General features: G+C 38.4%; 6 protein-coding genes and 2 long non-coding RNA genes across 11 annotated transcripts; 3 read left to right on the plus strand and 5 right to left on the minus strand.

Moving 5' to 3' along the window:
• Positions 1-1,205: 1,205 nt before the first annotated feature.
• usf2l (upstream transcription factor 2, c-fos interacting-like) lies at positions 1,206-18,026 on the minus strand. Of its 3 annotated transcripts, XM_004078316.5 has the most exons (11): positions 17,892-18,026; positions 17,328-17,368; positions 17,004-17,110; positions 12,644-12,763; positions 10,733-10,886; positions 7,780-7,867; positions 6,368-6,406; positions 4,696-4,754; positions 4,305-4,399; positions 4,102-4,230; positions 1,206-3,242 (listed from the first exon to the last, which is right to left on the minus strand). In XM_004078316.5, exons 1-11 carry the CDS (start codon positions 17,924-17,926, stop codon positions 3,153-3,155), a joined length of 957 nt encoding a protein of 318 aa, XP_004078364.1. In that variant the 5' UTR covers positions 17,927-18,026; the 3' UTR covers positions 1,206-3,152. The 3 variants fall into 3 exon arrangements, with proteins under 3 accessions (XP_004078364.1, XP_004078363.1, XP_011483983.1); XM_004078315.5 differs by lacking the exon at positions 6,368-6,406; XM_011485681.4 differs by lacking the exons at positions 17,004-17,110; positions 17,328-17,368; positions 17,892-18,026 and adding an exon at positions 12,874-13,074.
• On the plus strand, positions 17,895-24,548 carry etfb (electron transfer flavoprotein subunit beta). 2 transcript variants are annotated; one of them, XM_078932764.1, is made up of 7 exons: positions 17,895-18,034; positions 21,106-21,264; positions 21,915-22,073; positions 22,178-22,240; positions 23,228-23,386; positions 23,537-23,752; positions 23,960-24,548. In XM_078932764.1, exons 2-6 carry the CDS (start codon positions 21,160-21,162, stop codon positions 23,705-23,707), a joined length of 657 nt encoding a protein of 218 aa, XP_078788890.1. In that variant the 5' UTR covers positions 17,895-18,034; positions 21,106-21,159; the 3' UTR covers positions 23,708-23,752; positions 23,960-24,548. The 2 variants fall into 2 exon arrangements, with proteins under 2 accessions (XP_078788890.1, XP_004078366.1); XM_004078318.4 differs by lacking the exon at positions 17,895-18,034 and adding an exon at positions 19,262-19,421.
• A 1,402-nt stretch (positions 24,549-25,950) lies between these two features.
• On the plus strand, positions 25,951-33,434 carry vsig10l (V-set and immunoglobulin domain containing 10 like). Its single transcript, XM_011485682.3, has 12 exons — positions 25,951-26,160; positions 26,342-26,671; positions 26,888-27,160; positions 27,267-27,533; positions 28,131-28,373; positions 28,482-28,760; positions 31,064-31,156; positions 31,397-31,621; positions 31,707-31,826; positions 32,129-32,169; positions 32,317-32,415; positions 32,486-33,434. The coding sequence occupies exons 1-12, from the start codon at positions 26,085-26,087 to the stop codon at positions 32,561-32,563; spliced, it is 2,124 nt and encodes a 707-aa protein (XP_011483984.1). The 5' UTR covers positions 25,951-26,084; the 3' UTR covers positions 32,564-33,434.
• Positions 33,435-36,695: 3,261 nt separating this feature from the next.
• Positions 36,696-38,646, plus strand: lim2.5 (lens intrinsic membrane protein 2.5). The gene is made up of 5 exons (XM_004078319.5): positions 36,696-36,914; positions 37,345-37,553; positions 37,805-37,954; positions 38,102-38,236; positions 38,508-38,646. The coding sequence occupies exons 2-5, from the start codon at positions 37,379-37,381 to the stop codon at positions 38,567-38,569; spliced, it is 522 nt and encodes a 173-aa protein (XP_004078367.1). The 5' UTR covers positions 36,696-36,914; positions 37,345-37,378; the 3' UTR covers positions 38,570-38,646.
• LOC101170704 (free fatty acid receptor 2) lies at positions 38,625-40,056 on the minus strand. Its single transcript, XM_020710328.3, has 2 exons — positions 39,924-40,056; positions 38,625-39,672 (listed from the first exon to the last, which is right to left on the minus strand). The coding sequence occupies exon 2, from the start codon at positions 39,663-39,665 to the stop codon at positions 38,754-38,756; it is 912 nt and encodes a 303-aa protein (XP_020565987.1). The 5' UTR covers positions 39,666-39,672; positions 39,924-40,056; the 3' UTR covers positions 38,625-38,753.
• Positions 40,057-41,565: 1,509 nt separating this feature from the next.
• LOC144984522 (uncharacterized) lies at positions 41,566-43,804 on the minus strand. Its single transcript, XR_013648273.1, has 3 exons — positions 43,688-43,804; positions 43,457-43,490; positions 41,566-43,316 (listed from the first exon to the last, which is right to left on the minus strand). It is a non-coding gene; the product is annotated as an uncharacterized LOC144984522 (long non-coding RNA).
• An 8,633-nt stretch (positions 43,805-52,437) lies between these two features.
• LOC105356074 (myelin-associated glycoprotein-like) lies at positions 52,438-57,233 on the minus strand. Its single transcript, XM_078932765.1, has 8 exons — positions 57,057-57,233; positions 56,365-56,715; positions 55,932-56,240; positions 55,563-55,826; positions 54,882-55,178; positions 54,237-54,315; positions 54,003-54,036; positions 52,438-53,861 (listed from the first exon to the last, which is right to left on the minus strand). Exons 1-8 carry the CDS (start codon positions 57,100-57,102, stop codon positions 53,508-53,510), a joined length of 1,734 nt encoding a protein of 577 aa, XP_078788891.1. The 5' UTR covers positions 57,103-57,233; the 3' UTR covers positions 52,438-53,507.
• Positions 57,234-63,455: 6,222 nt separating this feature from the next.
• On the minus strand, positions 63,456-65,492 carry LOC144984648 (uncharacterized). The gene is made up of 4 exons (XR_013648471.1): positions 64,984-65,492; positions 64,685-64,888; positions 63,940-64,063; positions 63,456-63,766 (listed from the first exon to the last, which is right to left on the minus strand). It is a non-coding gene; the product is annotated as an uncharacterized LOC144984648 (long non-coding RNA).
• Positions 65,493-69,492: the final 4,000 nt, after the last annotated feature.

Raw genomic sequence — 69,492 nt, forward strand, 5'->3', positions numbered from 1 at the left:
TAATGCTTCAGAGGAAGTTTACTAGATCTCTCCTGATCCATTCAGATCAGAAAAAACTGTCAGAAAGATTTGAAATGGTACATTTTTGTTAGTCTTTCATGGAGACTAAAAGAGCTGATTAGTAGGGTTGTGCATCTTTTCTTCTCACGATTCAAATCTTGAATCCTGATCCACAAATCAATCCATAAATGATTCGGCTAACTATGACACAGTCCAATTCTTTTCTCAAAATGACAAAAATCTAGATATATGTATTACTCGATTAGCATTTAAAACTATAAATTAAAACACTTTTAATTTTTAATCAGCAAAAACAAATTGACAAAACATAAAAAACAGCTATTTAGGGTCTTTAAGACTGTTTTGTTATTGACTCTGTAGAAGCAAACTTGTGATTGGGCGTCTTTTTGCCTGCATCACATGTACTCAAAAAGGGAAAAAACACAGTAGAGAGCACACTAGGAAGAAAAGCTGACAAAGTTTGCCAGAAATATATTACTTACTTCTCAATCAACATTTTATTCTTACGGAAGATGATTAGGGCCATGGAGAAATAAAAACAAAAAAGGGCATAGAAGATTCTGACTTTAATCTGAGAATTCTGAGATTAAAGTCAGAATTCTGAAAAAAAAACAAGTTTCTCTGCCTTTTCTTTTTTTTCTCCTAATCCTCTTCCGTATCTTCTACATATCTGTGGTTACCAGATTGATTTTTTATATGTATCTTTATCCTTTACATCCCTACTGTTTAAAAAAAAAAACCTTACCATGAACTTTTAACAAAAAATAAAAAGGCATAAAAGTTGCAAAACTTTCATGACTTTAACTTTGATTCAAGTCATGATGTTTTAAGAACTTCATTTCCAAATCTGAATTTATGCATATGAACAGAAATCCTGTCCTAAAAGACAGACATTTGTTTATCGTTTACACTGCAAACACTGAATTTTTAGACATAAAAAGACTCTGGTTTTAAGAAAAAAAATTGTCTTATTTTCTATGTTGCAAGAAAAATAATCGTATCCGGACAGTTTTTCAATAGCAAAATAATCTTAGTTTAAGAAAACAGAATTTGTTTTCTTCTATTGGCAGATTTTATTTTGTTTAATTTCAAAAAATTGCCAAAGGGGTTAGAATTTTTGAATGATTTCTAAGGCGTCTGTTCTTGCAGGACAAACAAAGAGCAACAAGCAAAGTCGACCATCATCATTATTAAGTGAGTTTTATTTTTCACCATTTTCTTTAGAAAAGATGTCTCTAACCTGAGAACAGTGAGGCTGCTACACAGAGAAGCTTCTTCTTCTTCTTCTTCTCTGCTATTTCAAAAAGAAAAGCAAGAGAACAAGAATTAGCCATGAGTGACCCTTCATTTATGTACATTTTGACTTCCACAGCAATTTCATATGCAGTTCTTTACATTCTCTGCTCCCCTTTAACAGAGGTTTAAAAAAGTCTACTGCACCAGTATCTTTCACTTTGGCAAGGAGCCTCGATAGATAGACCACAGATCATTCCTATATGGTTGGAATCCAGAAGAACAACACTTTGAAAGCCGTCGGCTTAGAGAGTCTTAGATATAAAACCGCGGTTGTGCCGGGGTCTGGGGGGTTTCTTTTGCTTTGCTGGACCCTGAGCTGCTGATACAAGAAGAACAACCCCCCCACCCCCATGCTGCTCAGAGCATAAAAAAACATGTTGTGTTTTTCTCCTTCACAAACTCATCAACAATGTCAACATTGACTTTTACACCCAATTATAGTTTTCCTATAGCAGGAGGAGGAGAGAGAAAGAAAACATGAGATCATCCCCACGTGTCCCACTTCTCAACTACTGAGTCTTTTTCGTAGAGAAGCAGTTGTGCTCAGATAAAAAGTGCAACACCGCCTTTTCTGTGAGCTCCTCTTCCACCGCGAGTCTCTGAGCGCCGCTCTCCAGGGTGCCCCCCCACTGCCGCCGCCGCTGCGGCACACCGAGCTCCATTTGAAGAGATGTGATACCAAAATAGAGCAAACAGCTGGAAATGAAGCATGTTGGTATTATCATTACGCGTGCTGCAGAAATCACACATGAACAAATGATGGAAATAAACCCCGGCGTACCGAAATATGGCAGAAGTTGGCCTGACATTACTCTCTAGAAAGCAAAGTGCAGAGTTAGACGTCTTTAAACCACACTTCTGGTGTCCTCCTGTAATTAAAGAACATCTAGACTTCTCAGGTGACTGTTTTTTTTTTTTTTTTTTTGAGTTTTCAATCAAGGCAATGCCCATCGATTCAAGTATACCACTGTCTATGTTTTCAAATCATGCTTCAGGATTGCACACACACTTTATGGTAATTATGATGTCAAAGGGCATCATGGAGTTAATGAGTTATTGATTGTTGACTCCCAGAGATCATCTGCTTTAACATTCTGTAACATCTGTACTAAAAACATGAGAGTGGTATTTACACAAAGCGGCGTGCACAGCTCCTCCTCTGTCTTTGGGTGTAGGTAAGCTTTCTGTGTCACAATATTTCCATCTCTAGAATCATGATTTGCATACTTTGATGTTTCCTCGCTTAAAATTCCGCTGAATTCTCGGAGGTGCGAGAGATTTGATGTAACTGGTCTCCATCAAGGCTTCTGTGAGCGAGCAGGCTAATAAATTAAATGAGCTAAAAACAACATATTAATACAGAACTCAATAAACACAAACAGAATAAAAGCAATAAACTAGGGCAAAACGAAGAACCGGGGAGAAGACACGAACCCACAGGAAACAAACTTGGATGGCGAGCATCTCAGTCCAAAAGTGAGGCTACATAAATACAAACATGGGGAAGTTCAGCACAGGTTCTGTTTCTTATCTAGTGCTGGCGAAGCACTCTGATGGAGGTGAGTGGACATCTTTTCTTGGAGCACATTTCTACCGAGTTGCAACGGGTGGTTATCTGGATAGGTCTGGAACAGTCAAGTGCAGCCACAAATGGCTGGTGAGGAGTTCGCGACCTTGGAACCCAGGGAAGGAGGCAATCAGCAGAAAGAAAGTGAGTCTGCACGAGTCCTTTTTTTTTCTTCTTTTTTTTTTTCCAATCAGCTCGCCCGCTTTTCCACAGCGTCAGTTACATGTCAGAGTGGCGGTGATCCTCGCTCGTCCTTTCTCTGCCTCGTTTACTGCGGCGGAGTCTCTCCGACCATCTCGATGCCGTGTTGCTGGAGCTGCGCTCGGAGCAGAGCGTTTTCGTTCTTCAGTTCTTCAATCTTCATAACAGAACAAACAAACAAAAAGTCTCAGCATCAACCTTTTTTTCTTTTTTTTTTTACATCAACAGCAGTTTAAATCAAGAACAAACTTTCTGGTTTGAACGTTCCTCCTGACTTATGCGCTGTCCAAGATCTGGAGTAGGACAATAATTCATGCAGCTCTGCTGAACGACGGCCCTGCCCACAACCGGCTGGATTATCAAATCTTGATGTATGTCATCTCTTCTTTATTTCCCTTCGGTGAGTTGGGGCTTCACTGCCAGTCCAAAGAGCGACTGGAGGAGGGATGCTGGGCTTTGAGCATCGGGACGACAATATATTGTGAGTGCCTTTCAAGCCCAGGATTCAAGAGGGAGTTGCAGCGGCCTCACAGCTCCGGCATTTCAAAAGCATGTGAAAGTGCATTAGCATGCACTCAGTTCTTGCACAACCCCCCCCTGTGTGCACAACTCCCAAAGTCTCTCAAAGCACTAATTTCCAGTTACACTTTTCATTAGGAAAGCGTTAACTCTTTGATTCTCTTCTGTCAGGCTGTGATGATTACCTATGACTTAATGGATTCCCGGCCGCTTGTTCATGAGAAATGAAGATGCATATGGGCTGGGTGACTGTTGAGGAGCACTGCACAGCATACCAATGCTTTCAATGCAGCAACAATCTTCACAGCCACATATGCAGCCGGCTATGGCTGACACATTACACGCTGATTTATTTATCTGCAACACTCAAGCACCTCAAGGGAAGGTTTGGAATTATCATTCATAGACCTTATTTACACATTATGGGCATTATGGGAGTCACTGAAACTTCATTTGAAGCCACGTTGGGAGCCAAGAGCAAAGAGTGATATTAATACCTGCTGCCTGCACAACTCATTGTCCATTTGTATCCTCTCCACTTCCTTCAGACTCTCCTGGAGTCGCTGGTTGCTTTGCCTGAGCTCTCGGATGTAGTCGCAGGCTTTCGACAAGATGCCTCCTTTACTCTGAAAGGACACAGGTCTGATCACACGAAATCTCAAATGAAAGATGTAGGAAAAGGAATTAAAAGGCCGCTTACTGCTCCAGTCTTGGTGCTGTCCATATTGCAGTCTGGGATGATCTTTGAAAGAGTGACAATCCAGTTGTTGATCTTGTCTCTTCTTCGTCTTTCAACTGATAAAAAAGTATCAAGAATTTTTTTTTTACAGTATGACAAACAATAAATCTATATTTATGTTTTTTGACAAAGATTTGAGTTTTAATTATTTTAAGTGTTACTGCCTGACATGGGAAGCTCAACAGTGACCTCTAGTGGCCACTTCAAGTACAAGCTGTGTTATCTGGACTTCCAAAAACAGCCCATTTTGACAGAATTTTTTTGTTTTTTTAAAGACCCCCCCTTTAAACCATGCTGAATTGTGTTCACAATCTAAAGAAATCAAAAGCTACAATCAGCCCTAATTACCCACCTTCATTATGCTGTGCTCTTCTCCTTTCATCTCTTGGCGTTCGGGGTCCATCCATTTTCCTGAAGATAAATAGGACATAAAACACTTTTCATATGCCAACATATCTCCCATCTCTGAGAAAAGAAGGCAATTGGGCACAAGTCCAAAACAATCTACCAAACTGAAATAATCCTGTGCCTATTAAAAGAAACATTCTTCACTGTTATCTGTCATTTTGGCGGCTTTTGTAATTGGCTTTACAACAAGCCGCAGATATTGTGTAACGTTTCTCACGGAGGAACTTTTACAATCATATGAAATGAAAACATGCAGTCGGGACTTTGGCCTTAAGGATTTTAACTGGAATAATGGCACCAGGGTCGCCTCCTTCTGGCTCTCCTCTTTCCCGTGGGGGCTACTTTATTATGCCGTAAAATCGCAAAGCCATAAAAAAATGAAATAAAACAACCAGATATCGACTATTGCAATCTATCCTTAATAACAACACTGTCTGTCATCTGTGCGTCTCCCCACAGGGTTCTGCTAATTGAGTTATCCAGTGATGACAGCCACTCACCGTGACACCAACAGCCAACAGCACACTTTCTAGGGATATTTCATTCAATAAAAAAATGATAAAAATCTAAAAAAACTTAAATTTCTACTTCCTATTCATCTTTACTTGGTCCTGTTTCCATCTAAAACCCATTTTTACAATACAGCAAATGTATTTCTCCATCAACACAATTCAACTGCTCTCAGCTTCATTCAAAATGGTCACCTAAGCCAAATTACTCTCCCCTCTGTATCTCGGGATATCTAAATGGGATTTTCAGAGTAAAATGAGTGCCAACTCTACTCTTAAACACAGGGGGAACTGTCTAAAAAGCAGCCAGGGCGGGCCCAAAGGATTTTTCTTTCCTCACAGGTCATTGAAGTGTTCCTGCTGCTACTGAAACCCAGAGAACTAGCAGAGAACAGGCCTGCTGCTGAAGCACTTAATGCATGTGGTTTGGAATAACTGAGTTTGTATCGTCCATTATTGATCGGTGAAAGAAAGATGCCGTTTTTACCCCCTTTAGCCTCCCTTCTAGTGCCGCCATTATCCTAACAAACTGACAGCACCGCAACAGAACACACTCTGGGAACAGAAGCCTTGGCTTTAAACCTCTGCGGTTTTTACTGAGCAAAGGACTCGACATTAGCAGCTGATGGGAAAATATTACAGTCGTGACGTAGAAACTGTTTTTCTATCAAAAGGCATTTGCTTTTCTGGCATAATTGCTGTTCAAAAAGATCCAACAATAAGCTCAAAACTAGGCTAAAAGAATACAGAAGTTTTCTACGACAAAGGACACATTAAAGTGATACTGTACAAAGAGTGGAGCGAGCCACTCGCTTCCACGGAAGACAATGACCTAATTTCTAAGTCCTAAAGGAAAATATATTTGGCACAGGCATAACTAACAACAATGAATGAAGGTCGGCCATGAACAAACGCTACATCTGTGTCTCACACATCAAGAACTGGGAGAATATCCAGGGAATTATGGGTAAGGAGGGGTAGAGAGAATAGGGGGGCAGAGGTTGGTGAGCTGCTTCTCTTCTTATAATCTTATTTGATTGGTTCGTTTTCTCTTAAAAACAAAGACAAAAAAAAGGAGTGTGGGAGAAATGTGAAAACTGTCCTCACCAGTTTAAACCTTCCTGCTGCAGCAGCTCGTTTTCATCTCTGTGAATGGCAGATAGAGTGAGGAGTTTCCATTCACTTTGTTCACATGTGTGGGTTAACATTGCTGAACGCATCCCTGACCTTCACCATTAGCATCAACTGTTCATCCCATAGGGAAATAAAGAGAGCTCGGCATTTGCACGGATACTCTTTGAGGAAAAAGTGCTCAAATAAAAAAATCAACCCCTAAAGATCCACTCCAATAAAAAAAAATCATCCAATCAAAAAATCATTAATTAGGATTATTTCCTTTTTAGCCAAAATAAAATAAAAAAACTGTCATTTCCTAGGAAATAGTTCTGGAAGAGAGGAAGTAGTTTATTATAAATTCTCCTTTGACTTGTGGACTGTGGGGGCAGAGTAACTCCGCCCCTCTTCCCCTCCCCATAGCTGAGAGCTCAGAGCAGGGAGCTTGACTACGTTACAAATCAGCTTGTTTTCAAATTATTATTATTATTATTTTTGCTTCTAATTCACAATATTTGGATAAAGAAACTTAGAAACGCGATTTTAAGCTCAGTTTTCTTAATCTTTGTCCTCCACTGTCAGAAAAATGCCACAAGAACTTTAGAAAAACACCATTTTTATTGGAGTGGGTCTTTAAGTTACAGAAACTACAATAGAATCTGCCAGTAAAAAGGAAGTTGATATTTTTGTTATTGGTAGGGTCGCTCCTTAGGATTCTGTTGGTTTTTTTTCTCAGTTGCACCTAAAGGTTTTTTCCAACCAGAACTAGCAACAAAATCAAGGATATCGTATAAACACCTCATATTAAGAAAATTGACTAATTAATGTAGGTATAATCCTTTCTTTATTTTTTTTATTGAAATGCAAGAAAACATTTTTGCTAAAACTGAAATGTAGATTTACTTTAACCAAACAGAGAACTGAGTAACTCCTCACTAAAATAACCGTACAGGTTTACATGTTGCTCTCTATGTTCTTGCATCATTCTTAGCACTTAGGCTGCTCTTTTCTAAATATATATCCAACGTGTTGCTATGTTAAGCAACAACATAGGAAAAACTTCCTTTTTCACAAAATCTCTAGGACTGCATGTGAAAAGGGAAGAGCCTGACAAAGAGCTCTTTTAGCTGGATTTACTGATACTTGCTGCTGCTTTTAGATATGCATACAAGTGTGGGAGATAACGAAGGGTTTTACCCCCCAGACAAACTAGAAAAAAAACAGAAAACGTTAGAAGGCAGGCATAAACAGAGTAACATTGATAGATGACACAGTAAAGTGAAATCCTGAAAGGTCAAATGTCCGCGTGGGTTCAAACGAAGGACAGACTCGTGTTTCACTGAATTCCATGTGGTTGGAAGAGGATACAGTTTCCCCAGCAGCGAGAAAAGACGAGGGGTACTTACGCGGGGTATGGCTGCGTGCGTGGGGCGATGGTTCGTGGCGTTCCCGTCTGGAGGACATCAGGGGGCGTCATCATCACATAAAACTGACCTGTGGGCGTCATGGGTGTTGTGGGGTTAGCCATGTGGAATAAAACAGTTGTAATGTTTCGGGTTCTTCAAATCTGGAACGAAGCAACATTTTGAAGCTTTGAGAGGCTCGACTGTTGGGCCTGAAAGCCTGAGCTGCTTCTACTCAAATTGCAACAGAGGTGCGTCAACTGATGTGGCCTTCAGAGAGGTGTGCGTGTCTGTCATATGATACAAACGGACACAATGCTGAGTTAGTGAAACAGTGAAGGGGGCGTGGATGTGACGCATTGGTCTGACAAAGCACATCATCAGTCGGTTATGGATGAAATAATCCAAATAAGCAGATGTTTGTGTACATTTTCCTTCTGTGCATACGTGGAGACCACATGTTTTGTGTGAACACGTTTCTACGTGTCCAAAACAAGCCTCTTCATTGATCTTAGATGGATGCAATAAACAACATACACGGTGTAGCATCATTAAGGTTGTGTCTCGACTTTTGGCTGTGCTTCTGGCGACCGTGAGCTCAATCTAAAAACGAAAGTCGATATTTCATCAAATCTGAGCTTTTTCAGACTGAGAGCCTGAGCCGACATGAAAAGTCAAAGACAGAAACTCGGAATCATCAAAAATGAATCTCAGTACTACACCTTGACTAACCCTCACACACATTAAGTGTCGGCCTTCAATAAGAGTCAAAAGTTAAAAAACAGTCAGTTAAGTTAAGCCGCCGTCTTCAGACTAGTGGAATAAAAAGATAATTGTGAAATAAACTAAAGGTGGCTCCTAGCCAAATAAATAAAAGAATAAGCAAAATCTCCAGTTTTCTGTGAGTACTGTGGGCGACAGTGGCTCAGGTGGTTGAGCGGGTCGTCCAATGATCGAAGGGTTGGCGGTTCGATCCCCGCTCCCACCAGCCAAAATGTCGTTGTGTCCTTGGGCAAGACACTTCACCCTCCTTGCCTCCAGTGTAGCTCCACTGGTGTGTGAATGTGCATGAATGATCCCGGTGATGGTCAGAGGGGCCGTAGGCGCGAAATGGCAGCCACGCCTCTGTCAGTCTGCCCCAGGGCAGCTGTGGCTACAACCGTAGCTTACCGTCACCAAGTATGAATGAGGAGTGAATGAATAATGGACATAATGTAAGCGCTTTGGGTGTCTTGAAAAGCGCAGATAAATCCAATCCATTATTATTATTATAGTACAGGCTGTCAGGGGATCCCTCTTGCTCCATACTTCACATTCCCTTACCTTATTTCTTTCAATATATTTTGCATGTTATTTCTGATTGAAGCCTTTTTTTTTAATCTTTTGCAAAATTTTAATTCGCAAGCGATTAAACAATCACACAATGTTCACATGTCTAAAATGGCAATGTTTCCATTTTCTTTAAATAATAAAAAGCAACCAAGAAATAAGCTTTTATTTTTAGCTTTACCTGTAAAGAAAGTGCAAACTTTTAGCCAATTATTTTTGGAATGTTCTTTGCTTCAAGTTTTATTTGATAATAGGACGAATATCAACTTCCAGTTTGTTTTTAAAAGACTGAAACAAATAGTTGTGAAATTCGTAAAGAGCTTAAGATTTCATCTTAAAGCTAACAAATGGGAGATGAAAATAAAGAAAAGTAAAACTAAAAGTGTCGTTCTACAAAATATCTACAATTTCACATTAGAATTTTATTTCAAAAATCATAAAACATCTTATAGTAGTTTATGGTCTGACTTTTAAACTTTTTTGGGAGAAAGTTAAAGTCCCATTTGTCGGTACACACCTGTGTGTGTGTGATAAATTTGATTCATCCGCAGGCGAAGCGGTGAGCTGCAGACACAGCTGCGTTCAGGAACCATTGGGTGGTTTAATCCCCCAATCCTACCCCTTAATGCTGAGTGTCAAGCAGGGAAACATCTGAACTCAACCTTCAAGTCTCAGGGTAGACACTCCACCACAATGCCACAGAGTTGGTCAGAGAAGTGCTTGGGCTCAGTAAGTGTGTGCTTTCACGTCTGCCTCGTGTGGTGTGACTGCTTTGGGGAAGTAGATACTTGCTGCCAGGTTAACCACACAACAGCAACCACCAAAGCCAAGGACAAAAAACCAACATCAAATGATTTCCTCATCGGCCTCAACAGGAAAACCTCCACTGAAACACGTGGCTTGTGAGGGAAGCCAAACAACAACATATGACCGAAGGACTGAAGAACAGAAGAGCATGTGACTCAGAAAACAATATTTCACCCATTTCAACAACATCCGGAAACTCAGCATCTTTTTCTGACCAAATCAAATCACATATCAAGAGGAATTTTCATTTTTGTGTGGTAAATATTGTGTTCATTCCAACAAAACCAATGACACGACTCACATCTGTTATATTTGTTTTATCTGAAAAAGTAAAGATCCCAACAACGAAAAGATTCCCGTTTCTATGACAATAAACTCCGGACCCACAGCAAGAATGTTAGCTGTTTTTAATACAGCTTAGGGCTGTACGATATGAGGAAAACTTTGCAATTTGTAATGTTAGTGATCAATATTGCGATGACGATATAACTTGCGATACATAAACAAAAAGCAAAACAACCAAAAAGTCAATTTCATTTCACTGCAACAGTGTCATTTAAATGAGTGTCAACGTAACTTAAATGACCCTAGTCTACATATGAGTCAAACATCTCCATCCGACTGGTCAAATGCATAAAGGGATTATTCGATTTGTCAAATACTTCAAGCTGCCATAAGATTGTTTGAGCACATTTAAGGGAACCATTTAGCGCAATTTGCGTCATCTTTTGCGATTTAGTGTGCAGGCCTAGTACAGATGTATAATCAAGAGGTGCACTAACACCCTCCAGTTGGTCACAAATAAGGACCAAAGACTCACCCCCTGCTTGCGTGAGCGTGGGGTCTGCGGTGGCCTGCACGGACACGGTGCTGTCGCTCACCGCAGTCGCAGGGAAGTAAGCAAAGCGGGTCTCCCCTCCCACCGCCTCTCCTGCTGGGCTTCCTCCATTGCTGAAAGGGTTTTGGATCACAGCCTGATTCAAAACAGAAAGAACGAGGGGAGAGGCTTGAGCATGCTGCAATGGAGCAATCGCAGCAGGAACACCAACACTTCATTCTCTGTCAGACTCAATACTGCTTTCCTCGCTCGACCCCCAAGCAAGACAAGGCACAATTTCCCAGCAGGGATAAAGAGAAGGGAAAAAGGTAGCAGAGATCTTGTTAGAGGGAGAAACAAGAACACAATCAGTCTACAGCAAATTAAAACAATTTCAGGAAACTCTGTCACTAAAGGTGCTTCAAACCTGGAGTGAAATATGTTTTGGCTAAACAAAAATCCCAAACAGCATCTGAATCTTCCCATTGTTTTAATCAGACTTCATCAGGCTGGTATTGTAGACAGATGCACACTTCAGTCATTTAGCAGAACAGAGTCCCAGCCACTTTCAGAAAAAAAAAGCAAACACGCGCAACAGTATGCAGTTTCCCACTGACCATTAAAAACATGAACGTAGCACAGCTTAGTCCTATTTTTATTGTTAAAATCGTTAATTCTGAATTTACTCTTTGTGAGCTCATATCAGATCAATGCACAACCATGCACAGGTGGAATGCTCATACAGTTCTACTACACCCCCCTGTTGAAAATCTTTTTTCTGTGTTTTTAACATGTTTTTGTGGTATTTTTCTGGTAATGTAGGACGTATATAATTAAGAAATTAATCTCAAAATTGGATTTCTACGTATTTTTTTATTAAAATTGTTGTGAATCAGAAGCAGACAAAAAGATGAAGTTTGAAAAAGAGCTTTTTGGGATGTAAAAAAAGGGGCCAGGAGGGCTACAAGCTCCCTGCTCCGCTTAAACAGAGAGCTTTCAGCAATCGGTAGGTGAAAGGGGGCCAGGTTGCTCCCCACCAATGGTCCCGCCCATAACTCTAATGAGCTACTGTCGCTTTGCAGAAACGGTCCTAGAAAAGATTTTGTGAGATCGGCTAAAAACAGCATAATCATAATTGAAGGACCACTGGGAATGCTTTTACAATAGACCAAAAGATGATCGGAGTGGGACTTTAAAGACATTTTTCACCAGTTTTTCCAACTTTTCCTTCATAAAAACAAACTAGCAAAGAAAGCAGAAACTTTTGCTGCATCTGTAAATATTTTCTGCAGAAAAAAGTCAGTTGTCTCCTTTCATTAGAGCACAGTGACGGAGATATTGTGTCAGTGTATCACCACAAAGACTATAAAGTGATGGGTGCTCCAAACTAATCTCACAGAATAAATTAGTATTCAGTTATTGTCATTTCCAAGCAGCAGAGAGAATAACAAGAGAGAAATCAATTAAAAAGCAAAATGGTCATAAAATGTAATTGAAATATAGAGGAACCACTATTCTCACAGGTGTGATCTGACTGGAAGGGGATTACACGGGTAACTAAAGAGCGGAACCAAATTCCTTTTGGTAATGAAGATTTGATGTTTGGACTTCTCCAATCAAACTTCTAATTTCTCTACAGCTTTAATAAACACTTACAGCTCTAAAATAATATTCCAAATTGGACATTAAACACTATGACGCCTGGTATGTGTCTGTAGTTTGCTTAAAAACTATTTATGTAACAATTTGAGGAAAATCATGCCAGACAAAAGTGTAAAAAAGAACAAAACTAGTTCATCTGTTTAGGAGAACTGTGAAAAATACAATCTAAAATGTCATCTTGTCTACATAAAAACATTGCAATTATTTTATGCACACGTCCCACATCATCAACTGAGTTTTTTAAATCTTTACCTGAGCCACAGCCTGAGGAGCCCCGGTGAAAGACGCTGTGGAGACAACGCTCACTGCTCCTCCAGCATCATCTCGCCCATCCAGGTGCTGGTCAGTCACTTGGACAACACGATACGTAACCTGCAGAGCACAAAGAAGTCCTCATAAGAAAAACTGACATTAAAACACTTAGAGAAAACGACCACATGCTTTGCATTTAAAGGATGTCCTCTGCACAGATTAAGATTTACCTGACTTGTAGATTTGTTAATCATATTTGCAGCTTTCGTTCCACCAAGTATCCAAATGATCCTAACCACAGCGGTGCACTGCTTTTACCATCTTTGCCAATATGCTTACGCTTCAGAATGTGCCTGATTTAATTTTGAAACCCAGTTGAGAAAATGAGCTTGTTTGTTCCGATAATCTGCATTTGTATCCTTGTATCATGTGACTCGCCTCCTGACTGACATGTGACAGCGGTTGCATGCCAATCCCAGACCAGACTGGAATCACATGATTGTTCACGCTAGAGCTGTTTACACCAAATGAGCCACATGGATCACTGAGTTAATTACCACCAGAGGAAAAGGCCCAGAGATGTAAGACGAAATCAGAATGCTGAAGGACATGAATCCATTGATGACAGAGACAGGCCAGCTGTGGGACTATCAAGCCTAAATCAAACCCATACTTTCAGACACTTTGGAGATTACAGCTCTGTAAACTTTAGAGAACAGGGATAGATCAAGTAAAATAAATCAAAAAGAGAACTCAACCTTTACAGACAGTTTTACTTAGAAGGAAACTGTGATCTAAAAAGCAGCTTTTCCACAGTCTGTAAAACAGAGATCTAATCACACTCAGAACTGACTACTTTGTTTAAAAGTATGTTTGCACATTATACTATGAAGATAATCAACAACATTTATCCATATTTTAACAGGATCATTATGAAATGCAGGTATGATTTCTGCACACAATCCTTAGGTAACATTTTAAGGTATTCTTCCATCGTCTTTTGATCTATTTTAAAGGGTCTATGAGGGCCTTTTGAGCTCTTAAGTGTATTAAAGTGTTCATTCCTCACGAAAAGAAACCCCAAAGTGTGACATGTCTAGGTTGACATCGTGAAATGGGCGGCACCCACAAGGAGCGAAAAGGCGGAGCCTCAGAGATCGGGTCGTCTTACTTCAGGGTTGGAAAAGAGCTCAGAAAAATGACAAATATTTAATTAAAAATGTGTTCTTTTGTGTTCTGATATTGCTTACTATAAGAGGCTTAAGAATAGCATGATATAGGCCCTTTAAAAGCATTCCCAGGTTATTTTTTTTATTACGACTATGTCGTTTTTAAGCAAAATTTAAAAACTTGCGGTGTTTTCTAGGACATAGTTTCTGCAGAGCAGCAGTAGTTCATTAGAAGCTTGGCTCTGAGTTGTGGGCGGGGCCGTTGGCGCGGCATAAGCTCACCCCTACTTTCTGTCATCCGTCTGTTTACATGCTCTGCTGATAGTTACAGCCCCTCACAACCTCAACATAACACACCGGTATTGCTCACATCACATGTTGATAAGTCAGTAGACAACAAAACAGAAAGAGAAACTAAAAATGTACATTTGTATATAGATTTTTACAGCCAAAGTACTCTGGATGGATGCAAAGTGCATTTCGTTGCTGTGTACTTGAGACATGTGCAATGACAATATACTTGAATTATATTCTATTCTAAATAGTTTGCCAGAAATGAAATTTTTACTTCCTGAAAGATTTTAAACGGTTTTACCAACATAACCTTGTTTATATATGTGGTTTTCAACTGATGCTGCTGTTACTCCCAGTGCCAGATACATTTTTCGATACATATCTGTCTCCTTTACATCCCTATCCAGTACAGAAAATACTGCAAGATATTAAATGAGGGCTAAAAAACAATACTGTATGTTGCTCTACTATTTCCAAAACATGTGAAAATACATTTTGAATCATTCATTTCCACTCATTAATGACCCATTTCAATGTAAATTGTATTTTTGGTGTTTTTAACATAGTCTTGGAGCATTTTTCTCATTATGGACGACATATTTAAAGAACATTAAGGTTAAAAATGCATTTCTGAGAATGTCTTTATTCAAATTGTGGTTAATCAGGAGCAGACTGTGAGGGTTCAGTGGTTTAGTTCATGTTGATAATCATCCACAGCTGTTTTCATTGTTGTTATTTGTCCTCTGGCTATATAATTGTCTTGTTTTCAGGTCATCTGCTTTATCACCTTTTTTTGTGGTTTTCCATTGTTGTTGTTTTTGTCATGTTTCAGTTTATTTACTGAATGTTTTAGTTTCTGCCACCAAGCCTGGTTTCCTGCCTTTTGGTAATCCTTGTTACAGACAAATAAATGCCATTTGAATTGACGTAGGAATAAAAAAATTGCTCTGCTGAGTCTGCTCCATTCTGATGCATCCACATGTAGACAGATAGATCCATGTATAACTTTGTTTTCTTGTTTTTACAGTTGGATAGCTGTGCAGTTGCTCTCCATTTTGGTTGCACTGCTAGTGTTAGTGTGGGGTTGTGAGGGGCTCTAAGCTAGCAGGAGAGAGTGTAAACCCTTTTCTTTGATCTTGGTGATAATGATAAGCAGATATAATGAGCAGATATGCTCATTTTTATAAAAATAAAAAGGACGGGGAAAAAAATGCACAGAGTGCATAAATTCATTAAAGAATTTTCCGTCATTGTCATTGCATCACTGGATGGTAGGGGTGCTATAAAAACTCGTCATCCTCCCCCTCCCTCTCACTCATGGTGCAGAGACGTAAGCATAGTAGGACAAAATAACTCGGTAAAACACAGTAAAAAAGCTAAACAACTTAACACATTTGGTCAAAAACCCACACTTAAACCCAAATCCGTCCAGACAGGCAAAGGGAATGGTATCCCACAATCGTTGCAGTGCCGATCTAACAGCGGCTCCAAACTTAAGGCCCGTACACACCGGGACGAATTTCGCACGCGATATTCGCCGACGTTTAACGCCTCCTGACTAAACAAGGGGCACCAATGTGAGTGTGCACACCGACGCGAAAAAACGCCACGCATCAAAGCGTCACTTTTTAAAAACGCCTCGGGTTCGTTTTTTGGTTTGACTCGCAGCGTCGAAAACTATACGACCAATGAGAATGGCGCTTTTGCACACGTGTCTGGAGCTTCTGAAGTTACAGTAAAACACAACTTGGGGGCGCTCAAACACAAAACTGCCTTTCTGAACACACATACCAGCGAAAAAGATAGACGCCAAGTAGCGTCTACCCTGTCGCGAAGAAATAATGATGGACATTCTAAAATATCCCCGAACCAAGCACCAGTTGGAGCAACTGGTGCTTGAAATATTCATGTTTTCTTTGTATTATTCTGACAAGCGCGTAAATACTTGCTCTCTTCGTCTGAGTGAAAAGCGACTTTAAGAAGCGTAAAGTTGCGCAGCGCCACCTTGTGTACAGGAGTATTCCTGTTTTACATCAAGCGCCATCTAATGTCAGGGAATGAAATTGCATGTTCGCTCGGCTCATCGTCAGCAAAAATCGCCGGGGTGTGAACACAAAAAACGTGGCGAAAAACGCTGGCGAATAACGCATGGCGAATATTCGTCCCGGTGTGTAGGGGACTTTACACCTACTTAACTGAATTAATTTGAATGAAAGTAAAATAAATGTCTGATAACTACATGTTATTTTTAAGCTGACTTAACAAAAAGATTTGTCTTAACTGAAGCAAATAATTAAGTTAGATCAAAGTAAAAGGTTTATTTTTCCAACATCCATACGTGGTCTTATCACCCTCTCATGGTGGAAAAAGTATTATCTGAGCTTCTTCATCCACTAAATCATCTTCAAATGGACACGCCATGCTGCTTCACCTCTCTGAAAACAAACTAACCTTCAACCAAACCTGCTCCAGACCAGGTTATGTACAGAGCATGAGTTGCTATGGTACCTTGACATATCCTGAAACATACCTCCATTTTTGGAACTGAAAGCTGAGGTTATAAACTTTCTTAGCCTCAAACCTACCGTGGGAGCTAACATAACCTGCTTTCTGGAAAACCCCCTTGGAAAACAACAGTTTTTTTTATTTGTTTGCCAAAAAATGGTATAAATATAATTAAAAGACCACTGGGAACAGTTTTGCAATAAATCAAAAGATGATTTGGAGTAGGACTTTAAGGTGGCAGGACTGAGTTAGACTCCTAACATACCTGAATCACAATTTTTTTGTTTGTTTTGGTTTTGTTTTATACATATAAAAAAATGGTTCAGAAATGGTAGTTACAACAACAGCAACAACAATCGGTGGTGTCATCCAGTGACACGCAGACTTCTTACCTGGCCACTCTCAGTGCGAAACTGATACTGGATGTTATGGTCACCAAATGCTGCCGCCTGCTGAACACTGGCTATAGCCACAGCCGCCTGCTCTTCCCCTGTTCCGTCTCACGTAGAAAATAAAAGTAAAAAAAAGATAAAGTAGTTAATTTTAGAGATAAAAGAAAGTGTCAAAAAACTACGGGAAAATATAAAATATTGGATGTTACAGTGCGACACGTGTGTCAGCTTTACTTTATGCTCTGTGTAAATAGCAGCGCTTGTCGACTAGATCGTCTGAGCTCTTTACTTTTCAACGTCAAACCTAATGTAAAATATTCTTACCTTCACTAGTTTGCACAACTTCTTCTTCTTGCTTTTCTTGGCTGTAAATTAAATGCACAAGACAAGTAAATTATTTTCATAAATCGATGCAACGGGCTAAATTAATATGTTACATTATTATTATATTATTATTATCATCATCAGACTAATATTACTTCCATTTCGTGTGCATTAATAAACATGTCAATCTTAACGATAAGTTTATTGAACTAAAACATCGTGAACCCGGTGGGTCGGGTTATCTTTAAATGCACTTAATACAATTGTATGTGTTTTAATAGCTAGCTACGGCTATCTTGGCTGCTTTAATTACTGTTATTACCTAGTTATGATCGTGTTTTTCACGTTAGCAGATTAGCTGTTACTCATTTAACTAGTCATCTAGGCTGCTTGAAAACGTCAGTCAACTTTCTTTCTCTTTGAAGGGAAGTCCACACAATAAACTTATTTTTTTACAACTCTTGTTTTAGTTCAGGCCTTAGTTAGCAACGTAAACTAGCTTGGTGAAGTAGCATCCTAAAGCTAGCTTGTCTCAGTTAGCCATTTTGGCCGAGTCTCGGTTACCTTGCGGTGTCCAGACTCTGTTCAAGCATATCCATCAGGGTGAGAATAAAAAGTGATATTCGGTGACACAGGCGGAGATGGAAGTGCTGATCACGGGAACAAACACTCGGGTCATGTGAGAGAGACAGCCCAGGACACGTGAGGTATGTCTCGGTGTCGAAGTTAAAATGGAGGCCGCCGCTGCCGCTGGCTGTTCAGAGGTGACTCACTGTTCACTGGTGACAGCAGGCAGCGCGTGCAGAGCTGCGGTTGATCTGTGCGGTGCCTCAACGCATCGACACGGCGATGGCGCAGCAGCGGAAAAGTCGACCACTAAACATATTTACACAAAAACGTGAATAAAGAACGACTTCAGGTTAAAGATATTTCATATGCAAATTTTCACGTCATAATTCCTTCAAAATTATTCCAGGTTTACTGCGGAAATTGTTTTTTTTTTCATACGATAAGAAAAAATATATTTTAAATACAAATTAAATTAACTTAAAATCTTTGAAAAAAATAAAAGATAGATATTTACTGCTTATTACAACGTAAAAGCAAAAAACCCTTTTTCACGTGCATTGACATTTATCGTGGCAATACAAATGCATTAAGTGTTTGGACACCTGACAGTTAACACAAATAACTATTGACTGACTAACGAACTATTTTCCTTTAGCTATCATTTTATATAGATGTAATATTACTGTCATGGTGCTACATTTGCTTTTTTTTTTAATTTTCATTTGTAATTGTATTTGTCTTTCTTTTTTTTCTTTTCTTTTTAGCTGTGTGCTGCTGACCTATTGGCCCTTGTCATAGATCCTGATCCTGAAAAGAGATCCTGATCTTAATGAGTCTGTATCTGGTTGCATAAGGTTAAATAAAGTAATACCTACTACTACGTCTCCCAAACAATTCCCTGAGTTATCTCAACAAGGTAGAATTTTCTTTACCTGGAAATAAAAAAAAAAATGAACAAAGTTGTGCAATGACAATGACAGTCCTGATGTCACGCTTGAGTCGTATTTTCTTTTTTCTATTTTAAGAAAAAGTCCCGTTTAGCTAGAAGCTATGAACTTTGCCCCACATAATGCGGAACCTTTCGTCGTTGGTATTTGTTTGTGACAGATTTGAGGAGCACATGCTTTTTCGACCTTTTTTTTTAGATTTCATTTTTTTAGTTGTCTTTATTCTTGTTTTATATTTCTATTTTTAACTATTACATTTTTAAAATAAACAGATTTTTAAAAAATCATTTATTCCTGTACGATTAGCTGAATCCAACAATAATGTTTGTCATATCTCACCCAATCAGGGCTCGAAGTGATGACCTTTTCCTGCTTCCCATTGGCTAGAATAATAGGCGGTCCCATCAATGTCTTTCCGTGGATTCACCGTAAAATAGTTCCGTGCTGACTGTACCCTTAAGGTGAAGGTCCATTTCGGTGACTTACCATTAGCTGACTGTGAATTTTATTTGTTTTTTCAACAATGTCTGGTCGTGTTCTGGTTGGAGTTAAGCGTGTCATTGACTACGCAGTCAAGGTAACATTCTTTGAGCTTTTTAACAGTTTTTTTGTCTTTTTTTTAGATGTTAGTAACTCGCTCACTTTCCTGCATTTGCACTGCTAGCTTAGCCCGGCAATCAATCAGCCTGTTTATTTATGTTTTTGACTGTTTCGTCTTTGGAGTGCAGCTAAAGTCATGCAGACAGTATGCAGATTATAGCAGAGACTAATAAGAAATGCTGTTAACACCTTTGCTTATTGCAGCTTACTCAAAAACCCACCAGAGACTCATGTTTAGGTTGTGTAACGATCATGATCATGTTGTTGGGTGAAAACTGTATCATCTCTCTGTAATTAGTTTCTTAGCTTTTTTTCACCCCTGTGAGATAACAGTTTATTATATTTAATGCTACACTTGTGAATGACGAAGTCTCCAAATGCCAATGACCTTACATTTAAAAAATATCATCTGACTCCTGAAGTTCATGAGTGAGCTAGAACACTCCTGTCTCAGCTGGCCTCAGCAGGATCTGCAGCTGCTGGTTAGCAAGAAAATAACTAAGTATAGGGGTGTAACTATTCATTTTAACAACAACTAGACTTGTATCGTAATTTGTGGTTGCTGATATGATCCATAGTTGATATTGGTTCATTTTGAACGATTTGATTAGATCCGATTCACACACCAAAAATCCATCCAGGACACCTTTAGCCCAAAATGGAACCAGTGTCAGTCAGAGAGAAATACCTGAAAGGATACTGACCAGTGCAGGGCATGTTTTCCAGGTTCCTTTTATTTCTTACAAGATAATCAAATGTAAATCAAACATCTGTATAAACAAACAAGTAAACAAGAATTAATGGCAAAACCGTTCACATTTTAGTTTCATAAAGTTCACCCCACTGTTGTTTTTTCCACATCAAAATGATACAAACGAAACATCATTAGAACATTCTACCACACTGTCACACGTCTTTGCTAAATTCCCAGTCTTTTCACAAATTTGATTGTAATGGTGGTTTGATCATTTATTTGTTGTCCGCCGTGATGCACTAGGTCATTTTTACATTATCCAGGATTGATATAATCAATGTAATTCTTTTTGAAATTGTTTTATAATAGAATAGGTCAGTGCAATTTAAAAATAGCCTCAGACAGATGGATCTATCTATGTATCTGTGGTTGGAAAAAGACCTTGTATTACAATCACAATAGATGTTTTTGTTTTTTCTTTAGTTACAGGTCATATCATCTAAATAAATGTCAGCATTACACCTCACTATGGCTTATTACACCCAGTTTGGTCAAAATAATTGTAACGCACTTCCAAACTATGTGCATTTATTTTTCAGTGAAAATGGGATAACTTCTTTTTTTCCTTTTTTTTTAAATACTTTAGTGTATTGCTGATCACAGGAATCTGTATACTTACAGCATTAATATTGAATAGAAAATGTTAAAGTTATGACTTCTTTATGTTATTTATTCCTATAATTGATCATTTTTGTTTTGTAAAATACTGTAGAACATAAAGATTTATCTCACAGATGGCAAAATAAAGATGTTTAAAAAGAAATCCTTCTTAGCTATTGAGTTGCAGGTTTGTTAATAACAGAGCTGGCAGCATGTTAGATTCAAAATGTTATTGTAGTAAATGAAATGTGGGCCCTGAGATTTATCCAGGTGATGATTCGCCGTCTTCTGCCTTGTTTCTTCACAGATCCGTGTAAAGCCAGACCACAGTGGCGTAGTGACGGATGGCGTGAAGCATTCAATGAACCCCTTCTGTGAGATTGCAGTGGAGGAGGCAGTAAAGCTGAAGGAGAAGAAACTCATGAAGGAGGTTGTGGTTGTCAGCTGTGGGCCACAGCAGTCACAGGTGGGGGGATTAAATTGGGATTTCTGCCTGTTTTGAATTTTACATAGCTTGGTCTGTTTATTTCAATGACATCTTTTGGCAGGTTTAACCTTTTCCTCCCCTAATTTATTTTAATGAAATCTCCCCTATGCAAATTCTAAGCAAGAAAAAATTTGACATCACTAATCATTTGGGCTTAAAGGAAATTGTTTAGTTTTTCCATATTTAAAATTGCACTAGATATGACTACATACACTAAAAACACAGTTAAAAAATAAGCTGGGTTGTCTTTAACCCAACTCCGAAGTAAAAAAGGAAAAACCTTTTTCTGTTGTTTTTTTTTTTTAACAAAACGAAAAAAACTGAAATATTGTTATAATGAAACTACTATAACCCCAAAAATGTGCATTGCTCAAACATGAATAACCCAAGATTTGGGCTGAAAAAAAAATAACTCAAGTGGTTTAATAGTGTCTTATGTGTTTGGGAGGCAGATTTTACAGCAGACTACATATTTTGTCTAGAATTTCTAAAATTCAGACTGTGCATTCTGGGAATAATTAGTCGCAAAAGCAAGGAATGGCGTCAAAAAGGTCGGAGGTAAAGCATGAAAAACAAGTTCGTTTCAGACATTTTTTTTGATGGTTTTTTTCTACTTCCTGTTCACACAGGAGACCATTCGTACCGCTCTGGCTATGGGAGCAGACCGCGGCATTCATGTACAAGTTAGCGGGAAAGACTACGAAACTCTCGGACCTCTGCAGGTCTCCAAAATCCTCGCCGCTTTGGCCAAAAAGGAAGATGCTCAACTTATCATTCTTGGCAAACAGGTCATTGAGGGGAAACAATGTTGGCACATTATCTCCCAGTGTCAAAGAAGGTGTTGAATTCCTCCTTAGATGCTTGTTTTTAATGAATACTGTCCCTTTCTTAGGCCATCGATGATGACTGCAATCAGACCGGCCAGATGACAGCAGCCCTGCTGGACTGGCCTCAGGTAAGAGTTTTTCCTTTTTCTCATGTAAAACATTTGAACATTTTGTTTACAGTCAACCATATTTGCCATCCTGTAATTCTCCTCAATTCTTGTTTTTTTTTTTGTTTTGTTTTTCATCCTGAATTGCAGTGCACTCTTTATTTCACCTTTGTATTTTTATTTAATGCAGTTGAAACAGAAAAACAGTTTCTCTGTTGAGAAAATGTTTGTCTTACTTTGTCATTTTATTGTAGTATAACTCAGTTTCAGTTAGGGTAGAAGATTGTTAGGGTAGAAGATGTTCATGATAGAGTGAGGTGGAAAAGGATGATTCGCTGTGGCGACCCCTGATGGGAAAAGCCGAAAGAGAAAGAAGAAGAACTCAGTTTCAGTTGATGTCAAACACAACAGTGGTTTAAAACAGACAATGCAGTGTGCTTGAAAAGAAGTGGGTTGAAGAGAAATCTTGTCTGCTCCCACCCCTTCTTACAAAACCTGATGATGTGCGTATTTGATACGCGTATTTGCTATTTCCAGATAGGTACAAAACATTCACGGTACAAATCTGCATGGCAGCTGTGCAAAAGTGACTTTTTTTGCTTTAATTAATTGTTTCTGGCCTTATACAGTATTATTAGTGACTTCTTGTAGGTTTTTTGAATACATGTAAACTTTTGGTTTGTTTTAAAAAATTAAGTACCCTGAAACAATTACAAGATTAAGACAGTAGTTAATTTTGCCGAGCTTTAAATGTATATTCTTGAATAATTCTCATTTTTTTGTACATTATCTTTGTATGCCTCACATATTATCTTACATCACTGTAGTTTGGTAGTGTTTCTATTGGATATGCTGCTTTATCAGTGAGAACCTGTTCTACTCAGTGAGATCTACAGTGATCCTGCGCAGATCAACAACGCCGGTCAAAGGCTGTCTGGGGAAATGGAGCAACGCGCATGTTTGCCAGCAGGATCTGAGGATATTTTTTGTCTTTTCTTTATGCTTCAGGGTACATTTGCTTCTGAAGTGTCGCTGGAAAACGATGGAATCAAAGTGGTTCGAGAAATTGATGGTGGACTGGAAACGATCAAAATCAGCACACCGGCAGTTCTGACTGCAGATCTACGACTAAACACCCCCAGATATGCCACCCTGCCTAATATCATGGTAACTTGCAGACAACTGTCTTCAAAAATGATTTTAAAAATGTTTTGAGAATATTTGAGTGACTCAAAGCAGATTTTAAAGCGTTTTATATTTCCATGCAATATCAGATGGCTTAATGGAAAATGGAACAAAGAAATCCTTTTCTTTCAGAAAGCCAAAAAGAAGAAGATCGCTAACGTGAAGCCAGCAGATTTAGGAGTGGACCTAACATCACGGTTGGAGGTGTTGAGGGTGGATGAGCCCCCACAGAGACAAGCAGGGATGAAAGTGGAGACTGTGGATGACCTGGTCAGCAAACTGAAGGATGCTGGGAAAGTATAGAGGGGTGGTGGGGAAATTCAGGGAGCGCACAACCCAACAGAGCAGGTGAGCTCCTGTTTGTTTACATGTAGAGTTCAGTTACTCAGTTGAACTTCATTTACTCACATTCACCATGTTTTACATTAGTGTTGTTCTTTAAATGAAGTTGAAAAAGTTTACTCTGATCTCGTCTACATTTTAGCTGCAAGAAATGAGACAAATGAAGGATGTGTTTTTCTTCAATTAGCCTCATTCTTGTCTTTTTTTTTGCAGGGCAGAAGACTGGACTGTACTTCCAAACATCCACAGGACGAGCTTAAATGCTTCAGTCTAATCTCTGTTCGACTGTTGCTCCTGTTCCTTCACTGCGGTACTGACAGGACAAAAGTACTGAGATACACTGTTCAAACATCCCCTTATAGAACATTTCTCTGATGTAAAATCTAATTCAAAGTCGGCGAATCATCTGATATAATTTAATTAGCTTTTTACAATAAATGAAAGCCAGTAATTCTGTTCAAATATGGTGCTGATTGCCCTGAACCATACTCTAACTCAGTTTAAATAATTAAGCTCACAAACATCTCATTTTGTGTAGTCCCACAGTAGACAGTGTAAATGGTATTTGTAAATATGAACCAGAACAAATAGTTAATAATATGGTTAAACATGATATTATCTACAGTAGACTTGTACAGATAATGAACCTCTAAATGGGTTTTAGGATTGATTTGACAGTGTTTCTCAGTATTCACTTGTGGGGAGATGACCATACGTTTGACATTTGACCATAAGCGCCTCATTTCTGTGTTGATTGTACAGAACACTGCAGAAACAATAAAGGTCTTTTTCACAGCCAGAACTGCCCTTCGTTTTTCTGTGACTAAACTCAAAAGGTTTTAGGTTTACATCGGGTTGCAAATATTCCATCCCTGTTGAGGCTGAACAAAAAGAAAAAATGTCTTCCACAAGTTTCTATTATTACCACGTTTACAATTTGGATTTGGTCTAATATTTGTGTTAATGCATTAGAGCCTCATCAGAGCAGCCTTGACATTTAGTATTGGAAAAAAAAAGGTGAACATAATTCCGGTAGAAAAGATCATGTTGTCTGGACAAAGCTTTGAATCCACTAGTAGTAATGTGTTTTTTATCTTTGGTTTCTCCAGATTATTGATGTTGAGCAAGCTAAAGACAAAATTATCATTCTTTTATCTTCTCTGTCAAAGCGGTTGTGAAATAATGCCCCATCCTGATGTTCAAATTGCAGGAGAGTCCTATTCCCACATGGGGGCGCAATGCTTTAAAAACTTGCCTAATACCAGATGCAGCAAATATTCAGTCCATGAAAGTCCTGAAACCCACATTACCTTCCTGAAGGGTGCAGTAAGAGAAAACGGCAATGAACAGCAGCTTTATATCTAGACATTACAATTTGAGTTGTCCAGAATATTGATCACAAATTTGTTACTAACAGTAAATCATAGTTTTATAGCTGTATGATATCCCAGTTTTTTCTAAAAAAAAAAAAAAAATAGATTCACAACTGTGTTTTTACTTACTTTACTAGTTTTGCTGCAGGATATTTTCATTTCAGCTACATTTGAGATGACCAAACCTCCATTAAAATGTGCTATGTCAAAGCTAGACATGGATTTCCAAGACAAAATGCATTTTAAGATTCTTTGGCTGCTATATGCAGCTATATGTGAAAAGTTATAGAAGCTGAGACTGTGGCCTTTTGCCAGGTCACAGTTGAAAATCATTCGTTTCCCCTAATCTGTCTCGCCTGAATAAATAAAGGTTAAATAAATTAAAACTTTGCGTTCTCTCAGTTTGTGGTAAGACAGGATTTTTTTCTCAAGTTAGTGCTTTAGGTTTGTTTGTTTATGGCGCCTTTCTGGGTACCCATTTCGCCTGTAAAAAAAAAAAAAACCTGATACAATTGCAAGATTAAGACGGTGGTTAAATTATCAAAAAAATGCAAAAAATAATAAATAAATAAAAGACTAAAATTATAACTTTGTTACTTAGTTAACTTAGATTCGGGTAATTGAAAATCGGTTCCAGATTTGGCTAAATCAGATCATCTTGAGCCTTAATTACCTGTGGGCAGTACTAAATAAAGAAACACAAACATTTCCTGAAAGATCTGCATAATTGACGTCAACCCCTGTCCCTCAGACCCCCCTTTAAAAAAATAAAGAATGTGCTGTTCTCGTCCGTAAGGGGCGTGGTTTAGAGACAGGTGAGGTCCTTGCTGACAGCCTCCTCTGTCCGCGCGAGCGCAGCACAGGTACAAAGCCCGTTCCTGTCCGAAGCTCTGAGCCGATCTTTTTGGTAAAGTATTTATGGTTTGTTAAAACTTTATCTGGAATATATTGGCTGGTCTACGGTTATGAAGCAGCTGGAAGAATTCACAAGTCTCTGCAGAAAAACCCTTGTTACCGTTTTATTTCTCTCTACATTTCAAGGTGAGTTAAAAGGTTATTTGATGTCCTTATTATTATTATTATTTTCTATTTCCTTGAACGTTTGCCAAAAATAAATAAATATATTTGTTTAAAAAATCATTAACAACTATTTGGTGTTTTTTTTCTGATTAAAGAAACCCAATCTTTAAAATAAACACACTTGTGTTTCAACTCTTGACAGGTGCCAACTGCGAGCTTTTGGTTTCCCCTCTGGGTCCTACCATAGTCAGTACATTAGCTGGCAGCAATGTGACTCTGGCAGTGTCCGTCAATGGTGCCTCTGATCCAGCCATTACCTGGTTCAGAGACATAATACCTGTGGTGACATGGACTATAAACTCCAATTCTCCTCCTGATATTCCTCAAAGCAGTAAGGATGTCCTTCACTTAGAGAAAGACGGATCTCTTACTTTTATACAAGTGCCACTGAGCTACAGCAGCCACTACACGGTGGAAATGACAAAGTCTGGTCTGGGTAAAGCCTCACTGCAGTTCACCTTACAGGTATTTGGTGAGTATTTGATGTAAGATTATCCTACAGCTAGAATACAACATAACTTTCCGCTTATAACATTTATTTTAAAAAATAAATACAATAAATGCATGGAAAGTACCATATTTATGCTGGCAGGTGTTTGACTCATCTTTTTCTGTATTCCACCTTGAGAAAATGTATTTAGTGATTAAAAAGAAGAAAATAGCCCTATTTTCTGCTATACTTTCACAGAAATCATCCAGGATGTGACTCTGAGCACGCCGTCTGGTTTAGCCGTAGAAGGAACAGACCGATTCATCTTACAATACAGCATGCTGCAGGGAGTGATCGAGCAGCAGACATGGTTCTTTAAGAGCACAGAGATAAAGAACAGCTCCCACTATCTGGTGCAGCAAACAAGCCTTGTGATCCTCAGACCCAACCGAAACGACACTGGATTATACTCACTGCAGCTCACAAACCCGTTCAGCAGCGTGAAGGTTTATAGGAACTTGACTGTGTTCTGTAAGTTTAATCTTTATATTTTTTTTGTAACGCAAGTGCATAGTTATGTGTGTTCCTCCATATGTAATAACTGGTGTTTTGTCACTTTTTTTTTGTTCTTTTGCAGATGGACCAGATGAGCCGATTTTAAAGGCAACGCCAGAAAAGATTTTTTATGTAGTTGGAGACTCTGTGAGCCTCTTGTGTCAGTCTGATGGAAACCCCCAGCCCACTGTTGAGTGGGTCTTTAACGGTCAGAAGCTCTCTGGGGCCCTAAACAGAGTCTTAGATCTGACAAACCTGCAGACCAGTCAGGGAGGAGTTTATACATGCTCTCTGCTCAACCAGATGACCAATGAGAAGCGGGAAAAGAATGTCACTTTAGATGTTTATGGTACGGGATTAGTAGTTTGCTTTTGTTGATTTCTGTGTGTCATACACTAAAGACCCACTCCAAGCATCTTTTGATCTATTGTTAAAGCATTCCCAGTGGTCTAGGAATTATAATTACACCATTTTTAGCCTAAATCCATAAACCTTTGTCGTTTTCTAGGACATAGTTTCTGCAGTAGTTCGTTAGAGATAATTTGCCTCTAAGGTGTGGGCGGGACCGTTGACACGAAGCAACGCCGCCCCCGTCCCCTTCCTGTCGCTTCCTGTCAAGCAGGGAGCTTGTGGGCCACCCAGCGTATTTTTTACGTCACAAATAAGTTCTTTTTCAAACTGTATTTTTTTTTTTTGTCTGTTCCCGATTTACAACGATTTGAATAAAGAATTACTCAGAATATATATGTCCTCCATCATCATAAAACGGTCACAAAAACATGTTAAAAACTATTTTCATTGGAGTGGGTTTAAAGTAGGTTAATTTTGTTGACATCCTTAAAAAGTTGCCAAGTTGTTACTTGAGAAAGTTCCTACTTTTTTAAATATATGTAAATGTGTGAGATCAAACATAATTCTGATTTTTTTCCTTTTGAACTGCCATCAGAAAGGCCTCCAGGCAGCCCCGTATGCTCTGTGCTGTCTGTGAATAATGACAGCCTGCTGTATGAGTGTGACTGGATGGGTGGAACACCTCAGGCCACACTGTCCTTCCCCGCTCTGAACAATGCAAGCAGAGGAGAAGGACATTTCAGGCTGATTTTACCTGCTTCTACTAACCTTAATGGGAAAACTGTCAGCTGTCAAGCAGACCACCCAGTCCAGCAAAATACCTGCAACATCACAGCATGTAGGTTATTTTCCTTTTCTTTTTAACGCAGTTATAAAAAGTGTTGATATTGATAAAAGTGTGTTGACTATAGCAGACCCAAACTGAGCTGTAATTTTTGTTTTCCAGGTAATCCCAAAACATTTCTGCCAGAAATAAGAGCCACTGTTGACCTGGACAGCAAAATGGTGGTCAGTGTTCTGTGTGTGACTGAGGCGTCCCCTCAGGCTGTGGTGTCATGGTCCAACGACAGCGGGGCCATCGCCAACGGGACCACATACCAGATCAGCAGCGACACCTCGGAGCTGAAAATTCGGGACAACAACATTAGTAACTTGATCCTCCAAATCTTCACCTGTACGTGCAGCAACCCGCTGGGCAGCCAGGCGAGATCAATTCAACTGCAAGGTAAAAACACTCTCCAAACAGAATCACAACACAAACGAGTAGTTGTGCGGCTGAATGACAAACATTTTTTTCCCCTGTGTATTTTGGATAGCCCTTTGGCTTTGTTATCCTTTTAGTCTTACCTGCGGTGTGAATATCATGGAAAGCATAAACATCTCCAAACTGACTTTTGGAAGAACCAGGAAGACCAGTTTAAACTTGTGCACATGTGTATCATCACATTACAGGAGCTTGAAGAGTAATGATGAAGTGTGATAAACAGTTTTAATTATTGCATTTGATGAATTCATATCACATTTTGTAGGTGAAGATCAGCTCAGGGGTCATCTGTATCTGCCCTGTGACTGAGAGGTCGTGGGTTCAAATCCAAAGTTAGATCATTGAAAAGAATAAAAATGGAACCCAATGCTCGAGACTCAGCATTGATGGGTTGAAGTGGGGGTTAGACCACCAATGGTTCCCAATGGTTACTGCTGTTCCCTTCTCCCCCAAAGCTTGGCTCAATTGAAAACCAATTCCAAACACCTTGATGGACAAAAATCATAATTTAAGGACCAATTCAATCAACATTATATTTTTTTTAAACCCAGCTCGTCTCATCTCTCCCAGGGGGTTTAAATATTCAACAAAATGTCAATGAGTTGGCACTTGACGAGCCCCAAAAATCTCACAATATTGCTGCTTAATCTCATACGTTCAAAATGTTTTTGAGTTTTCCTCCTACATGCATTGATGGATGGACGGATAGATAGATGGATAGATGGATGGATAGATAGATATTTCATTTGTGATTGTCACATGTACAACAAAATTTAAAAGTGCTCTTCTTAGGTTAATGCATCATTCATTTAAAAAAGACTGATGAATAAAAAGCGGAGCCTTTTTTCATTAAAAACAGGACATTGCAGGACTATTTAAGTTACAAATAATAAATAAATAAGTGGATATATGGTAATATAGTATAATTTCATTTAAAACTACTAAAAGGCACATCAGTCATTAAGATCCAGAAGTTACAATTAGAAAAGAATGTTAAAATAGTTTAAACAAGCTTAATAATAATAAATATGCTTTAAAAAATTGCATTTTTTTAAATGATTCTTGGTAGTTGTGTTTTGCAGCATGAAACACTATTGTCTTTATGACAAAAATAATTTTCAACTTATAAATAAAATGTTATTCTTTTGCTTGATAAAAAAAATACAACTCATTAATTTAAAGCTACTGCAATATGCATTAGTCATTCAAAATAAGAATTTATGATTAGAAAACAGTGTGATGATTGTTAAAACATTTAATAATAATAAAACATGTAATTGTTTACAAAATTCTGTAATTTTCAGACAAAAATGCATCTTTTTTTATTTATATCTTATTGAATCCATAATCCATTTTGTGGCTTTACCTACACTCACAAATAATCTCTCATTTTCTGGTCTTGCTTTTTCCTGTTTTTCATGTATATTACTGACCTTAAGTATTTGGGTTTTTTAAACATGTCCAGGTTTAAAGATTCTCTTTGAAGACTGAATGAATAGATGAAGGTGTTAATGGGTACACTCATAACAATGAGAATGTTATTTGTCTAACTAAATGAATCACAGTTGTGGTTAAGTAATATTGTGTTTGTTTGTTTGCATTGGAGTGCTCACTTTTATTTGGTTTTCTCTTTGAGTCTTTGTTTGAGGAGGGAAAGTTTGGAATGTGTAGACAATCAAGTGGGTTTGTGCAACAGACTGAGCACACTTTTCTTACACCATAAAGCGTTCATAACAACGCACGGCTTTTGTCAGAGTAAAGGTCCAAGTGGCTAAAAAGTGTGCGCCATAACATATATTTAATGTAAATAGTAAATCTTGATGATTGGATATAAAATCTGAATTATATGAATCAAATCTTTTTTATCTTAAAATGTTTTCATTTTTTAAATATAATTAAACTGATTATTAGCATTATTTATATTCAATTTTGTAATAAGAAATGTGCATTTTCTCTGTTCCACTGAATGTGACAGATAATGGTCATATTGGGGGATATTTGTGGGGAAAAAGGTGTAGTTTTCATATCAAAGTTGTTTTTCTTTATGATAGCCATAAAAAAGTGTGAATATCTCTGTAAGGTTTTTGCTTCTTTATCTCTAAATTTGGAGTAGTACTTGGATTACTAGGAACAAGACACAACAGGCCCTCAGAGAGAGAGCTTAGTTAATACCTGGGACTGCTTTTCTGCTTTTGAACAAAGCTCTCCAGTCTTTCTATATCCTCGGCCCCCCTTTCACTCCCCCAACCCATGTCCCTCTCCAGAGCCGTCGATCTCAGATTCCAGTTTGTTCCTTAATCAAGATGGAACCATCATCACTTTGACCTGGGATGTCCCTCCTACTTCTGTGGTCACAGGTAAAGCAGAAACTGACTTGAGATAAACATTTCTGCTGACTTTCCATTCCGCTACATTTAGAAAACAGAAGCTCTCTGCAGAGGATGAGGGTGTAAACATTGCTTCATGTGTAAAAGCTTACACTTGGCAGATTTTAGCTTTGAGAAATGAGACAGAACTAGTAGGTTTAGGAAATATCAGTTTTTGTTTGGTGTATTCCATATGTCAACAGATGATCAGAATTTTTGTCTATTTTAAAGGGTTTGACATCCAAATGAAAGGATCGAATCTCATAAACAAAAATGGAAATACCTCTCAAACTAAAAGCACCTCAGATGGATACAGCACCATCCAGCAGAAACCTGGCTCTGCCAGGAGCACTGACGTCTTCACCCTGGATCCCAAGCAGATATACCGCTTTCGGATCGTGCCTAAAGCTCGTTTGTTTGACGGAAAACCATCTGTGGTTCACAGGATTGGTCCACGTAGGTTGTTTTGGGACAAATCTTTCGTTTGTTGACCTATGATGTAATGAAGCTGTTTAAACGTGGTCTATTCTGTTGATACCAGCTGATGGACTCAGTGGACCTGCCATAGCTGGCATTGCAGCAGGAATCCCATGCAGCATTCTTGCCCTCCTCATGGTGGGGGGCCTCATTTTCCTCATCATCTACCTGAAAAGGACCAAAAGTGGGTGAAGTTGTTGTAGACTGTTAATTATTCTTATTTTGAATTGATTTCTTAAGGGGTTGAAGTCTTATGTTCATAGCAGACATAACCAGACATTTAAACGTTTGATTTGACTCCTAAATTGGCATTTTACAGATAAATGGATCCCCCTTTGCTTGTCTCTAAAAATTAGACTGTCACCAAATCATGAAACCTTTTTTTTTTTGTTTACTGGTTTAGTATTTCATGTGCCAAAAAAAACTCTAAATGATGTATTTTCAATCCAGTAATCATGATATTTGTCTTTTTTCCCTTCTGAATAGGGCATCAGACAAAATACCCAGTGCCCCGAACAGCTGAGAAGGTTTGATTACATTTACAAACATCTGAATGTTTGCACTCATCACATTAGTTTGTTGTCCTTTACTTATATAGTCAGCAAAAAATGTAGCTGTTAATAGTAAAATTGTTTTAATTTGTGACAATTTTTGCACACTTTTCGTCGTTCCAGACAATAACTCCAGCAAAAACAATCCAGCATAAAGCAACTCCTCATAAACCGCTGGCAGGAGGGTTGAAGTTTTTCCCAGATTCCAACAGAATACACAAGGTAGTTCTTTTACAGCCAGAAACTTTTACTGAAATCTGCTGATCTAATGAAGTGACCTGTTGTCTTTCAGAGTCTGTCTGACAGATCTGTGGCTCTGCCTGCATTTGTCCCACCTCCGCCACATGTCAGAGTTGCAACTACTGTTTAAAATGTCAATTTCTTATGTATTTTTACTATATTGTTATGTTTTATTTATATTTTTACTCTGATTTTTTCAATGTGTTAAATTTATGTCACAGTAAGACAGATCATATAGAATAATCTATGTCTTTTTTAATTGGTAAGAATATATATATTTTAAATGATGATTTATAGATATAATGTTTAAAGTGTATTCAGCTAAATTATTTACAAACTAACCTCTGCAAATTCCTGCAGTTGGAGAATTTCTGAATATATGCAACACTGAAGGGGAGTACGAAGTAAAGTACATGATCAAATTTATTTTGTTCTACAAGTTCAAATGTTTCAAATATGGGAGTGTGAGTAACACTGTGATTTCCTGGATTGTTCTTTTTACATTCTTTCTCTCACTGTTAAAGTTAACTTATCATGACAGTAACAGACTTCTCTCATCATTTTAAAATGGGTCATCTCGCAGGAAACAGTAACCAACAAATCCTTTTTTGCCTCACTTTGTCAGGAGGTGTTCAAATGAAAAGTAGACGGTCAAATACTAAATACAAGTTGTGTTTTATATGTTTTGCTACTGTTTTCCATCAACATCGTACTGCCCCAATTCTTTAAATTTGTTTGATATTTTAAAACACAAATGAATGTGCTTCATCATGCTATATAAAAGTAATGTGCATGCTATACAATCTTTAAAACTACATGCTTTCATGTAAAACTTCCCCATTAGTACTTACAAAGTATTACTCACAGAACCCTAAAGTATTTGGACCCACCCACTGATTATGTATGATTATGTATGAACACAGTGATGCGTTGAAACATTTTTCTAATGACTCTACTTCTCAAAAGACTCGACAAATAAAGAATATATAAAGATGTTGAAATCTTAGGTTCTTCTTTTATCAGACAATGTTGTGTTTTTTTTCACATACCTTACATGTTGCGACAGATGTCTTCCGTCTTCATCGATACAGGCACTATGAACCTTATTGAACTTATATAAAGATGTTGTTTGTCAAATAAATCGGTTAGTTCAAAAGGGCCCCAAGTCCACAATTTTTCAAAATAGAGATATTATATGTTCTATATGCTTCATATTATAGCATTTGTAAGCTATGAACTGGTGCTAAATCTGGGTAAAGTATTAATCATTTGGTGTAGCCTCCCTTTAAGCTATGCAATTAAAATCCTTTCTTGGAAAAACGAAACTCTTGGACTTGGGCTCCTTTTGAACTAATCGATTCAAATAGATCCCATTGTCAAATCTGTAATAGAACCATTTCGTCATATTTTTTTGTAATATTTACTTCACCCTCATGGGAAATCGGCTGGGTAGCTCGGTTGGTAAGGTGGGAAGCTACCACGCAGGAAACCAGGGTTCGATTCCCGGAGGGGAATGAGCAATGGTACTGGGGGCAATTACCATATCAATGGCGAGCAGTTAACATCACCCAGTGAGGGTCCTTAGGCAAGACCCTTAACGCTACTGCCTCCCGAGCGCGGTTTCCACTGCAGCTCACTGCTCCCCAAGGGGATGGGTCAAATGCAGAGGAAGAATTTCCCTTCGTGGGATAAAATACAGTGTATAAAAAAAAAAAAAAAAAGAAATATCGTTTTTGTTCACTGGTTGTCTCTGAGCGAGTCAGTCCTTTTTCTTATAACTCCATATGAAAAAACCTCTGGTAGTGAGTATAAAAAGATGTTGTAGGTTAAGAGTTTGGACGTTGGGACGTTGGCCTGGGTGGCGGTCTTGGTCGCCCGGGGGGCGGTTGTTCCCTGCCTGTTCCCGTGTGGCGTTGGGGGAATTCCGGCTGCCGCTGCTGCTGCGGCGGGGGTATGGGTGTGGGGGTGGCTGGGCGCTCCTCCTCCTTCTTTTCACATTCCACCATCCATTTTAGAAGAACATAAACACTCACCTGAGCACAGGTGTTAGCTCACCTTTGCACTAATAGTTTGCATGATTGAATGAATTAAAGATTTCACACTAGTTGGTTTAAAGGCATAGGTATGCGTTCGTGAACACTATCTGTTTTGTGTGCATGTTGACATGTGGACATTTTTGCGGCTAGCAGGTGTGTTGATAATATTTGAGTGTGTGTGAACAGGCCCCGCCCTTTTTGTACTACATTTGAACCGTACCGTAACGATAAACAACCAGTAAACCTGTCTGCTCTATGCTGCTTCATGGTCTTACCCCCCTTCCCCTCCTATTATCACCCTCCTACCCCCCCCTCTCTCTAACGTCCCTCTCTCTTCTTCCCCTCTTTCCTTTTCCGTCCGGTCCAACACCAAAGATTTTCAAACATGATTGAAATTAATAAATTTTGGCCTCAATTACAAAAGGGGTTTATTCAGACATACCTTTGGTTTGTCTGAAGATGAATAACCCCTCTTGTTAAAATAAAATATGTCCAACACAAGAGGCCCTCAGCTCTCATCTGTTTGCCTAGCTGTTGGACAGGACAAGTTAAAAAAAAAAAAAAAAAAAAAAAAAAAAAAGAGTTTGGACGTTTAGTTTGAATGTTTTCATTTTTGTTAAGAATATTTAACATCTTCAGCATAGGGTATCGCAGAGTTAGATGACATTTGAACAATGTTGATTTTTGCATTATTTTTCTATGTAATATTACTGATAAATCATGTTGCTGTTAACACTGTTAAAACGCAGGAATGGACCAGTTTTATTCTGCTGTTTTCCCACAATTCCGCTGAGCTGGGGAGGTGGTCATCTCTGAACATGAAGAAAAAGCTCTTGTAGTCCTGTTTTTCCATCTTCAGAAATTTGGTTAGAATCTCACTGTTGTTTTACATCTGTCCAGCAGATTGTGCTATTAGCAAAACAGCAAAAATCATGGGAAATTTATCCAAATCATGGGAATAAATTGTCTGTTTTTTTCCCTAAGAGTTTGTTGATTTTTTTATTTCAAAATGTTTTAGGAAATGCGAAAATTCACTCTCAAATTAATTGCTATGTAAAAAAAGAACCCTTATTTAGCCTTAATGAAAGGCAGAATAAAAATACTATAGATCCTATACTTGAAGTATTTGTTTGTACATTTAGACTTGAATATTTTGCACTTTTTTTAATAAGTTTCTTTTTTTAATTGGCATTAGTTCATTCTGTTGTAATGACTTATCAGGTATAAACATCAAGAACAGCACTTTAACCTGGTTTCTCACCTTTTCCTATTATCAATCTTTCTGCCAGGATGTTTTTTTTTCAGTATATTTAATAATACAAAAAAAATATCCTGATAGGGAAACATTCTTAGTAACTGTAGGTTAGTAAATGAATAAGGTTCAAAGTATTGAAGCTGCGGTGTCTGACGTCCTTCTGACGTCTTTCTGAAGTGCAACTGCGTTTTCAACTATTGATATGTTGAAGCAAAAATCATTATCATTATCATTTAAATGAACTCATTGAATCTAATTGGGAAACAGTCAAAAGCTAATGAGAGTTTTATAAATGTTGGTCAATCTTTTTTTTTCTTTAACATACAATAGATTTCAGATGCTTTTTCATGTTTAGTTTGTGTAATCTGACAAAGTTGAGATCCAAGCAAAGTTGGAGCCATTAGCCTTGAACTTTGATTAAACATAGATCACTTAGTATTTACATTTAACATCTTCCTGTTGCTGCATCAGTTTTTTCAGCAGCTCTTTGGTCATGTTCCTCCTGTGTGTTGGTATTTATCACATTGTGGGGACAACGATCTGGTCACACAGTCACAGAATGGGGACCAATTTTGGAGTGTGGACCAAAATCCTGTGTGTGTGTGGGGGTGTGTGTGTGTGTGTGGGTGTGTGTGTGTGGGTGTGTGGGGGTGTGTGGGTGTGTGTGTGTTTGTGTGTGTGTGTGTGTGTGTGTGTGTGTGTGTAGGTGTGTGTGTGTGTGTGTGTGACCATGACCACACCCAAGCTACACTGACTGAAAGAAAGTGTGAGCTTCAGCATGTTTCATTGACCACAGCAGTACTGCAAGCCTTTGCACATCCACAGTTCCAGAACGCCTGGTAGAACAACAGCCAAGAGCTGTGGGGAAGCGGCCTCACACCCCAGACCATGCACTGTCGTCTGTCCCACAGAGACCACCCCCTTCCCTCCTCGTCCCTGACTCCCCAAAAACACTCCCATTGTTTTTAAGTGGATCACGTGGGCTTATGCTCTTCAGCTCAAGTGCATTTGTTATGTGGTGATTGTTTAAAGGATTTTGCCTCCATCAACAGAAAAGTGGAGAGGATAACCTTTTGGAATTCAGCCTAGGGTTTTCTCTTTGACGTTTTGCTCGCTCCGGGCTCTTGCACTTTCTCTCACTTTCCCTGGGGAAAGGCTGAAACTTAAGAGATTTATCCTGAAGAATTCAGGTAAGGTCACATGGGTTGACTCTTTTTTTTGGTTTTTTCTTAGATTCATCAGTAGCTGTGGTAAAAACTCATCTCATTGAGTCCAAATTGAGCTCTGAAGGTCTTCATTGTGAACTTCAGCCGCACACCTTCATCTCACTGAAAAGGCTTCAACTTTCAGAGAAACAGGTTTATTTCTTAAAATGCTTGACATAAATGCTTAGGTTATTTATAGACTTACTTTTTTTGTTTGAAGCTTTATTTAAATTTTGCGAATTTTAAAATGCCAATAATTACATAAATCCCAATTTTCAAAACATTAATTTATTTTAGAACTTTAAAATACCAGTGCATTTTATATATATCTAAACTGATTTTGCATTTAGTGATTTTCAGAACCTGTAGAATAAAAAACTAAAATATTCTTCTATCTTTTTTTCCTTTTGCACAGTCCAAACAAACTTAACTGGCCTCATAGTGACACCATGTACAGCTTTATGGGAGGGGGCCTGTTCTGTGCCATTGTGGGGAACATCTTGCTGGTGGTCTCCACAGCTACAGACTACTGGATGCAATACCGTCTGTCTGGCAGCTTTGCCCATCAGGGTCTGTGGAGATACTGCATGTCTGGGAAGTGCTACATGCAGAATGACAGCATTGGTAAGGCAGGGGGGTATACATGTACACATGTCGGATCAGAAATATACTGCACACCTGAGTCCATTCAGCATCACCAGAACCAGAACAGTCATTTAATGCTTTTTGTGCTTCAGCATATTGCTGTTTTAATAATAATTTAGTCATTATAACGCCACAGATTTTTTATTCTGTATTCTGTGTTTATAGACTAAATCTTATACTCCTCTTGTTCATCATTTTGTTGACTTTTTTGTTTTATTTGTCCTCTTCAGCCTACTGGAATGCCACTCGTGCCTTTATGATCCTGTCTGCCATGTCTTGCTTCGCTGGCATCATTGCAGGAATCCTCTCCTTCGCTCACTTCTCTGCTTTTGAGCGGTTCAATCGCTCGTTCGCTGCAGGGATCATGTTTTTTGTTTCAAGTGAGTCACAGATGCATACACATATGTAGAAAGCTCAGAAATTATTGGCCAGTGCTTAATATTAAACAATGCAACAGATTTATTAGTAAAATGAACTTTTTTGGACTTAAAATTTTATTGTTTTTCCTTCCATCCTGAAAACTGCAGCTCTCTTTGTGTTGCTTGCAATGGCCATTTACACGGGAGTGACCGTCAACTTCCTGGGCAAGCGTTTTGGAGACTGGCGTTTCTCCTGGTCGTACATACTAGGCTGGGTGGCACTACTCATGACCTTTTTTGCAGGTTGGTACATGTATGCAAGCTAGCATAAAACATAAAGTTTAAACAAAATTCTGCCATTAAAACATTAAAATGAATATAAAAAAACATAGTTTTTACACATCAAATATTTATCTTTAGATAACTATGAAATTGCAAAATTATTGGTGAAAATCTTATAAAAGGAATTGATAAATTTTGCTAATTTACCTCACAGGTTTTCTTTGTAAACATGTTTTTAGGCTGTCATTACAACAGTGCCTTTTAAATTCTGACATTTGTTGTTATTTTTCAGGTATTTTCTACATGTGCGCCTACAGAATGCATGAGTGCAGAAGAGTGGCAGGCCCACGCTAAACGGAAGTACATAACATTAAAAAAAAAATCTAATTATACCAGCATAATAAAAAAAACATGGAAATATGTAAATTTAACAGACATGTCTTGTGGTTTTTATGAAAAGCCAACAATTACAGATCGGTTCCTTTAAATAGAATGCATCAAATAAAACATTTTATCCACATAAAAGGTTACATCTGTTTTATTTGGAGCTGGGATCCTGGCTTTGCAGCTTCACAAGATTCATCCTAAGCTTCTTGAAAATGGATGCTTTGATGGTAAAGCGGAAGATGGAGGAGGAGAAGTAAAAAATGAAGGGATCTATGCAAGAGTTGAAGGCAAGCAGCAGCAGTGTGTAGTGCCTCCATTTTGGGCTCTCCCCCAGGAAGTAACCCACCAGATGGGAAGAATTGTATGGCACAACGCAAATGAGAAACACAGCAAGAGTCCCCAAGGCCATGCCGATGGCCTTCTTTTTCTTTTTCCAGGGTATTCTGGGCCGGCTGTAAAGAGTCACGATCATGCTCAAGTAGCAGTAAATACAAACCAAAAGGGGCAGAAGACACAGCACAAAGAAAAATTCCAAACGCACAGGGAGGAGGACTTTCAGCTGATTTGGATTGAAGTTTTCATAGCAAATTGTAGAGTTTTTGCTGGACAGAGATGGATGATGTATGGTAATAAAAACGATGCTGCAGTGGGCTGAAGAGATCACCCAGATAACAACACTAGCAATAACTGGGTAAATGGGTTTTTTAATCTTTGTAGCAGCGATAGGGAACACCACTGCTATGTAGCGGACCACGCTGACTGCCATGAGCAGCAAAGAGCTGGTGTAGATCGTGGAGAAGTACGTGAAGGAGACAATGGAGCACAGGAAGGGGGGCAGCTTCCACGTCATCCCTGAAGCTGCCTCGTGCATCTTAAGGGGGGCGGTGATCAGGAAGAGGAGGTCTGAGATGGTCAGATTCAGAAGCAGGATGTCTGTTGGAAGTGGCTTTGAGTGGACCTTGATGCTAAAAGCATAGAGTGCCAGAAGGTTGGCAGGGCACCCGATTAGAAAAGAAATTATGTAAACTGAAAGAATAACCTCACTTTTCACCACTAGATCCATTGTAAACCTGATGGAAAATAAGGAAAAATAACCATCAATTTAAATGTTTAGCAAGAAATTTAAATAATTTGACAGAAATAACCTAAATTTCCACACTAAAATTAAAACGTAATTCAACCATCTCTAACTTTACAGTGTAATATCATAAAAAAACCCAGTATTTTGGAGTTAACTCCTTTTGAATTTTAAAGGTCAGCGTTACTTCTAAACATAAAAAGTGTATTTTCTTTCCTGCAAAAAGAATAGACATTTACTCACCTGCTGCAGCACGATTCCTAAAGTCTCCTTTCAAGTGAAAAATAGTAGGAAAAGTTAAAAACCAAAAGGCGTTTTCACTGCTTCTTATCAAAGGAGCAGATGTAAAATGAGGAACAGAGGGAGTTGTGTACTTGGTGGATGGTGTCATTGTATCAATTCCTCAGTGGTCTCATAAATTGACTTAACAACAGCTGGTTAATATTAACTAAAATGCAAATCTGAGGTTGGTTTCAATTCCGGTAAAAAGACTTTCATCCGTAGTGTAAAACATTCTCTGCTTGATCTTGATATTTTTGTTCTTTCGTATCAAAAACTGCATTTTCTTCAAGGTTAGGGTTAAAACTCTCGCTTATGTCATTTTATCAGCGTGTCATCAAATGTCGAAATTAACATTACAACAGACACTGTGGTTTTCACTGCAGGTCTATATGTGACCTTTAGTCTACAGAGAAATGTATGGTTGCCTGGCTTTGGCTCACTTTATTTTCTATTTCCCTACATTAGCATCTGTCAACACTGCAACCTAAAAACCCCTTCATTTCCCAAAAGCTGCTGCACAAATTAGTTTAGGAATGCTGCGAAAAGGCACATCTGTAAAAAGGAAACTCAGATACTATTGTTATTAAGTGGGATAAAAAGATAAATATCTAAATGACAAAATACCTAGTTAGAATATGACACTTTTAACACTCAAGGAAAGAAAATAGGAAAATATTTGACCACTGTGCTTTCCCCTATCCACTTCAAAAACAAAGATCATTTCATAACATGTAACAATAACAATAAGATGTGAATCATTTTAGCTCCACAACATGACTCTAAACGTCATCTGTTCTAAACTAGAAAATGCATTGTAGTATTTATTCGATTTTCTTCCTATAATGTTTTTGACCAGTTACTATTTTGTAATAAAAAAGGCTGCAAAAGCTGCAGCTACTGCAGCTGTTTTTGATTTGTGTATTTGTTGATCACAAATTCTGCAGTTTGTCTGACAGATCTGCAATGTTCACAGAAAGACCTTCAGCAGGGAGAGACACATATATGCAAAAATAGAACTCAGGAAGCCACAATGTAGGATTTTTAAAGAATTTATAATAAGTATTTGATCAATTACAAAAGTTCACCTTAAAACATGATGTTTCCAAACTCATGCTTCACAGTGGATACAAAGTTCCTGGATCAGCATTCTTCACTCGACAAACACAGCCAGCTGCAATTCTACCAAAGATTTTAATTTTGGTCTTATGATCACATGAAGTTCTCCTGATCCTCCTCTGGATCATCCAGATTGTCTCTGTAGAACTTAAGACATGTGCTGGCTTGAGAAGGGGGACCTTTAAATGATTTACTTTTTCTTTATTTTGGTATATTTCCTTTTCATTAGGTTAAAAAGCAAAATGATATGTTAAGATTTGTTCAATTTTCATCAAATGTCTCAAACCAGAGCATAGAATCGAGTCAAGAAATTTCTGGTTACAGCTTGTTGGTTGTCAAACAAAGTTGGTGCAGTTTGAAAAAGCCTGGGTAAATAATTTGTTATTTGGTAATAATCATGTTTTAAGAAAACATATGATACTTAGGTGTAAAAATGTATTTTTATTATAAAAATAATAAAAGAGCAGAGACCACCACAAAACTCAATAATCCAACAATCAACATCAAATTAACAGAAAGTAACTCCTGAAGAGGAGTATGTCACAAATTTAAAGAAAATGTTTGAAGCTGACATGTGTATATGCAACAGGTGTGATCATTGAAAAACCAAGTGACTTCACACATTTGAGAGCAGATGTCACAGAGGCATCTTTTTCCCAGCTTGTCTGCAAAAATTGTTCCTGAAAAATGAAGTGATGCCACGCTGCATGCAGCCTCAGATAGAGGATTCTAACAGTCTGACCACTATAAATCGGTTCAGTTCTGGATAGATTCATATGAACCTGAGGGCTCTCTTTAGTGATGCATGTACCCTTTATATCTTTTCTGATAAAGGAGCAGAGGATCAGGATAGAAAGGAGGGCAGACAAGAAGAAGGGTTTTTTTAAGAATGTGTCTTGAAAAAAACCCATCATGCAGATGAAACTCTAATTTGCTGAGTTGTAAGTTTGAACAGTTCATTTATGGAGTTTGCGGTTAATAAATCATCTTTTTTTTAAATAGCATAATGCTAAAGGGCATAGAGTCTCTACAGTAAACCGCACTTTAATGCAGCGGCTCACCCTAAACAGAAGTAAAAACCAGCAAGTAGAGCGAGATGATTAGTAAGTGCACAAAGAAGCAGAACTAGCGAGTGGAAAATCGTGAAGTTAGTTCTGTGGCTTCAGTCTTCTCGTCTTTAGTTTTATTTATTTATTTTCTTACAAATGTAATTCGACTCAGAGACAGAAGCAGATACGCAGTCATACAAAAGCAAATAAAGCAAACTATCAACATCAATGGTTCAACTTCTTAGGTAGAAATCAGCTGCAATCAAGCAATTGTGTAATCCCTCTGAAATTCTTAAACTCAACAAGTGACAGATGTTTATAATACATTTTCTGGAGCCTATCCCAGCTACTGTTGGGCGAAGGCAGGGTACGCGCTGACAGGCCGCTAGTTTGTTGAAGGGCCACACAACCACAGACACTCAAACGCAAACCTAGGGGAAATGACAATTAACCTAGGAAACATGTTTTTGGCCTGTCAGAGAACATGCAAAGTCCACACAGAAAGGCTGGTATTTAAACCAGTGCTCACTGTGGAGAGAGGGTGCTAACCAATTGATTTTTAAATTTAGACTCCAAATCTTCAGAAAACATGTCATCTGTTTATTAGAGATAATTAACTATTTCTTTGGAGTTACTTTGGCAATAATTTAGAAATAATGTTTCTTTAGGAAATTCTTTAATATTTCCAGCTTTTAATCAAGTTAAAACTGATGCTTGTTGAAACCATCTTGATCTAAAGCAAATCAAAAAAGAGGTTAATGGTGAGTTTTTTCTATCAATTGCTCCTTTGTGTCAGAGGAGTGTTCTACTCCAGGCCTAAACATCTCCTTTGTTTCTATGCCATTTTATCATTCTTGCTTTTAAATTGAACCTCTGCATACACAAGTCCCATCTCGATGGCATTTTGTACAAAATTCTGCCCGATATCCTCGACCACAAACCTTTCCTCTGTCTCACAGGTGCTAACGTCTCCATATTTTCTTCCTGCCTTGCTGTTCCTTTTGGTCTTAAAAATGATGCTGGAGTAAGTCACGTCTTCCTGATCCTTTCCTGGAATTACACTGGGTCCTTCAGTTGCAGCTGAACTTGGAGAGTTATCACTGATTTGCTGAGAGTCATTTAGAGGATGAGCAGCATCTTCTTCTCCCAGCTCCATGGTGTTGTCATAAATGTTTTCTTCTGCTGTTGCCTGCATTAGAAAATTATTAGATAAAGGAAAGTCATCAGTTAAGCTTTGAATGCAGTTAAATGTAAACACATAACCTCCAGAAACTGAACAGGAAGTCTGTGAGGCTCAGAGATGAGTTCAAAGTTCATCTTCCTCCTTACCAACGTTCTGAGTTTCTGACGCTTATTGAGGAACCTGAAAACACAGCAGAGCATCTGTCATGTGCTAGCATGACTTCCTGTTAGTCCAAAGATTTAACAAACTAGATGATGAATGAACATCTTCAATGTCAAAAAAGGTGCTAATAAAGTTTTGGTCAAATTTCCTGACAACAACTTTCATTGCTATCATTCTCCCCAAACATGAGACTAAAGTAAAAGAAGATCACCAACCTGATAACAAACAGCAAAACACACAGGAGAACCAGTGAAGCAACAGTTACTGGAACAATCAGAAGCAGCGGCACTTCATCTGAAACACAAATTATAATTAAAAATGATAAATATTCTTTCACATCCTGACATTCTGATGTTGTCCATTTTGCTAAGATGTTTTTTTTTTGTTGTAAATCAAAGAAGATTTACATATAAATGTTAGTTTTTCCATCATCCATTAAAGCAGCTTCTTTAGAGCCCTGCATGAAAATGTCTTCTATGAAAAGGAAGAAAACAAGATTACTATTTATTTATGTGCTTTAAAGCTATTGTAATATTTAAAAAACAATATTACTACTAACATACTTTTAAAAATTATCTCATTATTGACACTTTTTCCAAAAACATTTTACAGAGAGAGGCTACGTTTTGTCTTAATAAGGTAACATTTAATTAATTCTACAGTTTTCTGAAGCCAAGAATGATTTTCAATTAAGTTTTGTTTAAAAATATATATTTAATGATCCCCAAAATGCTTTTTATTTGTTAGTTTAAAAGAAAATCTTTCGCCTGGGTGAAAAATTCCTTTTTCCCACAAATGTTTTGTATTTTTATCATTGAGTTTGTTTGAAATATTGTGATGTATACGGTTGACTCACCCGGAGTCTTTAGGTCGTTTAAACTAAACTGATGTTCAGTTGATCCCAGAGAGTTCAAACTGGAGCAGATCAATGCAGAAAAAAACCTTTTGTGTGACAGACTCAGAATGATGCTGCTTCTCAGATATGTACTGTTTGGAGAGTCTGTGTTGATTTCAATGGTGTCAGACTGATTGATTGTTTTTCCATTCAAAGACCAGCTCAAAGTGGGAGCAGGGTTCCCCTCAGTTTCACAGGAACAGTTGATCTGGTTTCCAGCTTTTTTACAATTAGAGAAAGGTCGGATCCATGGTGGAACTAAAATGACAGCAGAGGGTCAGCTATCAACACTGTCAAATAAAAGGACAACATATTAACATGTTGTATTACAAACATTGAATATCTGATCTTATTATCCTTGCAGAGAAACTGTATTGTGATGTTTTCTGACGTTTGTCTCCTTATTCAACATACATGATTTTCTAGTCAGCTACTATTGTGAAAACTTTCAGACCGCTTCCATGAATGTTTGAATGGTTCATCTACCAAAGCTAGAAAGTCAACGCAGTGTCTCTTAGTGACACATTGGAGTAACAGCATCAAGCTAACTAACAATAAGCTTGTTTCCATTGTCTGTATGAGTAGTTAAAGGACAAATGATGACAGAATATTTGTTTATGGTGTGAAAGTGATCATGTTATGAATTCATGTTGTGATGTTTAAAACTCTTCCTTGTCCAATCAGAGTCTCCTGTCTTCCAGTCAGTCCTTCTGGTCCAGCAGCAGAAGGACTGACTGAAACTCTGGTGTCTTTAGGGGAATCTTCCAATTTGTTTTTTAAATATTTTAAAATTATAAATATTTTCGGCATTAAAATGCAATAGTTATGTTTACAATAAATAAATAACATCTACATCACAGAAACATACATTTGACTGCAGCTGTTAAAGACGAGTTAACAGATACATTAGATTCTCCATGTTTCCAGTAGACAGCTGTGCATGTTATTCTCTTTCCATGATGGAGGTGTGAAGCAGTGAAGTTAAGAACAGAGATCTGGACTTTGGTTTGGTCCTGGTTCTCCTTCAGTGTCTCCTGACTGTGGGCCAGTTTGGGCGTCCATGTCAGAGTTGGAGGATGAAGCAGACAGGAAGCTGGAGCCGAGCATGTCAGACTCACTGAGGTTCCCTCCTTCCCTTCCTGAGCTGATGCAGTCAGAGTCGGTGAAGGAGGAACATCTGGGAGGAAGATGCATTGACAAAAGAATAATACACTTTTTAAAATGATTATCATTGGATTAGCTGGTTTGAATAGTCTGCATTAGAAAGCAAATACTGTACTTGAACAAAAATGAAAACTTACCCTTGACCACTATTGTCAATAGAGAATGTGTATAAGTGTATTGCAGGGGGTGACCACAATCCAGTCTGAAGTGATATTGATCTGAGTGTTTTGGATTGATGTTTTTGAAGGTCGAGGTGCAGTTTTTCTTTGTCAGATCTCCCATCATGTCTTTAGTTGTAGTTAGTTTTAGATTTGTCCTCTGATCCCCATTGTGCTCTTTTGTACTTTGCCATTTGGCTTCACATTTGTTGTTGAGATATTTTTCATATTCACTCTTTATCTCAAAAGAGCAGGGAATGGTCAAACAAGATCCAGTCACAGCCTCCACAGTCTGCGGCAGACGGACTCTATACTGGTTACCAAAGACATCTGAAAGAGAAAACACCAAAACTAAAGAAGAAAGAACTCTCAGCATTTTATATCAATAAAGTAAATAAACTGTCCTAATATTTGACTTTCATTCCTTCAAACAGATTTGATCACACAGTATTTAGGTTAATTTTAGACATTCGATATTGTTGATTATAAAATTTTTGTTCAGCTAAACTCTGGACTACATCATTTCGAATGTATTATTTAGAAAAAAATAATACATAAAAGCAAAATATAGATGAACCAACTCATGTGTTACTGTTTTCCAACATTCAGTTGTTCCCAGAATTGCATATTGAATATTTACCACATGTATGAAATGAAATGGAACAACTCACCCTCCATCAAACAGCCTAAGAGAAGCAAAGTGAGCGTTCTGACCATGTTTGTTTGATTTGATCAGAGCTTAGTATCAAAGAAGTCCTGTGCAGATCTCTGTGAGAGCAGAGCTGGAAATGAAAAAGAGCTTGTCTGCTCCCCCACAGTCTGGTGAGGAGAGAAAAGAGACTCTATGATGGAGATCCTTCCTGTTCCTCACTGCAGCAACGGCTGACTCCTTAACTGTAGTTTAACTCTGACTTGAAGACATTTCTAGTTAAAACAAAACTATAGGTTTGAAAATTTAAAAAAATATATTTCTGTCTTTTTGGCTAAATACTTAAACACATTAGTGATTAACAAACATTACCTCCCACACATTAAAAGCACACAAGATTTTGAATTTCAACAAGACAATCTAAACATGTGAATTGTTAAAAATCTTATCATTTCCATCAAAGCCTTTTAACTCATCTAACAATAAATCAAGCTGTAGTCAAAGTTTTACATGAATACAGGAAACAGAAAAACACAGAAATACATGCAGAGAAAAAAAAAAAAAACATCAATCTTCATCATTTTGCTGGATTATCAGTAAAAGACATTTGATTAAGTTTTTACTTGCTGTCTTAACAAAGAGTTATTTAGACAAACATTTCAACAACAATTTTTTCCCTTTTTAAAAGATTCTTCCAAGTTTCCAAAATCATAACTAAATCAACATGATATTCAAAAGAGTTTGATTCTAAAGCATTGTTTCACTGAAAAATATGTTTTTTGAATTTTTTTATTTTTACTTAGTAGTTTTTTTACATTTAAGTAATGAAAACATACACACCAAACACCAAAAATTTAAATTACTAACTGTAACTTAAAGACCATTTGTTTGTATATAGAAATCATTCATTCATTCATTTTCTTAACCGTTTTTCCCTTTCGGGGTCACGGGGCTGCCGGAGCCTATCCCGGCCACTTGTGGGCGAAGGCAGAGGACAACCTGGACAGGTCGCCAGCCTGTCGCAGGGTAGCATGTCCACAAACACAAACCCATTCACTCTCACATTCACACCTATGGACAATTTAGAGTGACCAATTGACCTATGAAGCATGTTTTTGGATGGTGGTAGAAATCAACACTTTAATATTAGTTGAAGATTCTAAATAAAAAAAAACATAACTTACCCTTTTATGTTGCAGCTCAAACACACAGCAGTGGTGAAAAAGGATCTCTAAATTCTAGTGAAGTCTTTACAGAAGTCAACTAGGTTTGCATCGGAAAGCTTAATGCGGAACTTCTTTAAAATCTGCCTGTGTGGAAATTTAAGACACTTTTTTACCACAGATGTTTGTTTTTTATGGTAATTCTGCATTTGGAACAGCAGTGGACTGGAAGGCGTCACACCTCTCATTTCACTGAATGTTCAGAGTTTATTCTCAGATCATCTTTTAGTTTGTAAGGCTGAGGATCAATTGCTATCTTTCAAAATATAAGTCTCATGGAGCCTTTTTAGTTTTCCACATAAGAAGAGAAATAAAATTTTATAAGAAAGTTTGAGTTGTCTCTGTGAAATTATGAAAGCATTTAAGAGAATCATTTTTTCAGCGTATTTCTCAAAGTCTCCGATAGTCAACAGTTAGATTTCCCTGTTGTGAACTTGAATTTGTGTTACTCAGCTCTGTGGACCTAGAAGAGGGTGGGACTTCATTGCCATGTTCTGTAGTTTTTTGCATTAAAATAGATTTCATCTTTGTCATTTTTTACTGACCTTTTTCTGGCTTTTTATGACAAGAATCTTGCTGGTCATGGATGTTTGCAAAGACTTAGCCATAAGTTAAGCAACATTTCAATGTCTCATCTTGGTGGTTGTAATGTAAAGCTGATCGTCTGCTTTTTTCTGCAGGAAAACTTGCAATTAACAGAAATTTCTTTGCTTATTACGATTGTAACACTTTTGGCCAAATAGTGCATTTTTAAAGAAAATTAAAAAACAAGAATTTAAAAAATTTTACCAGTCAGACTCAAGCTTCTTTTTTCTGGTGCTGGACCAGAAGGACTGACTGAAACTCTGGTGTCTTTAGGGGAATCTAAAGAGGATTTTTTTAAACTGTTTTATAATATTTTTTTTATATTTAAAATGCAACATAATATTTAAGTTTATGTCAAATAAATAAAATTCAGATCACAGAAACATGCGAGTTCATAGACACATTAAACCTTCCATGTTTCCAGTAGACAGCTGTGCATGTTATTCTCTTTCCATGATGGAGGTGTGAAGCAGTGAAGTTAAGAACAGAGATCTGGACTTTGGTTTGGTCCTGGTTCTCCTTCAGTGTCTCCTGACTGTGGGCCAGTTTGGGCGTCCATGTCCGAGTTGGAGGATGAAGCAGACAGGAAGCTGGAGCCGAGCACGTCAGACTCACTGAGGTTCCCTCCTTCACATTCAGAGCTGATGGAGTCAGAGTCGGTGAAGGAGAAACATCTGGTAGGAAGAAACAGTTTGAGGCTGTTTGTGTGATTTCCAGGATGGTCCAGTTTAAGAATTCAATACATTTTTATCAGTTTTTGAATTCATCTCAGAGAAAAATGAGAACTTAGCTTTGACCCCTTCTGTCACAGTTGCATATGCATAAGTCCATAATAAAGATAATTCCTTTCCAGTTTTTCAGAATGTTCAGGATTCAAGCTGAAGAAAGGTTGAAGTGCAGTTCTCCTCCGTTAATGTTCCTGGCATTTCTTCATCTGTTCACTCATTTGGGCGTCCATGTCAGACAGGAAGCTGGAGACAAGTTCATTAGAGTCATCAAGGCTTCTACTGATCTACAGTCTTTTATGTGGTGTTTTTTTTCCAACATGTCAAGATTTTCAAAATGAGTAAACTTCCTTAACATTGAAAAGATATTTTAAGAATTGACAAAAATTTGGATCAAAATGAGGAAGTCACCTCTAATAGTCTTGCTTCTCAGAACTATTGTTATTAACATCTGACTGTAAAAACATTTTCTGTGATTATGAGTTGAAAAAAAACTCCAAGATGTAGTCAAAAATGTAGTAATATTTTGAAAAAAGTTAACTTAACACAACTTTTCTGAAAAATTCTTTCAGATGAGGTTGCTAATAGAAAAAGGATGTTATACTTTCATGTGACACATTTAACGTTATCAGATAACTAGACACTGGAGGGCGCTATGCTGATATGCTGCCAAATTTATAAAATTTGGAAAAGTGGACTGACTAACCTCAGATCAATAAAAAGAAACAAAATGTTTAAACATCCCATACAGAGTAATCAGGAGCTGAATGGATGGTTCTTTTTGGAGTAAACTGCATTTCTCTCTGACAGTTTTATGTAGTTCTGCAAAACTGCAGCAGAGCGAGCAGCCGCCTCCTGTCTCTGCTCATCAACATCATTATAGGTGTCATCATCCGTTTCCATGGTTACCCTTTATATATGTATAAAAAAAAGGAAAGTACATTAAGCTTTAAATGCATTTTAATAAATAATCTCTAACTGCTAATAACTGCTTCAACAACTCCAAGTCAAACTACCTTATTATCGGCCCTCATGAGAAGCTGACCTGAAGCAGCCGTGTCAGTTTCAGCTGTGAGTTGATGCTTGGAATGACAAACCGGAAAAATACAACCGAAGGTCCATCATCAATGGATACTTTCATGTACAGTCCAAAGAATTACAAAACAAATTAAATGTTTTTATTTTTATTTTATTGATTCGTCGTCCAACAAAATTAACATTTAGACCTTAAATGCATATATAATAAAAATAATATATGATGCTAACTTAAGTGATGTTTAGTGAAACTACTCATTTACCAGATAACTACAAGTAGAGAACATACCAGTAGTAGTAAAACAGCAGAAGAGGTTGTGAGCCATACCAAGAGTGGGTTTACTTAATCCAACAAAAAGTAAATTCATGTAGAAAATATACTAATTTATCTAAATAATTTAAATCCATTAATCAAAATACCTTTTAGTGTTTATGAATTAACAACAGTTTCTAGATCATTAAATGAGATCAAACAGGAATAGTGTGATTTTATAGGATGTGAGTCTTCACTCGTGCCCTGCAGCATTTATTAAAGCTGAACCAAATGTTCTGCAACTCATGTGTCTGTTACTTTGAATGACCCATTGCTTATGTGACTGTAGTTTTTTGGGTTTGTTTTTTATGCCGTCATCATTTTCCACTCATTGTTCTTTGATATTTTTCTGAAAGTTGTTTCAGAGTAAATGCAACTTTTGACTACATGAAAAGCAGGGGACCACAAAGACTGTTGACCACACTGATACAGTGAGGTCAGAGCAGGTTAAATGAACATAAAAACAAAAATCCTACTTCAATGTTGTTGTCTAACAGTTGAAAAGTCTGACCTCTGTGACCTATCAATGCCCCCCTTGAGCTGCTTCATTTATACTGTTAATTGGAAGACTTTTTTTTCCGTCTCTTGTCATGCTATGTGTGATATATGTCTGAGTCGTATGTACTGAGGAGCAGGAACCTGAAAAGCAGTTTTTAAACTGAGTCAGACCAGACTATATTTTAATATTTTCCTGTTTAATAAACCAAATCAAATCCAACTGACAGTAGCTGTGAGTTGCAGCATTAATTGCCCTGCCTATGTCCTCCACATGGACATTTTGGCTGCAAGAGAAAAACAGCAGAAATGTTTTAGTATGGGTTGATTTATTTAAAAAATGACTGAAATGGTTCAGACATGTCCAGAAGAGAGACAGTGAATATATTGTTAGAAGGATGCTGAGTCCAGAGCTACCAGGAAAGACGTCTGGAGGAAGACCAAAGAGGAGGTTTATGGATGCAGAGAATGAAGACATGAGGGTAGCTGGTGATAGAGGAGAGGATGCAGAAGACAGGGTAGATAGATGAAGCTGATTTGATGTGGTGATCCCTGAAGGGAAAAGCCAAAAAGAGAAGAAAAAGAAATAGATATTGGATTAAAGTTTGTCATGTGAAATATAATATTCTGTCGTTTTATGTACATTAAGATTGTTAAAATATGATAGCTCGTGCATGAGATGTCTGTCAGAAGTTAGAACTCTGTCTCCCCCTCTGGTCACCGGCGGGAACTGTCACCAGAGAACTGGATGCACTTCATTTCCCAGCAAACCCAACGAGCACTTCCTGGATGCCAGTCACCTGACTCTCATTCAGTCATCAACCACAGCATATTTGAGCTCTGCACTGAGCTGAGCTCAGTGTGAAGTATTGTTTGTGCCACTCTGCCTCCCTTACATAGTGTAATGAGTGGACTTGATTGGCTGTTTCTGACTGTTTGCCTGTCACAAGTCACCTGGATCCTAACCACTCTGTCTCTCCTCTGATGATTTCATTCCTGTTATTGACTTCTCCCTGCCTGATCCTGATTTAGCGTTGTGGACTTTAAGCTGAGCTGATAAACCTGCTAAATTTGGATCCAGCCGTCTGCCTGTTCTTGTGACAGTCCTATATGAACTACCTGAAATTGGTCTGATATGTAAGTTTGTTATTTTTATTTATTTTATTTTAATCCCACTTTTCCTCCCACAGACCCATAACTACTGAAACCAGTAGTTATCATATTGTGAAACTGAAGCAAATACACATTGGATTCCTGCTGTTCTGATGAACAGATACGTCAGAGTTTCCATCTTGTATCCTGTTAAGTTCTTTCCTTGATGAAGGTATGGAGCAGTGAATGTGAGAGCAGAGATGGTTTGATCCTAATTCTTCTTTAGGGTCACCTGACTGTCATTTAGTTTGGGCGTCCATATCAGAGTTGGAGGATGAAGCAGACAGGAAGCTGGAGCCGAGTACGTCAGACTCCCTGAGGTTCCCTCCTTCACTTCACCCTCCTTGCCACCAGTGCAGCTCCACTGGTGTGTGAATGTGTATGAATGAACCCGGTGATGGTCAGAGGGGCCGTAGGCACGAACTGGCAGCCACGCCTCTGTCAGTCTGCCCCAGGGCAGCTGTGGCTACAACCGTAGCTTACCAACACCAAGTATGAATGAAGAGTGAATGAATAATGGACACACTGTAAGCGCTTTGAGTGACTTGAAAAGCACAGATAAATCTAATCTAATCCAAAAGGCAACATTTTTTATTATATTCCTGCATGTTTTGGTATAAAATGTTACATTTTGATACAGAAATGTTTGCCAGATAGTAAAGATGGGACAAAAAACATAAAATCCACAGAAGAAAAATGATCAAACTGAGTACGTACTGCTGAGAAAAATACAAGAAATAAAAAATGTTTCAGTCATAATAAAATATTAAACAATTTTCACTGGTCTGAACAGAGAAACTTTTAAAATGCCTAAAACATTTTCAACAAACTTAACATCAAAATGAAACAGATTTATTTACAAGAGCAAAGCTTTAAAAGCCTAATTCTAGCTTCTAAAAATAAGAACAGACTCCTGCAAAAATCATAAATTCAACAACTTCAAATTTACAAAAAATAACTCCTAAAGAGTATGTCACAAATGTAAAGACCACAACTTCACACATTTGAGAGCTGATGTCACAGAAGCATCTTCTTCACAGCTTATTTGCAAAAGTGGTTCCTGAAAATTGAAGTCTTGTCACGCTGCACGCAGCCTCAGAGGATTCTAAGATCTGATCACTGCAAATCGGTTCAGTTCTGGATAGATTCAAATGAACCTGAGGCTTTTCTTTAGTGATGCACATTCCCTTTTTATCTTTTCTGATAAAGGAGCAGAGGATCAGGATATAAAGGAGGGCAGAAAAGAACTGTTTTTTTTTTTAAGAATGTGTCTTGAAAAAAACACCCATCATGCAGCTGAAAACTCTAATTTACTGAGTTACAAGTTTGAACAGTTAATTCATGGAGTCTGCAGTTAAAAAACAGGGCCTTCTCTCTGTGGAGAGAGGGTGCTAACCACTGCACCACTGTGCAGCCTGCATTCTAATAAGGACATTGCCATTAATTTTAAATTTACACTCCAAATCCTCAGAAAACATGTTTTCTGTTTAAGAAAGAGATAATTAACTATTTCTATAATTTCTACAATTAACCATCTTGATCTAAAGCAAATCAAAAAAGATTTAATGGTGAGTTTTTCTATCAACTACTCCTGTGTATCAGAGAAGTGTTCTACTCCAGGCCTAAACATCTTCTTTGTTTCTATGCCATCTTATCAGTCTTGCTTTTAAATTGAACCTCTGCATACACAAGTCCCATCTCGATGGCATTTTGTACAAAATTCTGCCCGATATCCTCGACCACAAACCTTTCCTCTGTCTCACAGGTGCTAACGTCTCCATATTTTCTTCCTGCCTTGCTGTTCCTTTTGGTCTTAAAAATGATGCTGGAGTAAGTCACGTCTTCCTGATCTTTTCCTGGAATTACTCTGGGTCCTTCAGTTGCAGCTGAACTTGGAGAGTTATCACTGATTTGCTGAGAGTCATTTAGAGGATGAGCAGCATCTTCTTCTCCCAGCTCACTGGTGTTGTCATAAATGTTTTCTTCTGCCATTGCCTGCATTAGAAAATTATTAGATAAATGAAAGTCCTCAGTTAAGCCTTGAATGCAGTTAAATGTAAACACATAACCTCCAGAAACTGAACAGGAAGTCTGTGAGGCTCAGAGATGAGTTCAAAGTTCATCTTTCCTCCTTACCAATGTGCTGAGTTTATGGCGCTTATTGAGGAACCTGAAAACACAGCAGAGCATCTGTCATGTGCTAGCATGACTTCCTGTTAGTCCAAAGATTTAACAAACAACTAGATGATGAATGAACATCTTCAATGTCAAAAAAGGTGCTAATAAAGTTTTGGTCAAATTTCCTGACAACAACTTTCGTTGCTATCATTCTCCTCAAACATGAGACTAAAGTAAAGGAAGATCACCAACCTGATAACAAACAGCAAAACACACACGAGAACCAGTGAAGCAACAGTTACTGGAACAATCAGAAGCAGCGGCACTTCATCTGAAACACAAATTATAATTAAAAATGATAAATATTCTTTCACATCCTGACACTCTGGGGTTTTCCATTTTGCTATGCCATTTTGTTGTTTTTTGTTGTCAAAGAATATTGTCATATAAACGTGTTTTTCCATCGTTGGTCATTTAAAGCTGCTTCTTTAGTTCCCTGCATGAAAATGTCTTCTATGAAAAGGAAGCAGACAAGATAACTATTTGTTTATTTGCTTTTAATGCTATTGTAATATTTAAAAAATAATATTACTTCAAACATACTTTTAAAAATTATCTCATTATTGACACTTTTTCCAAAAACATTTTACAGAGAGAGGCTACATTTTGTCTTAATAAGGTAACATTTAATTAATTCTACAGTTTTCTGAAGCCAAGAATGATTTTCTATCAAGTTTTGTTTAAAAAAATATATATTTAATGATACCCAAAAAGCTTTTTATTTGTTAGTTTAAAAAAAATCTTTCGCCTGGGTGAAAAATTCCTTTTTCCCACCAATGTTTTGTATTTTTATCATTGAGTTTGTTTGAATTATAATGATGTATGCAGTTGACTCACCCGGAGTCTTTAGGTCGTTTAAACTAAACTGATGTTCAGTTGATCCCAGAGAGTTCAAACTGGAGCAGATCAATGCAGAAAAAAACCTTTTCTGTGACAGACTCAGAATGATGCTGCTTCTCAGATATGTACTGTTTGGAGAGTCTGTGTTGATTTCAATGGTGTCAGACTGATTGATTGTTTTTCCATTCAAAGACCAGCTCAAAGTGGGAGCAGGGTTCCCCTCAGTTTCACAGGAACAGTTGATCTGGTTTCCAGCTTTTGTACAATTAGAGAAAGGTCGGATCCATGGTGGAACTAAAATGACAGCAGAGGGTCAGCTATCAACACTGTCAAATAAAAGGACAACATATTAACATGTTGTATTACAGACGATGAATATCTGATCTTTTTATCCTTGCAGAGAAACTGTGTTGTGATGATTTCTGACGTTTGTCTCCTTATTCTACAAACAGGATGTTCTAGTCGGCTACTATTGTGAAAACTTTCAGCCCACTTCCATTCATGTTTGAATGGTTAACTTACCAAAGCTAGAACGTCAACACAGTGTCTCTTAGTGACACATTGGAGTAACAGCATCAAGACAACTAACAATAAGTTTGTTTCCATTGTCTGTATGAGTAGTTAAATGATGACAGAATATTTGGTTTAAGGTGTGAAAGTGATCATGATCATACGTACAGTGAACATTTATGTGAGTGTTGTTGGAACGTCCAGCTCCCAGTTCATTTTCAGCTTTGCAGAAATAAACTCTGTTGTGAATCCATGTTGTGATGTTTAAAACTCTCCCATGTCCAATCAGAGTCTCCTGGCCTCCATCATCTCTGTACCAGCTGTAGTTCTGAACTGGAGGACGGGCATCACTGCTGCACGTCAGACTCAAGCTTCTGTTTTCTGGTGCTGGACCAGAAGGACTGACTGAAACTCTGGTGTCTTTAGGGGAATCTAAAAAGAATTTTAAACATATATGAAAATTATAAATATTTTCATCATAAAATGTAGTAGTTGTGTTTAATAATAATAATAAACATCTAAAGCACAGAAACCTACATTTAACTTCAGCTGTTAAAGACGAGTTAACAGATACATTAGAGCCTCCATGTTTCCAGTAGACAGCTGTGCATGTTATTCTCTTTCCATGATGGAGGTGTGAAGCAGTGAAGTTAAGAACAGAGATCTGGACTTTGGTTTGGTCCTGGTTCTCCTTCAGTGTCTCCTGACTGTGGGCCAGTTTGGGCGTCCATGTCAGAGATGGAGGATGAAGCAGACAGGAAGCTGGAGCCGAGCACGTCAGACTCACTGAGGTTCCCTCCTTCACTTCCTGAGCTGATGGACTCAGAGTCGGTGAAGGAGGAACATCTGGGAGGAAGATGCATTGACAAAAGAATAATACACTTTTTAAAATGATCATCATTGGATTAGCCAGTTTGAATAGTCTGCATTAAAAAGCAAATACTGTACTTGAACAAAAATGAAAACTTACCCTTGACCACTATTGTCAATGGAGAATGTGTATAAGTGTATTGCAGGGGTTGACCACAATCCAGTCTGAAGTAATATTGATCTGAGTGTTTTGGATTCATGTTTTTGAAGGTCGAGGTGCAGTTTTTCTTTGTCAGATCTCCCATCATGTCTTTAGTTGTAGTTAGTTTTAGATTTGTCCTCTGATTCTCTTTGACCTCTGTTGTACTTTGCCATTTGGCTTCACATTTTTTGTTGAGATGTTTTTCATATTCACTCTCTATCTCAAAAGAGCAGGGAATGGTCAAACAAGATCCAGTCACAGCCTCCACAGTCTGCGGCAGACTGACTCTGAACTGGTTACCAAAGACATCTGCAAGAGAAAACACCAAAACCTAAAGAAGAAAGAACTCTCACCATTTTATATCAATAAAGTAAATAAACTGTCCTAATATTTGATGTTCTTTTCTTCAAACACATTTGATCAGACAGTATTTAGGTTAATTTTAGACATTCGATATTTTTGATTATAAAATGTTTGTTCAGCTAAACTCTGGACTACATCATTTCGAATGTATTATTTAGAAACAATAATACATAAAAGCAAAATATAGATGAACCAACTCATGTGTTACTGTTTTCCAACATTCAGTTGTTTCCAGTATTGCATATTGAATATCTACCACATGTATGAAATGAATTGGAACAACTCACCCTCCATCAAACAGCCTAAGAGAAGCAAAGTGAGCGTTCTGACCATGTTTGTTTGATTTGATCAGAGCTTAGTATCAAAGAAGTCCTGTGCAGATCTCTGTGAGAGCAGAGCTGGAAATGAGAAAGAGCTTGTCTGCTCCCCCACAGTCTGGTGAGGAGAGAAAAGAGACTCTATGATGGAGATCCTTCCTGTTCCTCACTGCAGCAACGGCTGACTCCTTAACTGTAGTTTAACTCTGACTTGAAGACATTTCTAGTTAAAACAAAACTATAGGTTTGAAAATTTAAAAAAATATATTTCTGTCTTTTTGGCTAAATACTTAAACACATTAGTGATTAACAAACATTACCTCCCACACATAAAAAGCACACAAGATTTTGAATTTCAACAAGACAATCTAAACATGTGAATTGTTAAAAATCTTATCATTGCCATCAAAGCCTTTTAATTCATCTAACAATAAATCAAGCTGTAGTCAAAGTTTTACATGAATACAGGAAACAAAAAAACACAGAAATACATGCAGAGAGAGAAAAAAAAACACATTGACAAAAAACCAAAACGTCATTCCTCTTCATTTTGCTGGATTATAAGTTAGAGACGTTTGATTAACCCTTGTGCTATCTTAGATGACCCCACCCTTACATCGACGTGTTCTCCCTACCATGACAAAGGTGGATAAAGGTGGAAAGATTTTATGTAATCCATGGACACCAGTGAAGATCACAAATCATTGAAGAAAAGAGGTTCAGAGCACTGTCTAGTGGGTCTAGATGACCCAACTCCCAATGTTAACATGCCTAGGATAGCACAAGGGTTAAGACTTTACTTGCTGTCTTAACAAAGAGTAATTTAGACAAACACTTCAAAAACAATTTTTCCCTTTTTAAAAGATTATCAAAGTTCTTCCAAGTTTCCAAAATCATAAAAAAATCAACACGTTATTAATAACAGTTTGAAAAATATGTTTTTTTATTTTTTTTATTTTTACTTAGTAGTTTTTTATATTGAGGTAATTTAAACATTATTTATACTGAAAAATTCCAAACATTAAAATTATTAACTGTAGCTTAAAGACCATTTGTATGTACATAGAAATCAACACTTTAGTTGAAGATTCCAAATAAAAAAAACATTACTTACCCTTTTGTGTTGCAGCTCAAACACACAGCAGTGGTGAAAAAGGATCTCTAAATTCTGGTGAAGTCTTTACAGAAGTAAACTTGGTTTGCAGCTGAAAGCTTAATGCGGAACTTCTTTAAAATCTGCCTGTGTGGAAATTTAAGACACTTTTTTACCACAGATGTTTGTCTGTTATAGTTATTCTGCATTTGGAGCAGCAGTGGACTGGAAGACATCACAGCTCTCATTTCACTCAATGTTCAGAGTTTATTCTCAGATCATCTCTTGGCTGAGGATCAATTGCTATCTTTCAAAATAAAAGTCTCATGGAGCCTTTTTAGATTTCCACATAAGAAGTGAAATAAAGTTTGATAGGAAACTTTGAGTTGTCTTTGTGAATTTATGAAAGCATCTTAAGAAACTCATTTTTTCTGCTTATTTCTCAAAGTCTCCAAAAGTCAGCAGTTAGATTTCCCTGTTGTGAACTTGAATTTGTGTCACTCTGTGGACCTAGAAGAGGGTGGGACTTCATTGCCATGTTCTGTAGTTTTTTGCATTGAAATAGATTGCATCTTTGTCATTTTTTACTGACCTTTTTCCGGTTCTTTATGACAAGAATCTTGCTGGTCATGGATGTTTGCAAAGACTTAGCCATAAGTTAAGCAACATTTCAATGTCTCATCTTGGTGGGTGTAATGTAAAGCTGATTGTCTGCTTTTTTCTGCAGGAAAACTTGCAATTAACAGAACTTCCTTTGCTTATTACGATTGTAACTCTTTTGGTTAAGTAGTGCATTTTTAAAGAAAATTAAAAAACAAGAATTTAAGTTTCTAAAGGTCAAACTAAAGCTTCTGTTTTCTGGTGCTGGGCCAGAAGGACTGACTGAAACTCTGGTGTCTTTAGGGCAGGGGTCGGGAACCTTTTTGGCCAAGAGAGCCATAAATGCCACATATTTTGAAATGTAATTTCGAAAGAGCCATACAATAATGTAGTGTCCCTTCCCCACACTGAGGCACGGAGACTTAACCTCTTTTAAAGTTCTTTATTCCGATTACTGCAGACCGCAACAAACGCCGTTCAATTAATTCAGCAACTCCTGAATCTCTCCCGCCGACACGAGAGCGCTTCTCCCAACTTTATATTCCCCTGCTCCCGCTGCAGCCCTCCCATTTCCCTTATTCGGCCCATAGCTGAACCCCATTGGTCCAAACTACCTAACAACAGGCTGAGCGACAGAACTGAGGGCCAATCAGATCTCTGCTTGACGCGTTCAATGAACTCCAGAACTTTTAACGCGGCCCAACAGCCATCCAACTCAGTCCGCGACAATTTGTTTAAAACTAAATATACAAATGAATGTGTGCATTTGATTTAATTTCAACATTTTTAAAGTACAATAAGTCTGTGGATTCTTTTTAATAACATAGTTATGCTGTTGCTAATAAATGATGAGTATTTCTCGTGGTAGTTTTGCTGATGGTCTAGTCTGGTTGATACGTGGTGAGTTTCTGCTTCGTGCAGGCGTTGAGACTTTAAACGTCATCGTAGGCCTGAATGTTCTGTAGATGTGACAAAGACTGCTCACATGCAGACGGGGAGCCAAACATACACTCACACGCTGCAGTGAGTGACGGGAAGCGGGTTTTACGTTTTTACAATCCCTGCGCGATTCACCTGCTGCCTGTCCCCACAACACCTCAGCCCCACCCTCTGCTTTCTCCCTCACACATCCCGTCCCCGCATCTGCGCGCTCTCTCTCAGAGACGGGAGCGCGCAGTTTTAGGCACGTCAATTCACAGGTTTCCAGCTGGTACAAACTCTGTGAAATAATAGATAATAGTAACTGATAGCGCTGGCGCAGTAATCTAGCCACAGGGGTTGCAAGCCAGTTGCCTCTGTGCCGGTCCCAAGCCCGGATAAATAGAGAGGGTTGCGTCAGGAAGGGCATCCGGCGTAAAAATTGCCAAAATAACCATGCGAATCATCCACAACACTTTTGACATACCGGATCGGTCGAGGCCCGGGTTAACAACGACCGCCACCGATGCTGTTAACCTACAGGGTGTCGGTGGAAATTTGACTACTGTTGGTCGAAGAAAGAGGGGAGGCAGAAGGGTCCGTGGCCAGAGAGAGAAGGGAAAAGGCAGGAACATAGGTTTGAGAATAGGGACTCTTAACGTTGGCACAATGACAGGGAAAGGCAGAGAGCTGGCAGACATGATGGAGAGAAGGAAGGTAGATGTACTGTGTGTGCAGGAGACAAGGTGGAAGGGCAGCAAGGCACGTAGTATTGGAGGAGGATACAAACTGTTCTATCATGGTGTTGATAGGAAGAGAAACGGGGTAGGTGTGATTCTGAAGGGGGAGTTTGTAAACAGTGTTCTAGAGGTGAAAAGAGTCTCAGACAGGATGATGAGCCTAAAGTTAGAAATTGAAGGGGTGATGGTGAATGTAGTCAGTGGGTATGCGCCACAGGTTGGCTGTGAGTTAGAAGTGAAGGAGAGATTCTGGAGTGAGTTGGATGAGGTCATAGAGGGTATCCCCAGAGGAGAGAGAGTTGTTATTGGAGCAGACTTTAATGGGCATGTTGGTGAGGGCAACAGAGGTGATGAGGAGGTGATGGGCAGGTTTGGTGTGAAGGAAAGGAATCTGGAGGGACAGATGGTGGTGGACTTTGCGAAGAGGATGGAAATGGCTGTAGTCAACACTTACTTCCAGAAGAGAGAGGAACATAGAGTGACATACAGAAGTGGAGGTAGGAGTACTCAGGTGGACTACATCCTATGTAGACGAGGTCATTTGAGAGAGGTTAATGACTGCAAAGTGGTGGTAGGAGAGAGTGTAGCCAGACAGCACCGCATGGTGGTGTGTAAGATGACTCTGGAGGTCAGGAAGAAGAAGAGAGGGAAAACAGAAAAGAAGACCAAGTGGTGGAAGCTACAGAATGAAGAAACTTGTGAGGAATTTAGGCAGAAGTTGAGACAGGTCCTGGGTGGTCAGGATGAGCTTCCAGATGACTGGGAAACTACAGCAGAGATTATCAGGGAAACAGGTAGGAAGGTGCTAGGTGTGTCATCTGGAAAGAGGAAAGACGGTAAAGAGACTTGGTGGTGGAATGAGGAAGTACAGGAATGCGTCCAGAGGAAGAGGTTGGCTAAAAGGAAGTGGGATGTAGAAAGGACTGAGGAAGGTAGACAGGAGTACAAGGAAGCGCAGCGTAGAGTGAAGAGAGAGGTGGCAAAGGCCAAACAGAAAGCTTACGATGAGCTATATGACAGGTTAGACACAAAGGAAGGAGAGAAGGACTTGTACAGGCTAGCCAGACAGAGAGACAGAGATGGGAAGGACGTGCAACAGATAAGGGTGATTAAGGACAGAGATGGAAAGGTGCTAACAACCCAGGAGAGTGTACAGAAAAGATGGAAGGAGTATTTTGAGGAGCTGATGAACGTGGAAAATGACAGGGAAAGAAGGGAGGAAGATGTGGTTGTTGTGGAGCAGGAAGTAGCAGAGATTGGAAAGGATGAGGTTAGGAAGGCTCTGAAAAGGATGAAGAGCGGAAAGGCCGTTGGTCCTGATGACGTACCTGTGGAGGTATGGAAGTGCTTAGGAGAGACAGCAGTGGAATTTCTAACGAGTTTTTTCAATAGGATTCTAGAGAGTGAGAAGATGCCTGAGGAATGGAGGAGAAGCGTTCTGGTTCCGATCTTTAAGAACAAGGGTGACACGCAGAACTGCAGCAACTATAGAGGAATAAAGTTGATGAGCCACACAATGAAGCTGTGGGAAAGAGTAGTGGAAGCCAGGCTTAGGAAGAAGGTGGAGATTTGTGAGCAGCAGTATGGTTTCATGCCCCGTAAGAGCACCACTGATGCCATTTTTGCTTTGAGAATGTTGATGGAAAAGTACAGAGAAGGTCAGAAGGAGCTGCATTGTGTGTTCGTAGATTTAGAGAAGGCGTATGACAGGGTGCCGAGGGAGGAGCTGTGGTACTGTATGAGGTCGTCTGGAGTGGCAGAGAAGTATGTCAGAGTAGTTCAGGACATGTATGAGAGAAGTATGACGGTGGTGAGATGTGCTGTAGGTCAGACAGAGGAGTTCAAGGTGGAAGTGGGACTACACCAAGGATCAGCCTTGAGTCCTTTTTTGTTTGCTATGCTGATGGACAGGCTGACAGACGAGGTAAGACAGGAATCTCCCTGGACAATGATGTTTGCGGATGACATCGTAATTTGCAGTGAGAGTAGAGAGCAGGTGGAGGAACAGCTAGAGAGGTGGAGGTTTGCTCTGGAAAGAAGAGGCATGAAGGTCAGTCGTAGTAAGACAGAATACATGTGTCTGAACGAGAGGGATCAAGGTAGAAGCGTTAGGTTACAGGGGGCTGAGGTGAAGAAGGTGCAGGAGTTTAAGTACTTGGGGTCAACAGTTCAGTGTGATGGGGAGTGTGGAAAAGAGGTGAAGAGGCGAGTGCAGGCAGGTTGGAGCGGGTGGAGGAAAGTGTCAGGAGTGTTGTGTGACAGAAGAGTGTCAGCAAGACTCAAAGGAAAGGTGTACAAGACAGTGGTGAGACCAGCTCTGCTCTATGGGTTAGAGACGGTAGCAGTGAGACAGAGACAAGAGGCTGAGATGGAGGTAGCGGAGATGAAGATGTTGAGGTTCTCCTTAGGAGTGACCAGGTTAGACAGGATAAGGAACGAGTACATCAGAGGGACGGCTCATGTTGCCTGTGTTAGCGACAAAGTCAGAGAAGCCAGACTGAGATGGTTTGGACATGTTCAGAGGAGGGATAGTGGATATATTGGTAGAAGGATGTTGGAGATGGAGCTGCCTGGCAGGAGGGCAAGAGGACGGCCAAAGAGGAGATACATGGATGTCTTGACAGAGGACATGAAGTTGGCTAATGTTAAGGTAGAAGATGTCCATGATAGAGTGAGGTGGAAAAGGATGATTCGCTGTGGCGACCCCTGATGGGAAAAGCCGAAAGAGAAAGAAGAAGATAGCGCTGGCGCAGATTTCTCTCTCTAAGCACTGCTACTACTGCACGCCTCTGGCATCGCATCGCGCCCGAGAAGGACTGGTCTAATGAAAAAAAAAAAACTATAATTAAAGATTTGTCTGCGAGCCACATGTGACCATCAAAAGAGCCATATATGGCTCGCGAGCCATAGGTTCCCGACCCCTGCTTTAGGGGAATCTAAAGAAGATTTTTTAAAACAGTTTTATAATATTTTTTTTAGTTAAAATGCAACATAATATTTAAGTTTATATCAGTTAAATAATATTTAAATCACACAAACATGTGAGTTCAAAGACACATAAGAGCCTCCATGTTTCCAGTAGACAGCTGTGCATGTTATTCTCTTTCCATGATGGAGGTGTGAAGCAGTGAAGTTAAGAACAGAGATCTGGACTTTGGTTTGGTCCTGGTTCTCCTTCAGTGTCTCCTGACTGTGGGCCAGTTTGGGCGTCCATGTCAGAGTTGGAGGATGAAGCAGACAGGAAGCTGGAGCCGAGCACGTCAGACTCACTGAGGTTCCCTCCTTCCCTTCCAGAGCTGGTGGAGTCAGAGTCGGTGAAGGAGGAACATCTGGGAGGAAGAAACAGGTTGAGGTTGTTTGTGTGATTTCCAGGGTGGTATAATTTAAGAATTCAATACATTTTTATCAGTTTTTGAATTCATCTCAAAGAAAAATGAGAACTTAGCTTTGACCTCTGCTGTCAGAGTTGCACATGCATACGTCCATAATAAAGGATAATTACTTTCCAGTTTATCAGAATGATCAGGATTCAATTTATGATGCTCTGGCATTTCTTCATCTGCAGTGTTGGTTGTGTTTTGTCTCCTGACTGTTCGCTCATTTGGGCGTCCATGTCAGACAGGAAGCTGGAGACAAGTTCATTAGAGTCACCAAGGCTTCTACTGATCTACAGCCTTTTATGTGGTTTTTTTTTTTCCAACATGTCAAGATTTTCAAAATGGGTAAACTTCCTTAACATTGAAAAGATATTTTAAGAATTGACAAAAATTTGGATCAAAACGAGGAAGTCACCTCTAAGAGTCTTGCTTCTCAGAACTATTGTTATTAACATCTTACTGTAAAAATATTTTCTGTAATTATGAGTTGAAAAAAACTCCAAGATGTAATAAAAAATGTAATAATATTTTGAAAAAAGTTAACTTAACACAACTTTTCTAAAAAATCCTTTCAGGTGAGGCTGCTAGAAAGTAGGATGTTATAGTTTCACGTGACACATTTACTGTTTTCAGTTAGAAATGACACTAGAGGGCGCTATGCTGACATGCTGCCAAACCAGTAATAAGATGTCTGGTTTTCAAGTGAAGAGTTTCACAATTTTACTGAGAAGTCGACATAGACAGGAAGTCTTTCAAGATTTCAAGATAAGTTTTTTGTTTTGCATCTAAAAAAGAAACTCAAAAGCCAGTCAAAAACAAACCAATTAATTGCAAACTTAACATAAAATATGGAAAAGTGGACTGACTAACCTCAAATTAATAAAAAGAAACAAAATGTTTAAACATCCCATACAGAGTAATCAGGAGCTGAATGGATGGATCTTTTTGGAGTAAACTGCATTTCTCTCTGACAGTTTTATGTCGTGTTGCGAAACTGCAGCAGAGCGAGCAGCCGCCTCCTGTCTCTGCTCATCAACATTATTATAGGTGTCATTATCCGTTTCCATGGTTACCCTTTTAGACATAAAAAAAGGAAAGTACATTAAGCTTTAAATGCATTTTAATCTCTAACTGCTAATAACTGCTTCAACAACTCCAAGTCAAACTACCTTATTCTCGGCCCTCATGAGAAGCTGACCTGAAGCAGCCGTGTCAGTTTCAGCTGTGAGTTGATGCTTGGAATGACAAACCGGAAAAATACAACCGAAGGTCCATCATCAATGGATACTTTCATGTACTGTCCAAAGAATGAGAAACAAATGAACTGTTTTTACTTTTATTTTATTGATTAATCGTCCAACAAAACCAACATTTAGACCTTAGATGCATGTATCATAAAAATAATATATGATGCTAACTTAAGTGAAACTGCTCACTTACCAGATAACTAGAAGTAGAGAACATACCAGCAGTAGTAAAACAGCAGTAGAGGTCGTGAGCCATACCAAGAGTGGGTCTACTTGATCTGAAATCCAACAAAAAGTAAATTCATGTGGAAAATATATTAATTTATCAAACCAATATAAATCGATTAACTGAAATACCTTTTAGTGTTTTTGAATTGACAACAGTTACTAGATCATAAATTGAGATCAAACAGGAATAGTGTGATTTTATAGGATGTGAGTCTTCACTCGTGCCCTGCAGCATTTATTGGAGCTGAACCAGATGTTCTGCAACTCATGTGTCTGTTACTTTCAATGAGCCATTGCTTGTGTGACTGTAGTTTTTTGGGTTTGTTTTTTATGCCGTCATCATTTTCCACTCATTGTTCTTTGATATTTTTTCTTAAAGTTGTTTCAGAGTAAATGCAACTTTTGACTACATGAAAAGCAGGGGACCACAAAGACTGTTGACCACACTGATACAGTGTGGTCAACACTCATGAGTGTGAAACTGAAGCAAATACTCACATTGGATTCCTGCTGTTCTGATGAGGCAGACAGGAAGCTGGAACCGAGTACGTCAGAATCACTAAGTTCCCTCCCTCACCACCAGAACTGATGGAGCCAGTCGGTGAGGTAGGAACATCTGGGAGGAAGATGGTTTGGCACCACTAAATGTGCATCCAATATGCAGGCCATATTCTGTATTCAGTTCTTTGACAGCAACAATAATACATTCACAAAACTTATTAATAGAGACACCTCATTTATATTACAATAACAGTTAGAGGGCCAACAATTTAAATTTTGCTAAGGGCCCACGGAAGACCAGGACCGGCCCAGCATGTCTCCTATCATGTCTTTAGTTTTAGATTTCTCTTCTTCTTCTCATTCACCTCTTATGTACTTTCCCATTCTGCTTCACATTTGTTGTTGAGATGTTTTTCATATTTACTCTCTACCTTAAAGGAGCAGGGAATGGTCAAACAAGATTCAGTCAAAGCCTCTAGTCTGTGGCAAACTGACTTTAACCTGGTTACCAAAGACATAGAAAAGAATCGAGTCTAGAAATTTCTTGTTAAAGCTTCGTGGTTGTCAAAAAAAAGCTGATCCGGTTTGAAAACATTAGTTAAATAATTAGTCATTTGTTTTAAGAAAACATACGAAACTTATGTATAAACGAACATAAAGATGTTCTTTTTCCAAAACATTTGTTGCAACAATGCCTTTGAAAGTCAATATTGTTTATTATATTCCTGCATGTTTTGGCATAAAATGTTACGTTAAAATACAGAAATGTTTGCCAAATAGTAAAAATGGGACAATAAACATAAAATCCACAGAAGAAAAATGATAAAAATGAGTACGTACTGCTGAAAAAAATGCAAGAAATAAAAACTGTTAGTCATATAATACTAAATAATTTTCACTGGTCTGAACATAGAAACGTTTAAAATGCCTAAAACATTTTCAACAAACTTAACATCAAAATGAAACAAATTTATTTACAAGAGCAAGAGCTTTTCAAGCCTAATTCTATCTTCTAAAAATAATAAAAGAGCAAAGACTCCTGCAAAAATCATAAATTCAACAACTTCAAATTTACAAAAATAACTCCTAAAGAGTATGTCACAAGTGTAAAAACCTCAACTTCACACATTTGAGAGCTGATGTCACAGAAGCATCTTCTTCACAGCTTGTCTGCAAAAATGGTTCCTAAAAAATGAAGTCTTGTCACGCTGCATGCAGCTTCAGTTAGAGGATTCTAACATCTGATCACATTAAATCGGTTCAGTTCTGGATTGATTCAAATGAACCTGAGGTCTTTCTTTAGTGATGCATATTCCCTTTTTATCTTTTCTGATAAAGGAGCAGAGGATCAGGACAGAAAGGAGGGCAAAAAACAACTTTTTTTTAAGAATGTATCTTGAAAAAATAAAAAACATCATGCAGCTGAATACTCTAATTTATTGAGTTATAGGTTTTGTTGCCATCTTGTCCAGCCTTTGCAGATTTGGATGGTTTAGGACGACCAAAAAGGAAAAGTGCAGTTAGGGAAACAAAAAGACACACAAGAGTCTGCATGAACCTTTTGCAAAAGGGAAGAGGTGGAGAAACACGACCTGTTAGGCTTTGTTGCTGTCCGCTCTCTCTGTCCTCAAGGCAAAAAAGGTTTTAGTTTATTATTCAGTAAGACAAGATGAAAACATACAAACATACATCATCAGACTGTTGTGTTTTGCTCCATAAACACTCCAGTACAGAAAGAAAACAGAGACCTCAAGTCAAAAACAGGCCTTCTGGTGACCTCAGCACATATTATCTGCTACTGAAGGCAGGAATCAAGCATATTTCTGCAATACAATATACATTCATAAATAGAATCCATTAAATGCATAATAAAAAGAATGTAGAAAATATAATAGAACCCATGTTCACCTCCACAGTTTAAACAGTTAATTCATGGAGTCTGCAGTAAAAAAAACAGGGCCTTCTCACTGTGGAGAGAGGGTGCTAACCACTGCACCACTGTGCCGCGTGCTTTCTAATAATGACATTGCCATTAATTTTAAATTTAGACTCAAAATCTTCAGAAAACATGTCTTCTGTTTATTATTAAGATGATAAACACTTTTTTGGAGTTACTTTGGCAATAATTAAAAAATAATGTTTCTTTGCAGGAAATTCTTTAATATTTCCAGCTTTTGATCAAGTTAAAACTGATGCTTGTTGAAACCATCTTGATCTAAAGCAAATAAAACGGAGGTTAATGGTGTGTTTTTTTCTATCAACTTCTCCTGTGTATCAGAGGAGTGTTCTACTCCAGGCCTAACATCTCCTTTGTTTCTATGCCATCTTATCAGTCTTGCTTTTAAATTGAACCTTTGTATACAAATTTCCCTCGACCACAAACCTTTCCTCTGTCTCACAGGTGCTAACGTCTCCATATTTTCTTCCTGCCTTGCTGTTCCTTTTGGTCTTAAAAATGATGCTGGAGTAAGTCACGTCTTCCTGATCTTTTCCTGGAATTACACTGGGTCCTTCAGTTGCAGCTGAACTTGGAGAGTTATCACTGATTTGGTGAGAGTCATTTAGAGCAGTGTTTTTCAACCTTTTCTGAGCCGCGGCACACTTTAACCTTAAAAAAAATCCCGCGGCACACCAGCATCCAAAAATTTAAAAAAAACAAGGAGAAACTCATAGTCTGTATTGATCTACAGTCCCTCCACAATCTCACATGCATTTTTGAGAAAATTGTTGCAGAAAAAGCTGGAAACTGCAGCTGTTTTTTTTCTAAAAGATGCAATAAAAGTTAAGTTAGAGTATCTAAAAACAGTTTGATGTGTGTTCGTTGGTTTGAAGACGTTTAACAACAGATCTCCTTGTGCGCTGTCCCTCTCACAACCCAATGCCTTATGGGAGATGTAGTGCATAAAACGGCCGGAGATCGCGTCTCTGAGCTTCATTGTTTTGTTCACTTTTTCCACGGTCTGATACCAGATTCTGTGGAAAGCTACACCGCTAAAGACGAGCTTTAGCTGGTATTTTTGTTAGAACTGAGCGACTTTATGAGCTAATTTGGGACAAGGAAGTGAAGACTTTAACCACTTCTGATTGGTCAGACTGATGACATGTGATTAAGCCCCCCTACAATGATTGGTGGAGACAGTTAAAAGCGACAGGACTTTTCCAAAATACAGCCGGAGCTGCAGCTGAATCGCGGTATTGTACCGTTATTCTTATCAAAATGTCTTTAATAAAATAAATAAACGCAAAGAAAAAGTATTTTAAGATCTTTTATATTCTTAAATCCTCAGTGTTTTATCAGGGCCTGTTTGGATGAACAGAGAGCTGAAATCCTGGAGATGGGAAATGTTTTTAGATCAGTGAATGAGCGGAATTTCCCACGGCACACTTGACCATCTCCCACGGCACACTAGTGTGCCGCGGCAAACTGGTTGAAAAACACTGATTTAGAGGATGAGCAGCATCTTCTTCTCCCAGCTCACTGGTGTTGTCATAAATGTTTTCTTCTGCTGTTTCCTGCATTAGAAAATTATTAGATAAATGAAAGTCATCATTTAAGCTTTGAATGCAGTTAAATGTAAACACATAACCTCCAGAAACTGAACAGGAAGTCTGTGAGGCTCAGAGATGAGTTCAAAGTTCATCTTTCCTCCTTACCAATGTTCTGAGTTTATGGCGCTTATTGAGGAACCTGAAAACACAGCA

The sequence above is a fragment of the Oryzias latipes genome, chromosome 16 (assembly GCF_053564925.1).
Source record: "Oryzias latipes strain Hd-rR chromosome 16, Olatipes_Hd-rR_3.1".
Classification (NCBI taxonomy): Eukaryota; Metazoa; Chordata; class Actinopteri; order Beloniformes; family Adrianichthyidae; genus Oryzias; species Oryzias latipes.

Excerpts from the sequence above, each read along its gene's own strand:
- LOC105356074 (XM_078932765.1), bottom strand. The coding sequence starts at position 57,102 with ATGGTCAGAACGCTCACTTTGCTTCTCTTAGGCTGTTTGATGGAGG. Across the intron at positions 55,827-55,931 it reads TTTAACAGCTGAAGTTAAAT|ATTCCCCTAAAGACACCAGA; the intron begins GTAGGTTTCTGT and ends AATTCTTTTTAG. Across the intron at positions 54,316-54,881 it reads AAACGACCTAAAGACTCCGG|ATGAAGTGCCGCTGCTTCTG; the intron begins GTGAGTCAACTG and ends TTTGTGTTTCAG.
- vsig10l (XM_011485682.3), top strand. The coding sequence starts at position 26,085 with ATGAAGCAGCTGGAAGAATTCACAAGTCTCTGCAGAAAAACCCTTGTT. Across the intron at positions 27,161-27,266 it reads TAGGAACTTGACTGTGTTCT|ATGGACCAGATGAGCCGATT; the intron begins GTAAGTTTAATC and ends GTTCTTTTGCAG. Across the intron at positions 31,622-31,706 it reads GGTTCACAGGATTGGTCCAC|CTGATGGACTCAGTGGACCT; the intron begins GTAGGTTGTTTT and ends TGTTGATACCAG.
- lim2.5 (XM_004078319.5), top strand. The coding sequence starts at position 37,379 with ATGTACAGCTTTATGGGAGGGGGCCTGTTCTGTGCCATTGTGGGGAAC. Across the intron at positions 37,554-37,804 it reads CATGCAGAATGACAGCATTG|CCTACTGGAATGCCACTCGT; the intron begins GTAAGGCAGGGG and ends TGTCCTCTTCAG. Across the intron at positions 38,237-38,507 it reads ACTCATGACCTTTTTTGCAG|GTATTTTCTACATGTGCGCC; the intron begins GTTGGTACATGT and ends GTTATTTTTCAG.
- etfb (XM_004078318.4), top strand. The coding sequence starts at position 19,368 with ATGTCTGGTCGTGTTCTGGTTGGAGTTAAGCGTGTCATTGACTACGCA. Across the intron at positions 22,074-22,177 it reads TTATCATTCTTGGCAAACAG|GCCATCGATGATGACTGCAA; the intron begins GTCATTGAGGGG and ends TCCCTTTCTTAG. Across the intron at positions 22,241-23,227 it reads CCCTGCTGGACTGGCCTCAG|GGTACATTTGCTTCTGAAGT; the intron begins GTAAGAGTTTTT and ends TTTATGCTTCAG.
- usf2l (XM_004078316.5), bottom strand. The coding sequence starts at position 17,926 with ATGGATATGCTTGAACAGAGTCTGGACACCGCAAG. Across the intron at positions 17,111-17,327 it reads AGTTGTGCAAACTAGTGAAG|ACGGAACAGGGGAAGAGCAG; the intron begins GTAAGAATATTT and ends TTTCTACGTGAG. Across the intron at positions 6,407-7,779 it reads CGCACGCAGCCATACCCCGC|AGATGAAAACGAGCTGCTGC; the intron begins GTAAGTACCCCT and ends TGCCATTCACAG.
- LOC101170704 (XM_020710328.3), bottom strand. The coding sequence starts at position 39,665 with ATGGATCTAGTGGTGAAAAGTGAGGTTATTCTTTCAGTTTACATAATT.